The following is a 72,089-nucleotide window of genomic DNA, read 5'->3' as shown; positions in this document are numbered from 1 at the left end:
ACGATAAGTATAAAATTAATGGAGCTTGCCCTAAATCAGGCCTAATTCAATTAACATCGTGGGTCACTGACAAAATGCATATTATAATGTGGCATCTATACCAGCCGAACTAAGAAAGTGTTCAGTGGTGCAAAATGTGTACAAATAACACCTGTTAATGGCGGAGAAAGATGCTTACTCATACAAGCACATGGTGTCTCTTAGTATACTTAAGTCAACCGTCTCCACTGATTTTATGTTCCTAAATAATGTGCTGTCACTTTTCAGGGGAAAAAAATACTGAAATATGTATTGAATCATATAAAGGTCGATTACAATTATGAATTCACGCCAAAGTTGTGCAAACAGAGGCAGATGTTATTTTGCATCACGCTTTAAATGTTGTTATGAGATAAACGACGTTTTCAGCATCTGGACGGCTATACATTGCAACCAGCATAACTGGCAGAGGAAGAACCCGGTAAAGTCCAGTAAGAATCACAGACCCACTGCTAGATACTTGCAAGCTTTCTCATATAACCAGATACACAAACCAACGTGGACATAGGTGAGATATCAGTGATTGGCGAAGGCGAGTGCTTTAGACCACTCGGCCATCCTGGGTCCCTGCATCACAACTGTCTTCTATAATAGTAAATAAACTGTCTCCTATAATAGTAAATATAGAGTATCTTTCATGATAAGCCAAATTTAGCTTCAATAGCCCTAACGAAAATGACACTTGTCAATAGCCCTAACGAAAATGGTACTTTTCAATAGCCCTAACGAAAATGACATTTTTTTCACATCAAATAGTTCAAATATTTTGGTAGAATACTGACACAATATAATTCACAAATGATGTGTGGACTTAAGATGTCTGCATTTGATGAAAATTTTTATGAGCAAGTTTCCACCAAACAAAACCCGTAAAACACTAAATTAAAATGGAGAATCGGACATTTCAGAATTAGTTGACTTTATGGATAAGAAAGGAGAGGACGATTATTTACCTTAAAGGGGCTCTACTGCATAAATTTTCAGCACATAAACTTTGCATTAATTCTCCATTTGATTCAGAATGTCGAACATTTTTAAATTAAGGTCATTTTCAGTCTAATAAGCTGAAAATCGCTTAAAGACGGACACAGATGGGATTTCCTCGTCTATAACTAGAGCTCGGCTACGCTGGTATGATCACGTGACAAAGCAAATAGTTATCTTCAGCGAGCGAGTTGATGTTGATGCTTTCACATTATGTGAACAAAAAAAAAGACTTTGTACTTGTGTCACGGATGGGATGAAATTGTTTCATTGCATAGTAACGTCCTCTCCTTTAAGAACATCAGTTTTAATATTCAGTTCTAGACCAGTGGATAAAGCAAGTAGTTTGTTGTGTAATGGGATCATAAGTGTACGATGTAACATTCTCTCTCTCTCTCTCTCTCTCTCTCTCTCTCTCATAAAAGGATGAGCGCTCTATCTGTTTATTTATATGGTATATAAGCATACTTATCCCAAGACCAAACACAGTGCAAGTTTAGTGTTTATAAGTGAAGCTTTAGAAGAGTTTTGTCATGGATAAGTAGGACAGATGGATCCACAGAAATAGATGTATCCACGGACATAGGTGTATCCACAGACATAGACAGATTTACAGACATAGATGGATCCACATACATAATTTTGACCACAGACATAGATGGATCCACAACATAGATGGATCCACATCATAGATGTATCCTCATAGACGGATCCACAGACATAGATGTATCCACAGACATAGACGGATCCACAGACAGATGGAGAAAGTAAATCCCATATACTGCCAACATAATGACGTGATATTATAAACAGAATTTTAAACAGGTTGTAACTCTTGACTTCTCTCCCAAAGATAAAGAGAAGTATGAAGTGGTAAAAGAAATATACTTTATAAGAACCAAGTATGGCTGACTAAGCTTAGACCGACATAACAGTAAAGAACATTAGTGATATGCAGGTTCAACTTTAGAGAATTATCTCTTTTCTTGCATTAAACTCTAGGACTGCTCATTTATTTTTTTTTTGGGGGGGGGATGATAATTTAGCACTTCTAAACGTTCATCCTTCAGATAACTTTGTAAAAATCTCATTTTAATTTATGGAAAAGGAACATATTATGTCTACTTACATTAGTTGAAAGAATGAAATTATCTTGAGGTAATAGAGAAAAAAATGTTTCTGTTTTGAAAATAAATCCAAAGGCCCCCTCCTCTTAGACAAATAATTGGCTTGAACCTTAGCAGGCAGTATTTTGTTCTCCATACATACACCAATTGTAGAAAATCTTAAAGACATTTCTTGTTTTTCTAAAGTTTGACTTAAATTGCCATTATAGATTTTAAAAACGTTAATGCAAGTTTCTACCTGGCTGATGTTAAAGATGCTTGGTTACTATGGAAACATACGAAACAACATTTACTAAACCATGTAACATTTGAACATTGCTTGAGAACTTTGCAACATTAAATGAAGTGGTTTTACAGATGTGAACATTATGTTTCTCACCTGGTTGTCATGGAGCCCAAGATCACGCATTTGATTGGAGATTGTGACATAATAAATATTTAATCCAATACTTTAATAAAAATGTGACCAGTGTATTATGGGGGGGGGGGGGAGATGTGAAAAAACGTATTTGCTATCTGGTTACTATGGAGTTTTAATGATTGCTATGAAAGATGTCATAAATAGAACTTGCTTACAAATACTCCACAAATATTTTGCCAAATATTTTTTTTCTCCTTTAGATGTCAAATTGTATTTTTGATCTGATTGTTATGGGAACGAAAATTTTGTCACTTCATAAATCTATGCAGGATTGGTTGTGAGGTGCAGGGCAATCTATGTATGCACTACATGTCTGCGACATGATACCCCAGTGCTAGACATCACTATAAACTGCTAAACTGCAGACATGGTAGCGATATGACTGAAAATGTTTTAAAGCTACACTCAGACTCAAATTACACACCCTCTTCTTTCTAAGAACACAAATGTAAATGTATTTTGTAAACAGAAACCAGACCCACTCGTCAGAAGCACTGTTGGTAAAGTATAGATAGTGTGTGTGTGTGTGTGTGTGTGTGTGTGTGTGTGTGTGTGTGTGATCACGTATGTATTGCTTTAACCTCATTTTGCGGTCGCGTGAAATAATATGTCAAAATACACGAAATCCAGATATGGATATAACAGTTTAAGGTTAACTGATTCATCATCGATCTAACAAATATATAACCATCTTTGATTGGATATTTATCACTACAATCAGTTCATGTTATCACTTAAATACCATGGACAGTTTCAGCAAATCAAATGTAAACTAATTTTCTCCGATCAAATTTCCAGGTCAATCTATATAGTGTACAGATGGGTAAAAACTTGGACCCTACAGTTCCCATTCCGACTATGAAAATGTGATGCCCCATAACGATGCCACATAACTTAATCGTTATTGGGTTTGACCCAAGACGTAAATAGGACTTCCGTGGAAACTGAAGTGTTAGTTTAGCAACATGCAATTATAACGTTATTTAGTCTGAAATTATCTTTCATACACCATTCTCCTCGCACCGAAACGGATTCATTGATTCTAATTAACTTATTTGTGAGTTTTTGCAGCTCGGATCCTTGAACTTTTAATTAAACGACGGCTCCTGAACACGATCGAGGTATAAAATGTGAAATGGGGCGGAAAGATTGAGAATCGCCTGTGATATTAATTTGAGAGGCCTTTGTATTCTAAATAAACTCGGCAAGTCGGTGTTTGATACATCCCTGCGGCTAATACGGTTACGCGTCTATAATTCTACAATCTGTTAAAGTAGATATAAAATTGTTCAAAACCAGCTCGAATTTAAGTTTTAAATTTAATAGAGATACGGTACATTTTCTAAAGCAATCGTTTAGCATGCGTTCTTGTCCATGATCCGTCAGCTAATGACAAGATGGGTCTGTGCAAGCAAAAAGCTGACACCTGACTGATATTTCGACACAATTATTAATCTTTTCGACCCTTATTATCATAATTACAATTATTAATCATTTCGACCCATGTCAGCATACTCTATGGGTTGACTGGTTCGTTTCGGGTAACTTTATAAACTGGGATATTGTACATTATCAAAGCAGATATATTCGACCGCCTTCACCAAAATGTCTCTTTTGTCAAACGTTTCCCATTCTTAAGGCGTTTTATTTCTCTTTGTATTAAGCTTCTTTCTAAGTCTTCGCGCGATGTACAAATATATAAAGGTCCCTTTTATTCAACGAAGCCACATAATTTTTAAGCAGTAAAATGTTGATTTGCTGGAAATATTTAATGAGAGATGGAAAAAAGTGAAGGTCTGATAAGATTTTGAGATCATAATCGTCACTGAGTATAAACGATTCAAAAATGGTCGCCGACAACCAGTATATAATTTATAATGTTCAATTTTTCCAATGTCATCATTTCAGAATTCACGACGAATTTGTCGACCAGTTACTGTCAATCGACTAATATTTCTATGCGATTCTATTCAGTCAACCAGTTGCATCGTAAGTCGATGCTCATTCTTTTCTGCACTGGATTGAAAAAAAGTTTTAACAAGTGACTTGGACACGTGGCTACATTTCACTCATGATGTTACAACTCCCGCATTTTCAGATAACACTTTGCAATTTTTTTCAGCATGTATTCAAAAGTATGCTTTCGTTGCATTTTGAGGACTTTTATTATTATTTAGTTATAATTAATTATTACTCGCATACACCAGAAGTGCTTAAATATATTTAAGTTACGCATTTTACTTAGTAATTAAAGCAAGAAAATATTTTTTTAAAGCTACTGTTTATTTTTTGACTTCTTGCATTAACACCGTATTCTGTCGTACGATGCCTGAAAATACTCGGAATTGTTTGTCGTTACATTGTAGTGTGAAAAACGTAATTAGCTTTTATGAAACCTTGATATTTTGTTCTTCAGATACATACTTCACTTATCTAAACTTATTTTTAAAATACAGACGTTGTTTTTCGTCTTGAATACCATTTTGTTCTAATGCGCACAGTAGCATATTTTGCGGGTTACACAGTCGAGCAGTGCGCATAATCAGAAATTAAAAACAAGAAGCAGACAATTTCTTTTTAGTTATGTAACGCATGAAACAAAATACACCTGTTTGGTTATTTTTGCTCGACAACACCTGTCACAAGATGTGCCACTTTTATAAATTTGATTTGATCAAGATCAGATGACTTTTGCCTGTATATCATCATCAGATACAACGACTTGTTTTTATATTGGATTCTTTTTTCTTTCGGTACACCTTAAAAAATCGAATTGAGTGATATTCTCTTTTTGATTGACGTCTTAAAATAAGAAAAATTCCTCAGGTATCTTGATGAAAATAAGACATATTATGAATGATACACTATTTGTGTGTTTGTGTGTGTGTGTGTGTCAAACTGTAATGGACCATATAAACCATTACACTGAACACGCTTCTGAGCATTGCTTCTCTCTGAGACAGTGGCAGTAAATTACGAGATGTCAGCAAACGGGATATAAAAAAGAAAATACATATTGAATTAATCTGCTACATTCGGCATTCAGCATTATTCTTCTATTATATTTCGTAACATATCGTTAATTCTTCGAGATCATACTGAGATTTGGACGCAACAATTACGCAAATTGGTATCGGAAATGTCATAGCTATGTTTTGTCAAACCGGCACAGAGCACAGTGATGGCATATTTCCGTTTACGCTGGAGCGTGCTTGCGAAGAGACCTGAGTAAGGGTAAATACATTTGTCATTGTTCATTGGAAATAGAATCGACATGTCGACAAGTATCGTCTTTTTTCAGATATCTCAGCTACCTGTCTGAGAACCAAAGTATGCATCAGCTTCAAGCGAAGTATTCAATCACACTTTCCATGCAAGTATCCACTCACAATTTTTCCATCCAAGTATTCACTCACACATTCCTTGCAAGTATTCACTCACACTTTCCATCCAAGTATTCACTCACACTTTCCATGCAAGTATTCACTCACACATTCCTTGCAAGTATTCACTCACACTTTCCATGCAAGTATTCATTCACACTTTCCATGCAAGTATTCACTCACAATTTCAATGCAAGTATTCACTCACACTATCCTTGCAAGTATTCACTCACACATTTTCCAAGAAAGTATTCACTCACACGTTCCTTGCATGAATTCACTCACTTTTTTTCTTGCAAGTATTCACTCACATTCCTTGCAAGTATTCACTCACGCTTTCCATGAAAGTACTCACTCACAACTTTTTCCTTGTAAGTATTCACTCACATTTTCCAAGCAAGTATTCACTAACACTTTTTTCTTGCAAGTATTCACTCACACATTCCATGCAAGTATTCACTCACAATTTCTAAGTCTTATGTTACGTGTTTAGGCTCGAATAAACAGTAACACAAGAAAGAGTAAAAACAAGAATCTTTGAAAATTATAACAAATAATTTATTTCCCTGGAAAAATACTGTAAAAATGACAATATAAGAACTTACTGTTTTAAGAATCAAATCCAAAAATAATCCAAGTATAATCCACGAATAAAACTGTATAAGTCCTAATAATGAAATGTTCTAATGAATTCAAGTTTGAGTCCCGACGAAGAATCCAAGATAGAAGGTGATGACGTATGCTGCATCATGTGCAGTGCTGTTGTTTCCAGCTCCTTGTAGAAACACAAGAAACAACACTCCGGTGTTGGAAATCCGAATAAATTTTTTAAGAAATGTCTTTGTTTAAGAATTCTGTATGAGCACTCAAACTTTTCCAGAGAAACGAATTAATCTTTTAGAATCCAAATAATCTGAAGAAAAATTAACATACAACTCGAAAACTGGCTACAACAGAAGAAAATGAATTGACATCAAGTGTTTTAAGCCCAGACTGAGATTATTTCTCTAAAATAATGGTTATAGAGTAAATTTGAGACGCATAACAAGTACACGTATGAGGGTCAAGTGATCATGTTTACATCACGTACTGTCAACGTGCCCTGACAAAATCCAATTATTTTACTCTAAGAATAAAATGAAAAAGTTGTTTACTTCACTAAAATCTTTTTACAAGTCGAGGGTCACGTATCCAATACAGCCTCGATCTCACCATTATTATTCCCACAATAAAAAATAAATTAAAAAAAGAACTTGTTCACGTGGCTGTTACTAATTTTGAATTAAGGTCGGGAACTAGGTCAGCTTTAAGTGTTTACAAATGAACAGTCAAGGTCAAACTATTTTCTGTAAAAAATTTCCAAATATCTTAAACAAGATTGTATCATAAAAGAATTTAAAAAATGTAAAGCTTGACAAACAAACAATAAAATTAAAATAAATATAAATTGAATCAGATATACGTGACACAAGCAAATAGTCACACTATGTTTGGAAGTATACACTCACACTTTTGTTGCAAGTACATAACTATAACTCAATAGCTTCATGTTTCAAAGTAGCATAGTCTATCCCTTGATAGTTCGCTTCATTTCCTTGCCGCGGCATTTAAAACAACCTTTCATTTGCCAATTTTGCTGATGCAATCAGAGCTAAACAAGATTATGTAGGTTCTCATTTACATACAGGTCTGCCTGCCAGTAGCTTCTCGCGGGTCGGTGGGTTTTCCAGGGTTCTTCGTCCACCAGTTATACTGGCCGCCATGTATAGCCTATATTGTGCAGAAAAATGGCGTTAAACTCTAGAACAACAACAACAACAACAAAACATACAGGTCTAAAATGCTTTATCAATATTTTGTTTTAAAATTTGTTTTCCAATATGCTAAAAGACGTTTTACACCTTGCAAGAAAAGGATTTTCAAGGATTCCCTCCCATAAATAATTTGGGGTATTAATATTTAATGAGTTATTATTAGTAGATTGTAAATTTCCTTTCTTGTTGCGAAAGAGAGGCCAAATAAATAACAACGCATTAAATTGCAAATTCTTTAAAATATATGTTCAAAGAGACAGTATTCAAATACAGTTGAGAATCTTATATCGTGTCCAAAACAAACACGTATAATAACTGTAACATTAATTGTCGGTATGTATATATGCATGGCTCTGGAATCATGTTTTATGGTTTTTACATTGTGTATCCTTTATCTGTTGTTGCAATTATTATTATTATTATTATTATTATTATTATTATTATTATTATTTTAATATCTTTACATCTTATATTTTATCATTTTGCATTCAATTTTACATTTTTGTAAGGTTTAACTTCTAAGATTTTTTGGTGCAATCCATGTTTTAATTTTTCGAACTTAATCTTTTGTTGGCACTTTTGTGCTGAAGTGCCGGTAAACACCATAAACAAATATAGATATGTGATTTTGTCGCCTCCGATATGAATCTATGTGATTTTCCTCTACACATGAATTTGAGTATGTGTCAGAAATAAAGACGCTCAAAGAGACTGATATTAGAAACATAGGTTCATTAATTAACATCGTTGATATCTCTACGTTACTTTTTTGTCATATAAATACACTTGATAGTATTTAGAGATTTTCATATAAGTTCGAAATATGATAGAAATGCTTATCTAAAATGTATCAAAATATTGACGGCAAGAAAAATCAGAACAGACAGCTTTCCTTCACATTGAAAACAATTTATTTTTATTCCATAAACAAATATTCAGAATAGGTCGATTTGCGGTCTCACTTTGGTTAGGTTTCCCAAACCAGTTTATTTGTTCTCATTGTCGCTCAGCGTCTGATAAAGAAGGTAATCATGGAAAACATCAGAAATCTTATTATAATTGCCGCTAGCAAATCATATCGCTATTAAACCCTATAGTATCTATCTTGCACATGAATCTTCGAAAAAGAGTTCTTTTGTTGTTCGTTTTTATCTCTTGATAACTGACTTATGCATTCGTTGATCGTGACTTTGTAAACCGTAACTTAAAGGTGCCTATTCAATAAAAGTGGAGGAGTCACATATATAATAGGGTGGAAGGGCGGCACGTCGTATGTAATATGTCAGTTGTTGTCTTTGTTCGCTAAATCGACCCGTCTAGTCCCGAGTTCGATACATCCCCAGGCGATTAGGGTCGCACGTACAAAGTAGATAATGCACTAAAGCATATATTAAAAATGACACCAAAAGAACAATGACAGTTTAAAAATGGCTGAGTGTATGGGAAATGTCTTGAAGCAAATATCGGACATTATGTTTTTATTACTGGCCCTATATAAAAAAACGTCACAGATAAGAAGCGGTATCTATACCAGAATTTTACACATAGGCTAAATACTTTCCCTTTTTTATTTAATTAACATTCAAGACCCCGGTTAATTAATTACTGGGGCACCTTATAAATTGTAGATATAGTCTTCGTCACTTCCTTCCCCGATTTAATTAATTTTAAGCGTCTTTTCTTCGTGTACAACTATTATGTTTCTAGTGTAAATCTAAGATTTTATGTTGAGTTTTTGCATAAAGTGCGTAATTTGATATCAGTCCTTAGTATTTGATTTTTGACCAAACATCTGATAAATGAATCCAGGCATTTTAATTGTTTCAAAGATTTGCAATTTTCTTTGAGAAACAAGGCTCCATCAAGAGCCACCAAAAATTGTCGTATACGCTACATATATCTCTACAACAAATATCGTAATGACCTCGTTTCGGAACGTAGCTTGGCCATTTCCGTAAAGTTGAAAAAATAACCATACATACAATGCACAACATATACTGTAACAGAAAATACCGATTGTGATTTTGTCTCTTTCCGCCACCATTGTGAAATCAATCGGAACATCCTCTGCCTTTTCCATCGCATGCTGGAAAAAAAATCTCTGATATATATAATCGCCATTTGAACTTCCATCATGCATGTTGTTGTTACGTCATAATACATTAAATTACATCACTGTGATTAGAAGACGCATCGACTAACAGCAACGTAAGTAATATTTTCAGTCTGTTAAAACCAAATTATTTCTCCATCTTTTTCATTTTAAAGTTGGAGGCATAATAATAATTAGAAGTGCTGGTATTTCAGTGTTTGTTGAAAGGTGGCCGAATGGTATTTCCAATACCTATCCCTTGATAAGAATCTGTTATTCGTATATCTAAGCCGGATGTTCTTCCGCCACAATCGTATCAATGTTCCGAATTAATGTATTACGTGAACAAAGGGAGTTCCAAATATAGTACTCAAGGGCGGCAAATATAGCTGATTCGTTCTTGATTTGATAGAAAAGCTGAGGATGTTCCGAATGAATGGACCCATCAACAACTGTCAATTATATTACAAGAGTCCCCTGCGTTCGCTGAACAATCGTATTGCATCGGGTTTCGACTGAGACTGGTCTGAAACCTAGACGGACATTGTCAGAATTTACACAATGTGTGCCTTCTATTTCTAACAGACGATTCTTTTAAACAGAATAAAAATAGGAATCCCAGTGCAGGAAGAAGGGATGTGGGGAATACCTTTTTGAGAGTTCTAATGCAACATGTCCTATAATACATCAAGAAAAAGTTTATTTACCTACACAGCAACTGCTTGCTTCGTATATTGTATGCCACCACATGTTTCCGTCGCAAATACTGCTTTTATAAAGAAAGAAAAAATATTTTCCACATTAATCTGCTGTGCCTAATTTACAAACTTCATTTCTCAAGCCTTCCTTTGAAACGGAGGCTTTGTTTCTTCCTCGTTGTGGAACAAACTTTGTCACTAAAATGCATAGAAATTTGCATATCTATTTGTCTGGGCCTTTATGTGTTTTGATGCGCTTTTTCCTGCTCAGACTCGGGACATCTGATACGTTCAGTCCTATTAAACCTTAAATTATGCTGGTTTTATTAAAGTTCTGATGTACAGAACCAAAGATGCCATCTGGATTTTCTCTTCTCGAGAGAATAAAACAAGCATTAATGTAGAAAACATGTGCAGAATACGTTCTAGTTTGCATCGAATGCTGCAAGATATGGTGGTAAACTAAATAGTTTTCGTTGAACACTTGTGACAGACATATTACAATTTCGTCACTCCAGGCTGAAAAGTTTGATTCCATACCATCGCATTGTATACATAGTGTCTTCATTTTGGCAATAATATGTTTAAACCAAATACACAACGGCAATCTTTGCTTCCTCTTATATATATATATATATATATATATATATATATATATATATATATATATATATATATATATATATATATATATATATATATATATATATATATATCTTTCTGCTTAACTGAGAGTTAGTCAACATGAATTTTTTCTTCTAATTTTTTTTCACCATTAGTTACCAATGTATTTCAAATACACATGATGAAACTCAGGTGCTAGTTTATTGCATCAGTCATTCGAAATGTTTGTTCTAAAGCTACTCGAATGTTCAAACTATGTTTAAAGCTAACATGGAAAGTGGATCGTTGTGGTCGTTTAAAATTAGGGGGTTTGATTTCTCCTCGAAAACTTGTTCCAAAAGCGTACTCCGTTTTAACTATCGCTTAACCAACGCAGTATGTTTTATTTTACCGGCAACCTGCCGTAATCATGCTTGCATGGACCATGGTCCAATTTTGAAAACCCAGTCTTTCAATCGCCATCATTGTTTCTAAAATGACATTTTACAAAAGTAAACTGGTTTTAAGATGAAAACAAGTGTGATATTCTTTCATGTGTCAAGAGTGAAGAAGCATACAAAACTGATGATTTTGAAGGTAAATGTTTTACATACATAACTAATCAATATACTTCACAAGTATATTTCATCGGGACGCTACAAAATACATAAATCAGACAGTATCTAGCTGTGTTTCCTGTTATCTCTATTGCAATTTTTTTTTAACATTTCCGATGTAAAATCCTTCATTTAAGTGGAATTATCTTATATTAAGGAGCATTTACCTGCGCATGCGCTTTTTCGATATCAGAAGCAATTTCTGTGGAATTCATTTCGCACCTCTTAACCATCTCTTGAAATTCGTGTATTTTAATCCCCCCCCCCCCCAACCCCATCCTCCCCACCCCAAAAAAAAAACAACATTAAAAGTCTGTTAAAATATATCACACGTTGAACCAGTATAGGTATTATGGAACATGTCTATATGGTATAAGCATGTTTTACTTGTAATTCCCGCACAGGAAATATAAACATTCGAAAGAATTCACCATTCTTCGGATGATCTTCGAACATTCTATGTATAGCTGTACAGAAACAAAACAGAAACAAAACGGATTGTCATGTGATCAAGAGGGACCCTTACAACCTGAATATAACTCAGGGAATATGCAAATGAAATGTTGTATCATTCCGCTTTCCCGGACTTAGGAGTTATGTGATAGTATTCCCCCCAATTCAGGCTTCTGTATATTGCACATGCATATGACAATTTGGCAAGTTTTAACAACTGCATAAATAATACATTTAATCGTTTGTTTAATCAAATCAAATTTTGTGAAAAATAATATAGCCATTGAAGATGTATCGTTCTTGTTTAACACTGAAATCCACTTTTTTTACATCTGAAAAGTACAGCCGGTCACATCCATAACACGTGCATTGTGAAAATAATTAGTTGTGTAATATATATATATATATATATATATAAACAGACAGGCACTACTATCGATATCGCATCAATACAACAATGACAGACTAAACGATTAGTGAGAACACTGCATCGAATTCATCCTCCTCTAACCACAGCAAGTTCTCTATTATGCCAGACAAATGCATATCATTAGTTCATGAAATTGATGACCTTTGATGATCACACGTTGACATAACAAATTCTGCAGCTATAACTACTACTACTGCTACTATTACTGCTATTGTTACCAACTCGCCTTTAGTTACACTAGCTACACTTTCAATTTAAATTAACGACATAACCTTTACTTCCATACTTACCAGATAGACAAGTCGCCCAAAAATGAAAACGCTTGGTGACCAAATGCAAGTTTAAAAAATATACCTTTCAATTAGGACCAATCCGATGCTTCGCTTTGGATAGGTTTCATAACCAAATGAAATAATAATAATAATAATAATAATAATAATAATAATAATAATAATAATAATAATGAGGACTTTGTATAGCGCTTAATCTTTAGAAGCTCTAAGCGCTTTATAACATTAGACAACACCTATAAGATAAGAAACATAATAATATCATTACAAAAACAAACAACATGAAATTAGAAAAACATTAAAAAAAATAAAAAAACATACTGAGAATATTTCAGGTAGGAAACATTATTAGGTCTTTAAGTTTGTTCTTGCAGTCGAAATAAGTGAGTTTTGAGAAATGTACCATGAGGATGAAAAAAGGATATTAAATTATACTTTGCAGGAAACCGGTTACGGAAAATAGTTTAATTTTAATTTAATTTTTACAATTCATTGATCATTTTCTTTGACTTGTTATTTATAATCATTAGATTTTTATATGTAAAATAAAAAATACGATAAATCATGAAATTTAAAAGTTATGATACATCATGAAAAGTAAAAAGCATGATACATTATGAAAAGTAAAAATTATGATACATAATAAAAGGTAAAAAGTTGTCATGAAAAATAAAAGTTATGATACATCATGAAAATTATTTTTATACATCATGGAAAATAAAAGGTTATGATACATTATGAAAAGAACAAGTGTCTATAAATCATGAAAAGTAATAGTATGATACATCATGAAAAGTTACTGTTACATTACATAATGAAAACTAGACGTTATGGTACATTACGTAAAGATACGATAGATACACTTGATATCTTGGTTATGCTTATAGGCATAAAGAACGACGGAAGCTCCTTATGCATTTTAATAACAAACTTTCTGAAGCATTTTTATAATTATTATAAGAGAAATAACATTATGCGATGTTAGTAAGTAAATGGGATGCTACACGCATGCGTACAAAAAAAGATAAATTCATTGATTAAGAAGACAAAAGTAGTTCCTTACAGACTCCGTTTGGCTTTGCTAATTTATTGAAACTTTCTCAATCAAACTGTTCCAACAAAAAGATTCCCTTGAGTGTAATTCAACATTTAAACGGTCTTAATAGGAAATACCCCATATTATGTCGAATGAATGAATGAATGAATGAATGAATGAATGAATGAATGAATGAATGAATGAATGAATGAATGAATGAATTAACGAGTCAATTACTAAATTACCTAAACTCTCCTTATCTGGTATAAATCTTGTCTGACTTATTTGTGGAATATAAACATGTTCTTTGGCAGGTCCAAACTCTTCACACACAAAGCGAAATGGACTTTTTTAACCAGAAGAAAAGAAATAAAGAATATACATTAGAATATGTGGAAAAAGGAAACACGTGTGACACATTCTATAATTCAAGAAAGACCAACCATTTGCACAATAATCAAGCATTTTCAAATTATACCAACTCATGAAGCCAACGTTCTGAACATATGTTCAACTGGCAACGACGATATTCTTGAATAAAGTCCCATAAAATAATGCTATTCTATTACATCACACATAAATTTGAATGTTTCTACGACTCAGTACGATTATGTATATTTTTCGGAAAGGGGCGCAGTTTGGGAGTTACTATATGCTTAGACTGGTTATTTTTCGATCACTAATGGGTAATTACTTTGAGCCCTGCATCGCCCTGATTGATACTGTAATAGGTTACTTTTCCATTACAAGGGTGTACAAGAATTCCATCCGGTTGCAACGAGAATCTGACAGCCGAAAAAGGAAAGACAGCTAGTTTTAGTTTTTTCTTTCTCGTTACTGAACTGGGGAGTAATTAATCTTGTCGAAAAGTGTGGTATTTTAAAATGCTTCAAATATTTGTTTAAAACGAATGTGTTGATGTCCATTCAAGGAAATTAGATCGGGACACTTATGCGTTCATGATGAGGCAAAATCACTCACAGGTGTAACAAAGATATGTCTGTCCGTCTGTCTGCATTTGTCTATCTTTCTAACTCAACATTTATTGAGATACAACACCAAAAAATCCATAATCGTGGTTTTTCGATAAGTTACCAATGTATTTGCAGAATCAAAGAATTAATGCATTATATCGGTAAGGAATATGAACAGGGAAACTTGAAAAAAAAAAAAATTCACGACAAAAAAATTGACAATCCAAATAAGGTACATGAATCCCTTCTAATCATAATATTATTTCTGTTACTACTACTACTACTACTACTACTACTACTACCATATATCAGCCACAATATGACTAGTACTATTGCGACCTAGGGCTGAACAATATGTAGACCAGACAACATCTAAATTCAGCAGCTACTTCTACTGATGATGATGATGATTATGATGATGATTATTATTATTATTATTATTATTATTATTATTATTATTATTAATGCTCTTTTGCAACGGTCCTCAACCAAGATAACATTCACTAACAATAATTATTTTTTGTTGTATGTCTTTGGTATGACTCGGCTTGGGTTTCGAGTCCGGGGCCTCCATTGTAAATATAGAGAATTGGTTGATTGTAAGTTCACCACAGAACGTTTCCATGCAGCCTTAACTAACAAGTAAATTTCTTTTTTTTTTTTTAAACTGAATGAACAACGACTGAACGCTTTAATACATCGGTGTTAATATTTAAGCCACCCACTATAATTTTTCAATGTCTATGTTTACTTTAGAATTCAAGTTTTGCATTTATTGCAAGTTTATCTATAGAGATAAAACCAAAAACAAGTATAAGCATGGCGAATTGATCACGATTTCTTAATCCAACTTCGGGGTCATCGAGGTCAAGAATGCCTAAACGTATCTAAATATAAGTTAACTCAATACCAAGATATCTTTCTTTTCACCTATATCTAAACACATTAATCCAGTCTACCTCAGCCAGTGTAGAGATAAATATATGCAAATACTGATCAGAATCAAATTTCTGTAATAAATAATGACAAAATTAAAAGCTGATTGATACCAACGAGGATAAAAATTCACACTTCAACGCAGGAGGGCATTGGGTTATATTTCCTATCAGTAAAAATGTCATCGATAAACAATATAGGATACAGTCTGCTTTAATGTGTTAATTGACGTTATTTAAAAAAAAGGAATATTAAGTTCTACCCTTGAAGGTATTGGTAATGTGAAGAAAAGTAACGACGCCCCACGTGAGAAATGCCATAATTTCTTATCATCCTAAAACAAAATTTGAAAGGTGTGCCATTCATATATTTTTTCGTTTATAAGAGGCGAATATGTATACATGTGTCACCGTTTTACAGACAGAAACTAGTGAAAGCGTTCAAGTTTTGGTAGGAGCGAGTTTCAAATTGGGCCGTAAGGTCTCAGTCAAGGTAAAATGAATAAAGTTATAACACTCAGAGAATATGACAGTATATGTATATTTTACGTAGATGTGTTTATAGATCTACCTATATTATAATAGATATTTGTGTAAATCGAGGTATGTTTTACATAGATACAGTGTATGTGTGGCGTGGGATCTCTTGTTACCTTATGTTAGATCATTATATGGAGAATATTTTGAGATCTCAGGCTAATATGATTTTGATAATCCTTGACTTCGTTACATAAATAAGGTATCAAATTGCACCCCATCTAAAGTGAATTAAATTATTTGACCACACAAATGAATGAATTAATATGACCACACAAATGAATGAAATAATATAATTCAAATCTAGCTGCCAAGACTCAGGTCCACCAAAACCGCAAACAGACAAACCTAAAATAGACTGATACACCTTATTCATAGTAAACCAGACCGCAAGGTGTTACGAAACACCCCACGAGACTGTAAACAAAAGAAATTTCAAGACGCTGTTCCTCGTGACAATCCTAATCCTTCATAGAATCAATACTTCTCTGTAACGCGAATCCTGCAAATGAAATGATAAATGTATTTTAGACGGGATTATACAATAACTGTTATTAGATTATTAGACAACCATATAATCATCAACGTATTCATTATCGGTGTGCATCAAAGATACGTAACATTTCGAGTTTGTTTGGCCTAGCCTTTTGTAAGATGTTTTGCTTCATGGCTTCAGTTATATTTGTTGGGCAATAAAAGTGTAGCGTTTTGTGTCAAAGACAACAGCGTCGCAACCCACCGACCCTGCTCTGGGAATCGAACTCATACTTAGAAAGCAAAGTACACTAACCACTGAGCAATCACGCAACTGACATCAACGTATACATGTGAATTTGTTATATGGAAATTATGTACAAAATCCATATAGCATGGGATAGTCAGAGGTCATGCGCAGACATGTCCTGATGACCAATCGAGAACCCATCCCATTTTGAGTAAATACTTAAATAAAGAAATAAATAATTAAAATAAATAAATAATTCCGTAAATTTGTAAATTCGATGCCAAATCGCGAGAGTTAAATTCGTTAATAATGTTTTAATCTTTATCATTTTTTTCTTTCATAAATTTGTGGACAGCCAAGGGATGTACTTATCGACCAAGCACACTTATGACTGCGTAGAAAGAAAAGATTATAACAACATCAACTTGTATCCAAACAATATGGCAAATATATTGATCTTTCCGGTTTATCTATCACCGATGCCATCAAGATTTATAGATTATTGCATTTGTATGGGAAAATATAAACTCCTTTTTGCAGATTAATAATGCACTCTCGTGCAGTATTACTTCGAAAACATTGTTCATATTTTCTAAACAAATGCCGTAATCTTTTCATTATATACTCATTTTGTTTTCCACCTACGGCTTAATTATTAAAAATACACAAGAAACAAAGTAATTGATTTATGCTGTATTCTAAAATAAATACACCACCCAGATTCATCAATACACAATAATAATATTAATGTTCATATAGCACACCCACCAACATCAGCGACCTTTGATCCTCGTCGCGCACTCGACATTAATTTCAAACATAATTGTCGTTTCGGTCTACCTAAAATTGAAATTTAAAGTCATATTGTGAATGAATGCTGTTATATATATTTGATCTAATTTATATCTGATTTAATTTATCTTCATTGAAATTTTATTGTTTGTTTGTCAGCTTTAATTTTTTATTCTATTACATGCCATTATAATATAATCGTGTTTACGTGATTCAGAAATTTTTTTCCAGAAAATAGTTTGACCTTGACTGTTCATTTGTAAATACCTAAAGCTGACATAGTTCCTGACCTTAATTCAAAATTAGTAACAGTCACATGAACAAGTTCTTTTTTTATTTTTATTTTTTTATTGTGGGAATAATAACGGTAAGATCGAGGCTGTATTGGATACGTGACCCTTGACTTGTAAAGAGTTTTTATTCTTAGAGTATACATATTGGTTTTTGTTAGGGCCACATTGAGCGTACGTGATGTAAACATGATCACGTGACCCTAATCCGAACATCTTTTTGCGCAGTATTCATGTTTTATACCAATGTTTATAGAGAATTTAGTCAGTCCGGGCTTAAAACACTTGATGTCAGGTCGTTTCCTTCTGTTGAAACCAGTTTTTGAGTTATATGTTAATTATTCTTCAGATTATTTGGATTCTGAAAGATAAATTCGTTTCTCCGGAAATATTTGTGTGCTCATACAGAATTCTTGAACAAAGACATTTCTTTATAAAAATAATGTTCGGATTTCCAACACCGGATTGTTGTTTGTGAATAACAAAGAACTGTAGACATTCCAGCACCACAAAGGATACAGTATACGTCATCGCCTTCCATCTTGGATAATTCATCGGGACTCGAACTTGAATTCTTTAGAACATTTCATTATTAGGACTTTTAAAATTGTATTCGTGGATTATTCTTGGATTTTTTTGGGGGGGAGGGGATTTGATTCTTAAAACCATATTTCTAATTTGTTTAATATTTTTACAGTATTTTTCCAGGGAAATAAATAATTTGTTAAATGTTTCAAAGCTTGATGTTTTCACTCTTTTTTGTGTTACGGTTTATTCGAGCCTAAACACGTTACAATGCGCATTGTAACAATTATTTCAGTTGGTCTGGAATGGATGTGGTTTTTTTTTTTTTTTTTTTTTGTTGGTCGATTTTACTCAATTCAGATTTTCTGCTTGTGGTGGACTCGTAATATCACTTGTGTTAATTCTGCACGAAGCACATGTGCTTTGATCAGGGAGGGACCCACTTTGAACCAGCTGCATGTGTATATCTGTTCTGGCGTTGATTGTTTTGAGTCATAACGTGGCAAAAATATGAGCGCTATCAATTGCAATTATCAAAAAGACGATATGGTACATCACGTTCATTTCATTTTTATCGCTGCAAAAAGACTGTGATTGAAGTTGGAAATGTAACAGAAGGTACAGTACTATTCTGATGTGTGTAATCAAGTTTTAGAATGCATGACATTGCTCATTGAAAATTTCATTCTGAGGAAGTTCAAGATGCAAAAATGTAAGTATAGTTTTTGGCCATTCTTATTACCAGCTAAAGAAGACATGATTATGGCTTGTCGCTTCCACGCTCTTTTTGTAGAGACCCCAGCTACGTAATGATCTCTACTGTAGTATGGCTTCTATCGCTAGCCTAAATCCGAAACATTGTATCAAACAATGTTTACGTGGAAAATTGCAAAGCAGCTGGTATGTGCGAGTCCATTCAGCCATCGGAAATAGGAATTCTTCATCGTCTTGACTCATTGACTCTGAGGCCCTTATTTTTCTGCCATAACCTTCAGTTGCATTTTTACTCGAATTTAGTACTTTGACTTATAAAATAGTACGTCTCTGGTTGATATGCGGCAGTCCTTGGCCTCAGTGTGCTTTCCTGTGTTATGTGTATATACCCCAGAGAGCACTGTTCATTGTCGGAACCATTCCAAGTTACGAAAGTTTCTCCTGAATTACTTGAAATGATCAGAACGGTATTTTCAATATTGCGTTTCTAACGTTTGTTGTGGAATTGCAGATATCATGTTCATTCGTTTGCTTGTTCGAAAGTTTAATTTGTGACTCAGTAAAATCGTCCATATTGTTCACGTTATCATCTCTATTTTCAAGTACACCAACTAGCTTCATGTTTTCGTCCACAAGCAAATCTGAAAAACTAAAACCCAAAACGTCAACTTCATGACTGTACATGGTTAGTTTGCGAAAAGTAGCTCCTAGTACATTATGCTACTTTTAGACGCATGTGTCGTGCAATAAGAAGCCGAGTAATATTGGAAAAATATCCCATGATATTAAACCTGCGTTATGTCAAATTAACTACGGCAAAAATAATGTCCATCCCTGAGGATTAATCCAGTTTCCAGTTATTACACAAGCTCATAACATTTTTGTTTACTTGTAGTCCGAGTTTCCTCTGACCATTGCCCCCCCCCCCATTTTTGATATTCTGACATTGATGTTGGGGTGTTGGGTCCGATTCCACTCCCTATCGAAAAGTTGGAATCCGCCGACACCATAGGGAGCTGCTTACTAGCCGGCCAAACAAATTTGAACGACCTTTCATCGAGATATACCTGCATGAAATCAATAGGAATATGATTTATTTTCTCAAAAATTTGGAGCATAGCATTTGTTAGATCTTTAATCCGCTGACAGACGAGACGAAAGTACATAGTTGCTGAAATTTGACCGGGATCTCGCCATTTGTATTCCGAGTCACATGACTATACAAATCTCGCAACCTACATGTCAATGACATCAGAGGTCATATATTCACGTGACATCAACAATACCCCATTCCTAGTGTTGCTGTAGGAAAACAAATCGAACATATGAATGAAATTGACGTATTTATAGAAAAATGACAGAATACAAACTTCTCAATATATTTATTTTGAAAACAACGACTGGAAATCTGTAAGTCTTGAAGCAACTTGACGTCAAACCAGATTCACTAAACAGAGAGCACATATCAATACGGTAGTGGATACGTGCTCGGTACTTGTTGAAAATGGTTTTCTCCACCTTGCTGCGATACCTACAGTTTTCTGGTCGTTGTTCTCAGAATATATATGTTGAGAATTAAGTGTGCATTATATTTATTTACAAACATTAAGTGACTTCTATATAATAGTTCCAAATTCTATGTACAACAACTTCGGAAATTTCGTTTACTGTTGATATCACGTGACTAAATGACCTCTGATGTCATTGACATGTAGGTTGCGAAATTGTCTAGTCATGTGACTCGGAATGTAGAAGGCGAGATCCAGGTCAAATTTCAGCAACGATGTACTTTAGTCTCGTCTGTCTGCAGATTAAAAACACCAGGAATGCTATGCTCACGATTTTTGAGAAAATAAATAATATTCCTGTTGATTTCATGCAGGTATATCGTGACGAAAGGTCGTTCAAGTTTGCTAAGCCGGCTAGTAAGTGGCTACCCTATGCCGACACCAAATGGTGTCGGCAAATTCCAACTTTTCGATAGAGAGTGGACTCTGACCCTACACCCCATCATCAATGTCCAAATATCAAACTTTGTGTGACAAGGGTCAATGGAAACTCGGACTAGTTTACTTGCTTAAAATGTCATTCTGCTGACACACACACTCAATTGTTACATGACATAATGGGAATATATTTTCGCATGTGAAAAACATAAGGATACATTTTTCACGTGTGAAAATAAAGAATAATATATGAAACATATCCCACCAACAGCTTTTTGTATTTCACACTTAACTCTAAAATAAAGGATGTTACTGTCCCCCAAAAGCTTTGTCTGTTGGAGCATGGTTGATTAGACAAGGCACTGGTTGTATACGCCACCGAAGAACACAGTAGGAAAACGGTTCCAAACAGCAAACACTAAACACAAAAACCAAGAGACAATTTGTATTCTCACATGTTTAAATGACGGGGAACTTTATAAACAAAAGATGAATTGTAGAAGAAACAACATGAATATTTGTAGCTTTACTGTATGACTGAAACTCAAAACGAATTTGGACTTATAAAAGTTAGATTCAAGGCGTCAACAAATCTCTACCTACAGACGTCAATGGAGACACCTAAGTAGTTCGAATCTGGGACTGAGGTATTTTAACACTGGAATAATTGCATCGATCATTATTAGTAGTAGTAGTAGTAATAGTTGTTGTTGTTGTTGTAGGGTATAACGCCATTTTTCAGCACACGATAGGCTATACATGGTGGCCAGTATTACTGGTGGAGGAAGAACCCAAGAAAACCCCAGAAAGAACCACTGACCCACGAGAAACTACTGGCAAGCTTTCTCACATACCCACATTGGCCGAATCCGAAGTAGTAGTAGTAGTATTAGTATTATTATTATTAGTAGTAGTAGTAGTAGTAGTAATAGTAGAAGTACTTATTAGTAGTAATAGTAGTAACTTGCAATTTTACCCCAGATCTTCGATCAGATATACGATCAGGGACTTAGACTTTGCTTTAAGAACATCACCTCAGAACGCCCTAATGTTGATGTAATTGAACCATCACTTTATCTCAAACATACTTAAATCTTCAGTGTACTAGCAAACATATTCTAATTTATCTCACTCCGCACATGATGTGGTCTTTAGGTTCATATGGCAAGCCCTGCTCGCTTCTTATCCATCTAATGCCGCGGATGATGTGGTCGTTACCCTCATACGGAAATCCCGGTAAGCTTAGAAACTAAATTCCATACTACCTTTTGGCATACGAATTCGTCGTCACCTAGAAATAGCAGAATTTTGTTTTGGAAATGCTGCAAATTTTGCTCATCCGAAATCACCGCCTTGGTTTTGAAACTCTTCCAAATTATATTTGATATTTACCAATTCAAAACGTTGTCAACAATACTCTTGTTTTTCAGGGTAAATTGAATCAAATCAGAGGCTTCTGTGCTAGCCGTACGTTCGAAAGAAAATGTTCGAACTTTCCATTGCAACACCCAATGACACCATCTCAAGCCGATTGCCGAATCAAGCCTCCATATTTGCGACGAAAATTACAGCCATAGCCAAATCTTCAAACGGGCTAAACCTAATAAATAGTAAATTTCATTGTCTTTACGTGTTCCCTACCACTATAAAAACGCTTGCAAAATCATCATTTTAGCAAACCGTTAATGTCCCAGGTCTAACAGAATATGTGATTTGTTCATACAGTCTGAAAAAGTATTTTGTTCTGATGGCAGCCTTGAAAGGGTGCTAGTAGGAGACAATAATTCCAATTGTGATGAATTGATGGAGTTTTCTGCAATCTGATTTGAAATAAACGATCATGTATTACTGAGCAGCAATTTATTTTACACATCGATAAATTCTGTGGACTATTTTTGGTTACCAGATCCAGGTTATTTTTATGTGAAGCTTTATCTATACCAAAGCCTTACACAATAACAATAACAACGATCCTCCACCCCCACCCCAGCGATTTCCGATAAAAATGTGAGACCCTGGATTAAAATCACCCTTTAGAAGTTAAAACAAGGCAATCGCTTAATCCTTTCATGCATTCCGACACTCACCCATTTTGCTCAAGAAAGCATATGGCAGGCATTACAAGTCAGTCTTTAGTAATTAGCGCATTTTGCTTCAACAGTGTGTTCCATCAGCTTTAATGAAAGGCCAGTCCTACGATACGTAAGAAATCTAACTAAAAATGGACACGATTTTGCTTTTGAAAGATGGAAAGCAAGAATAACGAATTCTTAAACAATGCGTCCATATGCAAGCGTACTGACGAGAAACAAGGAATACAACAACAACCCAAAATTTGTTTTAATAGAGGACCATGCCAAGTTCATTAGGTCATTGCATTATCCGCTCTAACACGTCACCCTACAATACTATAGGAAGTGTCAACGACTCTAGATTATCAACTTTGCAATGTATTCTGGGGCGGAGTTGAGACCAATGAAAGAAAACTACACGCTGCTTAAAAGTGAATACTTTGTTAAACATGGGGACAGAAAGAAAGACAATTGAAATTATAAGAATTAGATTATCATGGTTGGATAAGTATTGACGTGTAAATTTTAGCTGAATCACTCTCAGATATAATGCCTGTAATTTGTACTCGTCTTTCACTGTTTCAGTAGATACCTTTACGTTAAGTCCTTTAGACCAATTGTTTCGGTATACAAAGCTTACATGCTGTTATTTTGTTTATTCGTCGCAGTATTTCAAATATACTTTTAAATTAAATTAAACTAGAAGAAAAGAACACAAACAAATAATATATACACCTATCATATCACCTTTCAATAGGCAGGGCTGATTGAAATAGTGTTTGTTTTTATCTGATTAGAGGAATGAAAGATAATGATGACGTAACGAAGGATGGTAGATGATAAGTACATTTCTAGCCTATGCAGTCTTACACTTCAAAACCGACGCACGTGACTTGAACATAATAGAACGTTTAGGGTGAAACACGTTATATATGTGACATATTTTAAAATAAAAACTCTGAAAAAATATCATATTTTAGGAAGTACAGTTTTTGAATTAAATCAGGATTAATGTGAACGCATGCGCACTATAAATAACCTTTATTAGATACAAAATGTATTATACAACACAACGTTAGATGTTTTAAACAAATGTTATATCAGCTTGTCGATAAAATGATTGGTCCACAAAGAAAATTGCAAAAAGAACTTAATGGCTCGTCTCCAAAGAAATTAGTTTTGAAACAATAATTTACATATCAAGATGAAAATCCTTTGAGGTATTTGCATAAATATTTTTAATAAATCTTCCAGTAAGCTAATCAGTATGCACCCTTAATAACTTAAATAAAACATCAATTTATTCACTTTTCATGGGCGTTGTTCCCAGCTTTACAACAATATGTACATTCAGGTTCTGAAAGTAATTACGATATTTTGGTTTAAAGAGTCTTGTAATAATATTATTTTTGGACTTTTACGGTACGTTTACGGTATTCGGCTGCTCTATACACGTAAACCTAACCTTAGCAAAACTAGAAAATGCCGTCTCAAACTTCATTGGCTTTGTGGTCATTCACCAATCTTTCAGAGTGTATGTTGTGTTTTAATTAGTTAAGTAGACTGTGTCTTCGAGTTTCAAGATCGAATAATATGGAATCGATCACACACCAACCCCATTCAATCCTAATCCACCTCACCAAAATCGATGGGACAATGCTGAATTCCATTACACAATAAGGTAGACACACTCTAATGTTTCTTTTGGTGTGTTGGCAGAGGTAATGGGTTTGACGGAGTTGCGACGTGTCAGCCGTTTATGTAACAAATTGGTGAAGAGGCGCTATCCACTAGTTAACTATACCCATATCAGATTTTCTCCGGATATACTATCGTTTGTTACATCGTAGTGTCAATTCAAGTCAACCTGATGAAAGGATAATTTTATTCCGGTGGGTCTGATAGTGAAAATGCTCAATGACAGCGAAAATATGAATAACAATAAATCTGATTCCAACATTTATAACAAACTTGAGCATAAATGAAATATCAACATTTAAGACAGTGATATTAGTCAACTTTTGATACAGAATAGTTTCATGACGTGTAGGAATTTCACTGTATGTGGGAGTTCCATTTCTATCCATGAATATATTCATCACACCTTACAAAATGGATTACGTACATTATCAAAGTAGAGTTGTGCCGCTTTTCATAAATAAACTCTCCGATAAAGGTTATTACGAATTGAAACATCGTCTTTATCCGATGATAGTTGAGAAACTTCTTCTCGGCAACAGAGACGACTCTGAGTCAGTCTGACACCTAGGTGGCACTCTCGCATCTCAAGAAACGATATTGCCACCGCAACTTTGGCTCTTTCGTATTCTACTGAAATTTTCGCTCTTGTTGTCATCTCATATTTCTAGGTGTTTGCAGCAAGTAATGGAAATTATATAATATTTTAAAGTCTTGAGTTAGGCATTATAGCACTGTTATGGTTCACTTTTCATGCGATTTTTTGTCTTTTCTCGCCACCATTCAAAGCAGAAATCACTGAGAAGACAACTCAAAAACGAAGATAATCCTGAGTTCACGCTGTCTGTTGGGGCAATGGCTTTGTTCCCCCACGTCACTAAATAATTCTTTGAATACGAGGGTAGTCGTAGTGATATTCACAAAGTGGTAAGTTTTTGGCGGACAAATATCCGCTTTGATGTGCGAAGGATAAATCATCACAAAACGATTGACGCGGAAAACTAACATTCTAGGATATTTCAGCCATCAAACAAATACCCGTACCTTGAAAATGTTAATATTATTTCCGCAACATTTTAATGGCAAAAAGAGAAGAAATCATTTAGTTTCGATACCCTTGAACTATCGCATACATTGCTTTTTGCGGCGGTGTGACGTCTATAACATTATTTTAACGTAAAACATCCATGGGGTCTGAGGGCCATTCACCGAAAATATCTTAAAGTTTACTATTTAAGTCTTTTGCTAGTCGCGACATGCCCGTATTCTTGTTTGTTTTTGGGTTAAACGCTATTTCTCAATGCTAGATAGGTTATACATGGCTGCCAGTAAGAACCCATGAAAACTCCAGTAGGAATCACCGACTCACGGGAAGTTACTAACACGCTTTATCACATTCCAACATTGGTCGTGCCCGAGACTCGAATCCACGAGGACAGAGGTGAGTTGGCAGCGATCAGTATATGCAAACTGTTTCGACCACTTAGCCAATGGGGGCACCAAATGTCCAGACTGTATATGTATGGAGAATTTTCAACTGTTTATGGACAATATGAAAAACGGTTTTCCATTGTCACATTCGCAACTTTGATGTCAGTCCTACGCATCATGCCTCCAAAGTATGTCAAAAGCTTTCATCAAGACCACGTTGGCTATTTACGAAATAAGGATTGACCAAATGCATCAAACTATTATTGTCATTCGTAACGTCTGGGCCAATCGTATGGTATATCCAGAAATTACTGAGGTGGTCCGATTAGACTGCGGTTTCCCAATCGAAGCCTCCTCTGCCTTTCCTGTCAAGTCGACAATCAAACCTCGGATGTAATTCGTCGTCTTGTAGAACTATATTTTGAACTACATTTGTTCGCATGGAATAATGTGGTGTCCGAAGGAGACAAAGTCACAATCGGAATATTGTTGGCCTTTGCTGATGTAACATATGTGGTGAGATACGCAGGAGGTGAATCACCCGCCCCCCCCCCCCCACACACACACACACACAGATACATACATACATACATACATATAGACAGACAGACAGACCGACCAACTTACGGACGGACAGACAGACGGACATTAGTATCGCTTTCATGCATTGTTTGTATTGGTCATGAAATGAATATCGGTCATCTGGAACATAAAGGTTCGGGTAATGCCCTGTTTGCAAAAATTCCCTTTAGTGAGTGTAACCTTTGACTTTTAAACTCTCTCCCGGTGTTGTATTTATATGTGTAAAGTGCACGTCAGTTCCCGTGCTTTTGCTGCATATTCCGTTCAGGTGTCTGGAAACCTTTCAAACCTACGATTATTCTAGCGATAGCTGCAAGTAAAATTGAAGGTACTTACTGCATTAGTTTAATAACGGTCGGTAATGTCAGATTCCTTGTATTTGATATACGACATGAAGGGTAAGCTTTAAATTGCTTAAAATGATTAAATTAGTAAATACGATACTATCTATAACACCTTTGTGTTTGAAGAGACACGAACAAATTCAAAAATAGAAAGATAATATAAATAATGTATATACTTTGAAGAAAAGACTGCATTCTTGGTATTTATACACGGTTATACTGGCTTAAACTTCACTCCGTCTTATAATGAGCCGCAAGATATGGGTCTATTCAGTTTATTATATGTAATCCGTAGAACAAGCAGTATAGACCCTGATCTGCGGATGTATTATGGGGCGGTACATCAGAGTCTATCTTGTCTGTAGTCGGACAATTGTCTTTAAAAGCTAAGGTAGAACTCCGACACAGAATGGTGTATCTGTTTCCGTTCCCATGGAAATGGCTTTTACGTTTCAGATAGTTGATATTGTTGAAAAACAATTAACTAAAATTAACTTTAAAAAGAAACACTTTATTCCAAAGTGTGTTCGCCCTGTAACATATATGAGACTAATTAGTAAGATAATTCAATAAAAGATAAACGCTATTCACTTTCGTTACCGAAATAAAAATTGAAAATATATCAATCAAGCAATTCTGAGAGAATGACATGGAGTTAATGTATGACAGAGGGCATGAAAACAGACATACACCAGAAATTTTAAATGTTGACAATCTCTCTCTCTCTCTCTCTCTCTCTCTCTCTCTCTCTCTCTCTCTCTCTCTCTCTCAACCTCGTTAATAAATTCAAATCATATTTGATTATTTATTTACTTTTTTTATCCTAAATGCTAGAGTCAGATTCATTGCTGACATAAAAAGTTGCATCTGGTCATTTCTCTTCAGAATTCTCACACCCGGTGTAAGCGGGATGACATTGTCACTTTAAAATACTGATTTTTAATTCACATCACGTCGCGACATGCGAGATTATATCGGAGCAAAGTGGAAATATAAAACGCGTATATTTTACCATTGGGATAAGGTCTTTTTTATATTTTGTTCGGCATATCAATGAACGGGGGCTCCTGATAACTCAATCATATGTTTACAAATATATTAATCAAAATGGTTGTATTAAATTCTACCTACCTTTTAGCGTGAATGCATTTAATTTTGGCCACTATCAACGAAATATCGATTGAGGCCGAAATCGTCATCAGCAAATGTATCCTCTTGAATAGCTGATTAACAAATTCGCAACAAACAAAATTAAACGACATAACTTCCTCTCTCTCTCTCTCTCTCTCTCTCTCTTTCTCTCTCTCTCTCTCTCTCTCTCTCTCTCTCTCTCTCTCTCTCACACACACACATACACACACACAGGAAAGGCAATGAGTGTGGGCCGATTCAGGTCACTGTGTGCATATATATATATATATATATATATATATATATATATATATATATATATATATATATATATATATATATATATATATATATATATATATATATATATATATATTCTGTCTCTCTCTTTCATCCACAAAGCCCCCTGGTAGCAGAGATCACATCAGATAACACGATTTGTAAAGGCAATCATTAACGACGCCTATAAATCCATTATCTAATCGACTATCAATTTATACTCCTCGAAAGATAAAATATGGCTGGCGGCTTGGTAAAAGGGTAAGTTTTGTGGGCGGGGCATATAGTTAGTAGCTCTCAGCTTTAAACATACGGTTCCTGAACCACGCCTGCTGATGGGGATAGGCCCGCCTCCTTTACGGCAAATTTGATACGCTATTACACACAGTGTACAGTAAACACTATTTACTTTCTCAATTTGCAAAATACGGCAACCCGTGGAGAAAGTCACGGGTGATGCACCTCATCATATGAGGGTGTCCACATTCGAAACAGAATCAACAAAATAAATAAATAAATAAATAAATAAATAAAATAAAAAATTCCATGAAAGCTATACATAATGAGTACATATAGAAAAGTAACCAGCAGGACCTATAATAGCCGTATTATCAATCATGAACCAATTTGACATCTTTTAGTTTGAAAAAGTTATTTCCCGGTGAAGGCGGAAGATACGATCATTGATCGAAAAACCCAAATTTTAAGTCTTAGTAATCGATCACTTCTAATCGAATATGTGATCGCAGATAGCTTGAAGTCAGAATTAGTCAGATGTTATGAAGAGTGGATTTAAATATCGCAGAGAGCCGTAGGCGATATTTGCGAGCCATATGAAAGACGTCGTGCCTGATTTCCGCCTCTCTCTCTCTCTCTCTCTCTCTCTCTCTCACAAATTCATTCGGCTTGTGACGCTAGAATTATACGTCAAAATGAACCGCATGAGTTCGAACCCGTTTAAATTAGATAGGTGCTTAATTTTAAAAATGGTAGATAGAGAAAGAGGCTGGGATAATACTCTTTTTCCTAGCTATAGATAGTAGATAAGAAGTTAATCATTAGCAATTAACTCAACACGAGCGGGTAATAAAAGGTTTCATGGATGGCTATTGAAGTACAATTAGTTTTTGTTTCAGCTATTTAATCTTTCAATCCTTGCCTAAGGGTAATCATGGATTTGAGTGAAATGCAGTCTTTCCCTTATTAAATAATTCTTGGGATAAATGGCCTTTTTAAGCCTCAGTGCAATGAACGCATAAAACATTTAATAGATGCATCATTGTGTGTGATAGTTACGTAAGTAATATACAATATATGTGCACATATACAGTTGATTGATTTATAATTGTATTATTCAACGTCTGGCGGAAGTGTTTGCATGACGAACAATCCTTAGGTTATGGAAATAAAAGTTTCTACATGAATTAATATGACATCAGTTCGATATCAGATGCTTATTAGTGTGGGAGAAATTTCCAATTATGGGGGGAGGGGGTAAATTCATTAGCATAATGACACATATTCATTCCCGACTATAGTCTTGGATGCACTCATCTTTTGTCTTATGATGATAAGGATCAAACCGTACATAAAACATTCCTATGTAACAATATTAGTACCATAACAAATCAGTTTTACAAATTAAAGTATTTGCATTCTGCAATGTTTTTAAAAAACCGAAATCGCAAAAGATTGTCTTAAGAGAGAGTATATGCTTAAGAGTATGAAAACACACGGAGTGATCGGAGCGGTGGGGGATGTGTCAGCAATATCATATAATTATTATCGGTATTCAATTTCTTTTTATTAAAAAAGAATCCGCTGACTGTGATAAAAAAAAAACAAATTAAAGTCAGCATGATTTTGGACATGTAACTGGGAACATCGTTTGTATTTCTTAGTCAATTCAGTACACTCGTAACGACCATGAGATGACAGTGCCATTTTAGGAGGCTGAATTTCATTCACATCACGTCGCGCCATGCGAGATGATATCTTGGTATGGCGGAAATAAAACACGGGTATGTTTACAACACTATACTGGCTCTTCATCTAAATTGCTGTATAAATGTCCGGTGCCTGAATAACTCTGTCAGACGGGTTTTAATTTGTCGTATTATTACAGGGTTCCTACTTTTCATAGGACACAGAGATAGGGGGAGGGGGAGAGAGAAAGAGGGAGAGAAATGATTGCAGTGAAGCATGTTTTTTTCTTTCCTCTTCTCCAGATAACGCCTCTACCATCTTTTTCTGCATTGTAAGGTATCGTGTTCGCAATAAAAGTCACATCCCAAGCACAAGTGTCCTAGACTGAGAGACGTTGTTTACCTCGGGCCCTATTATCAATGGAAAACCAACAAAAACATTTAATAATGTACAAAAGAAAACCACTATCTGAGGAGCATTTCTCATTTATATTTATTTCACCAGTATTTCCTACACCTAAGCATTTGCGCATGTCGTCTTTATTTTATTTTTCTTTGTTATATTAATGTAATATTTCTTTTTCTTATTATCAGATATATACACGTGTCATTATGATACTGAAGCCACATAAGCCTTTCTCTCTCTCTCTCTCTCTCTCTCTCTCTCTCAGCAGAGATCAGATAACACGATTTGTTAGACATTATTGACGCTTATTAGCAATTTATCTTATTGACTTCATCAGTTCACTAACCGTCAAGAGGCACAGCTACAGGCCTTGAAACATGCCAGGAATAGTGGGTGGAACAGAATGTGGATTACGGTAGATGGAGCACGCCTCTTGCTAGGAAAGGCCCGCCTCCTTCCCAGTAAATTTAATACTCTATTACACGCCGTCTAATGCAAAACAGTTTACCTTTCAATTTGCAAAACGACAACAACTCATCAAGAAGCTTTTAAACAGCTGAAAAAAGTCGCGCGTGATGCACCTGCATACGTCGGGAGAGCCTGCATTCGAAAAGAAAACCACAAATATGGAGGAGAACGAAACAGAGGAAAACTCCAAAAACTGTAATACATCCTTCACAAAATTTACAATCGATGAAATTTTAAAACCAGACTTTGGCAAAAACCGACTGACGATTGGAATACTTAATTTATCTGTGAGAACTGGAGCCACGGATGAAAAGTGTAAATCTGCACAGCCATGCAGTAAAGAGGAGATTGGCATGAAAAATGACAGCAGAAGCGAGTCTCCGGGCTCTGAGGATTCGGGGTCGAAACCAATGTGGCCTGCCTGGGTATATTGTACACGGTATTCCGATAGGCCTTCTGCAGGTGAGTTGATATACTGAATCGTATTATGCTAAATAAAAAACAAGTTAAAACATCGTTAATCTACTCTCTCTCTCTCTCTCCACACACACACACACACACACACACAAAGACACAAACACACACACACACCAAATAGGTTAATTCTTGATGAAAGAATCTTTATGAAGAACCTGCTAAAGTTTAACGACAATTCTGTTTTTATTTTTCACCAGCGACATATTTATTTGCCTTTGTAATTCATGCAATCTGTACATGTAGTCTTCAGTTTATGAGAACTAAATTAGTGTATTTTGAAATTAAATACACAAATGCTCTCAGCTGCATATAAAGCAATGCATCTTGCTAAATGTATATAATCATCTGAAATGAGATTTATTTACGGCTTGGATACAAAGAAATTATAATAAAATGGGTTGGGAGGGGGATAGGGAATAATTTCTGTTAAGTCACCAGAGGTTATTTTCCTTGTATTTATTTATCTGTTTATTAATTTGTTTATTTATTTATTTATTTATTTATTGATTCATTTATTATTATTATTATTATTATTATTATTATTATTATTATTATTATTATTAGCGGTGGTGTTGGTGTTAAAACTATTGAAATAATGGTCATTCATTCAAATGGCATATTTTCCCTTTATGTACTTTATTAGTCTGTTAACACTATAATATAAACTATTTTCAGATGTAACATTTTTTGAAGTTGTAAGTTCAATCCAATTTTGAAAATTGGGCTTCATTTATGTCAGTACCTATGAAAGCTTGAGGTTTTTTGTTAGTGTACCCATGCAAATTTGGCATTATTTTTATAGGGTGTCCTTGAAAATGATCTGTTCAATGAAAAACTAAACAGAACAATCAATAAAACGAGAAAACGAAAGCCGACATCATACAGAACTTACAAAGAATATCAAAACAATGTAGCAATTATAACAACAAGAAAAACAAAACAATAACAAAAAGATAACAACTCAGATGATACTGCTTCAATTAATAATAATAATAATAATAATAATAATAATAATAATAATAATAATAATAATGATAACAATAATAATAACCAAGATACATTTAAGATTGCCAGGAGAAAGTGCACTGAATGAGGCGAACCTTACTGCCTTTTGTTTGACTATTATTATTCTAATTATTATTAGTACTAGTAGTACTAGTAGTAGTAGTAATAGTAGTAGTAGTAGTAGTACTAGTAGTAGTAGTAGTAATAGTAGTAGTAGTAGTACTAGTACTAGTAGTAGTAGTGGTAGTAGTATTGCTTTTTTACTGAACGGGTTATAATAACTAATACAGAAGCTTGAATATACAACAAAGAGAAAAAGAGGTCAATTCCGCCATCTTTCTGCTTCTTGCTATCATTAGGTTTTTTATTTAAATTCGTTTCAACAACTTTGTAACAAATTTTTGGTTTTCATGGGATAAAAAAGGTATTTTTTAATTATCCACTTGCAGTAAACATTGCAAGAAATGAAAATTTCAAAATAATAATAATAATAATAATAATAATAGCAATGCTAAAAATAATAATGCTAATAATACTATTATTATTATCATGATTATTATCATGATTATTATTATAGTTATTATTAGTAGTAGTAGTAGTAATTTTATTATTATTATTATTATTATTATTATTATTATTATTATTATTATTATCATTATTATTATTATTATTATTATTATTATTATTATTATTTGCGATTCCTTCTGTCTTCTTTGTACTATGATGGAAGTTTTCAAATATCTATTAAATTCCAGATTATTTTAAGTATTGTCTTTTAATGATACGATATTTAATTTAATCGGTTTATTTTCTAACGTATGAAAAATAATATTCAGGAAATAATCCATCGTACATCACTGTTACTCCAATAAACATTATGACCATTTCTTGTTCATGTACTGTTTGGTGAATCAAGCACAAATCCTTTAAATAGAACAGCTGAAATACGTGAGTGCACTTTTAAATATAACATGCTACTACTAATAATACTAATACTAATGTTACGAATACTTATAGACTACTACTACTACTACTACTACTACTACTAATAATAATAATAATAATAATAATATTAACAAAATATTTTGAAAATAGGAAACAAAATAATTATAAAGACACCTGTCAGGAAGAAAGAATTTAAAGGTACTTGTTTTGCTACCATTTTAACAGGGGCACCAGTGAATCTATGTTTACACACACACACACACACACACACACATGCACTCGTACTTATCCTTATTGGGTATTTCTTTAGACGGAAGCAAAAGTATAACAACTTTTAGTATACATTTTTTCCCCGAATTTCTCATTCACACAACGATAGGAGTTTGTTAAAAAAATATTATACAGTTAAATAATATTAAAGTTTATTTCTGCCTTTGGGGGTGAGAGATGAAATAACGATATTTTTGCTGCCGCTTAGGTTATAGATAGAAGATGTTAGACAAAAGCTACCAGTCTCATTGATAAGTATTTAGCTCAACGGATTACAGAGAGTGTTTTGGGATTTCTTTAAAGCTTTTCTCATGCACTGATCCTTAACGAATGAAGATACCCGAAATGAGGGCGAATTACTAATGCTTGTTTCTGCAATACTTCACGTGTCTAGTTTCTTGTTAAACGCTCGAACACCGACCAACTAACTGTTATTCCTTGACAGCAGATGACATATTTTATGGCTCCCATTCTCCAAGTTTGTTTCAGAAAGCTGCCTTACAAATAGCTTTTCTTAATTATCGAAATTCTTTCCTTTCATTATTGGCTCAGAAAAATGTTTGCATCTGTCGCGCACTAATTGATGGAATGATTTACCAACCCACAAAGTACTTATCACCGTAAGCATCGACTGAAGTCGCCACAAAATATAGATCTCACAGACACTTGCCAAACTCCTTCAAGAAGATAGTAATATTTCATTTTGAGAGGGTATTTTAAACAACACGATACATGCTGAATAAAAGAAATTGGCATTCATTCCGTGTATTGTTATCGGGGGAGTGTTTATAAGACGGGGAAATAGCGTCCACATTAAATAAATCTTTACGCGTACGAATCGGAGCTTTATTCTAATTTGAACGCCACACTTCATTATTCTGGTTACAACATTAAACAAATTTCCGTCAGACAGGTAACAATACATAGTTTGTAAGAGAATTTACAGTAAAATTTATTTCTTGTGTCAGCTGGCCAAAATTAGGATTAAGACCTTCCAGAAAACATGTAATTAAGGAAAAGATTTATTTTCTTGAAGAGGGTTTGCCTGTTGCACTACGAGAATGACCATAATTTATTGGAGGCCATATTACACAAGTAAGTCTTCTCGACGAAAGATATTTATAGGTTGAATGCTTAGGAACGTTAAATTGGTCAGCTCGGACAGGTTTGCGGAAGAATCATTCCACTGAAGATGTCAGCGGGGTCGTGAACCAGTCAAGGAATGCAATAATCTCTTGCAACTTACGCTTGTAAGCGCGTGTTTTCTAGTAATATAGAGAAGACGAACATATCAGGTTGTCAGGTTATAGTTAACTCGGCATACCGAAAATATATGTTTTATGAGCAAAGAAATAGTCAGAAATAACGAATGCCAGTGCAGCTCCCATTTTGTATACAGCGGTTATAAACCACATCTTTTAATAGATCTGTAATTGAGTAATTGGAAAGTGATTAATGCGGAGATTAATTGATCGAATTTTCTTTTATATTCGCACTGAGGATTAACAAAAGACGAGATGGGTTTTTTCCCTTTTTTGGGACGTGCTTTATGTTCTATAAGGTTTTGTTAAGGAAAGCTAATACTTCAATATATGTATAATTGCGCCTAATTGTTTGGAAGCATTGGAACGAGTATGAACACGTACATAACAAATAGACATCCTTGTTCACTTGTTATTATTTTAGAAAGACACTTTAAAATGGTTATTTCTTTCGGAATTAGGAACTATCTAGAGTAGGTTTAATTATATATCGGTTATCAGTCACTTGTAACATGGAATTAAGTGTAAATATTGAATACAATCAGATATAAATAGTTTTAATCCTTTCCTAAATGCATATCATTTCTGTTCTGTTTCTATTTTATTTGTAAAACGTCTCGCAACATCCACAAACGGTAAATGAACACAGTTCGACCTCATTAGGGGTTTAATCTGTTCACACTCCAGTTTACGCCCCCAACTTCAGGTGCTTTATGGGTAATTATATGAAACCTTCCAAATAAATTAGAGGGGCATGATTGATTAATCGTGACTTTTTAATGACGAAATAGGAGACTTATTGTTGCAGCATGGGACCATTAAAGAACTCTGTGTGATATCCCTAATTTTTGGAATCTATCTAATTGCATAAGCATCCAGTTAGCTAGTAAATGTCTCGCTACATTAAGACGTAACAATCTCTAGAATCTACAAAGAGTTTATTGGATGTAACTCCTGTATTTATGAACAAACCACTTGAGCTTTCAATCATCGCACTTTATCGGATTCGGTGCTTAAGCCCCAGTGAGCTTAACGAATGTTCCCCGTGAGTTCTGTCTAAATGATTGTGAATTATGGATTTAGAAAGCAATTTTCTGGTTCGTATATCATTCGCCAAGTTAAAAGATTTTTAAAAAGACCATCTATCTATCTATCTATCTGTCTGTCTATCTGTCTATCTATCTATCTATCTATCTATCTATCTATCTATCTATCTATCCGTTCATCCTTCGATTCAGCAAATGTTCCATAAATAGAACATTTCTGCGTCGTTTATTAATGACAACATTTAATCATCGCCGTCGTAGTGAACATTATCAGCGTTTTTGGTAATATTATTATCATTCTTCTTCGTCTTCATCTTCTTCTTATTCTTCTTCTTCTTTTTCTTCTTCTTCGTCTTCTTCTTCTTCTTCTTCTTCTTATTATTATTATTATTATTATTATTATTATTATTATTATTATTATTATTATTATTACAGGACCAAGATCACGGAAAGTGAGAAAAAAGGAAAAGTCAACTGAGAGCAAGAGGCCAAGAACGGCGTTCACAACGGAACAACTTCAGAAGCTTAAAGTTGAATTTGACAGAAATCGGTATCTCACTGAAGAGCGAAGACAAAATCTTTCCCAAGAACTGGACTTAAACGAGAATCAAATAAAAATATGGTTTCAGAATAAAAGAGCAAAGATTAAGAAGACATCTGGAGAGACAACATCGCTAGCAGTTTACCTTATGGCGCAAGGACTTTACAGCCATCGCGCAACGAACGACATCGAAAAGGACAATCTGAATTCTGTGAAAATGGAGGCGTGATACAATACATTTACAGCCAGAACGTTTCGGTGTTCCAGCTAACGTGATACGGTACACTTGTAAACTGTGCAGAATTGGTGTGCTTTACTATCGTTCCAATTTCCACATTGAAACAAGATTATCTTATATTGCACGTTTTGATGATCAGCTAGTTTATGTTTTCATTCATCTTATCATATACTTACTGAAGTTGACTAGTACTTGTATCAAGTACACACTACAGTCCTGGTAATGGCTGGAGATTGTCTTGGAGATGAAGAATATCGAAGAACCCTGAGCAAATCACCGACTTTGGACGGGCAGAAAATAGCCTTTGCTGGTGATGATTCTGGGGATCAAACTTTATACCAACAGTGGTGAAAATCGAATGTGTTACTACCACAGTCTCCATTTTCCTTAATGTACCTAAGGGAAGGTTTCGGTTCTGAAACTAATAAATTGTTTCGAAACGGACTGTTGCCATATTTAATTTTGGAAAGGAATACTGGTTCAAGTGAATATTAGGTAAACAGTTAATTGAGTTTGTTGTGACTGTGTGTATGACTGGGTTTATACGACCTTTGGCAAAACTGTGATTTGAAATGAAACAATGACCATTTCAACGAATAAATAAAGTATGACACTTGTTTGAAATGTTGAAACATGACTTATAAGTGAATACTTGTTGAATTCTCCAGTCATCACAAAATAAGCTACCTACGACATAAACATTCGAAGAAGACATGCAAGAAGTAGAACACCTTTCTCGAAACACAGGCTAAGAATATAGACTAACACAATCGCAGTAGGCGTTCAATAGTTTCGAGTGGATCTTTACCACGCTCACCCTATAATGTTCATTCCTTATCGAAATTCCGGGGCTTTAAACCAGGAGGTAGTCAAGGTAGCTACACTGGTCCCTGTGTTTTCAGATACTCGGCGTTGTTAATCTTTTGAAGAAAAAAAATGCATCACCCCGTTGGGATGCACACGTAATTCACCTTCCCATCCCTTTTGGATGTTCATGTAGGTTTATTTGAATAAATGTCACTCCTTATTTGAAATTCGCAGCGTTGTAGTGATTCCGGCTATGGAGAACTGTACATTTTCTTCTAGTTTTTAATTCTCTAAACGCTTTTAGCTTCTAAGAAATGTCTAAAAAGTCAGATATAGTATGCACAATAAGTTCGACATCACCTGTGTTAATTATAAGACATTGTATTAATCAAAGGTGACACCTGTTCAGACTTCAAAGCGCTTAACAGCTACGTCTGTTTGTTCCTAAAATAACTCAGGATAGTTAAAGAAAAGTTTACGTTTACATATCAATAATTAAATGAATATGTTGCCTACCCTTAATTTAATTTAGTTTAATTTAATTTAATGCTTTCGTTTAAAATGTATGCAGCTTTTGCTGCTTAACTCTGTCTGTACATAGGCGCCCCACCCACGCCGGATTTCATCTTAAAACATGTTTTGACCTACATCCGTAAAACTTAGTAGCTGATTGCTACATATTTGCCGCCTCCCCCCCCCCCCAAAAAAAAAAAAAAAAATGATTATATCTCTGTATCTATAATATATTTCTTACGAGCATTTTTTAAAATTTTTATTTTGCTTTTCTTTGAAGATTTGCATCACAAGACGAGCTGGTAATTACTATTTATAATAGCTTGGAGACTCAGGTTTAATTAATAAGAGAAATCAAAATAAGCTTTAATTAAGGAGAGATAGACAATTACGAACGCGAAAATTAGCTTTAATTAATAAAAGCCAATAACAATGTAACAAACCTGTACCTCGTTACAGCATGATACTGTACACAGATCAGGTTAAAACTATTTTGTCTTGAATTCCAATTTGAATTTAAGTAACGGGTACTACGTTACATGAACATATACATGATTCTTTTTCACCTTCACCCGAAAGCAGAAAAGGAGAAGGTAATACGAATTTTAGGAAAAATAACAGCGAAATTTTGATTTTTTATGGTTTTGAATAGAGCTCATAGTGTTTGTTCCCTTTCTTCATCTCTTTCTCTATGTATGTATGTATGTATGTATGTATGTATGTATGTATGCATGCATGTATGTATGTATGTATGTATGCACATTAAATGCGAGTTTATCGCATCTCGTCTCATAGGTATTAATGTTAACCGAGACGTGATCAACATATTTTGTTAGAAATTAAACATATCTATATGAAAAGTCTCTAACACGAAGGCAGTTTTCTTGCTAAAAATAAGAATTGTGTTTGTAAAATATTCAAAAACTTAAAATAAATTGCCACGATGGCCTGAAAATCGAACAGGGTCTATCTTCAGAGTTTTTTGTGCAAGTGTGGTAGAATGCTTCGCGGTACTGATGAACGGACAGATAAAATAAATCAAGGTGTCTCGTGACATTAACAACAGACGAAATACATGGTATTGGAACTTTATAATAATCAAGTGCGTCATTATTTGTAACCACTTTCCAAGACACAGATCAAAATCCGGAGAAATGTTTACGACTCGCGACATTTAGTCAAACCATCGGAAACAGGAGTGAGAATTAGTGTCATTCCTGCATCGGGAAGGCGATTTCTGTCTAGTACCGTTGGCAATAATAAGGTGAATACTTTAAAGCAACGAATGCTAAATCGAATCAAATTCAAATGACCTGACGAGTGTTACTTTTGTATTCTGGTTGTTGTAATTTAATTAAGCTTTAAAAGAAATTTCCAAATTACACATTTGTAACAGCTCGGATAGACCTCCTCTGAAAGCAAGTCGTGATGACTCGAAATTTGAACCCGGGGGAGGGGAGTAACTTCGATTATCGAATCCATTGGCCAGACTTTCAGATGCTGTCACGAAAATAATAGAGTCGTCAAGCGTATCTGTCACACTATCTTTTCAACGCGACGGGACCTAGTTTCTGTTTAAGCGACAGACCGATCCAGAAACTGGCAGGTTCGAATTATTCCGGTTACTGTGCGATACCCTGGGGTTTTTGATGAATACATGTTCCTAACAAGCATTTTACCCCAGCTTTGTAAAAACATGAATATTGATGTATCCATCACATCCCTCAGGCACGTTATCTCACGCCATTAATATTAAAACAGTTTATCGCCTGATGACAAGGAAAAGTAATTATTATCATACCCACTGAACGTATCGGATGTCTTCTCGTCATGAATTAAACCAGTCGACCGCCAGCGAAGTAATACAAATTTAATAACGAAGAATAATTATAGAGGCTCTTTAAACAGCCTATCAAACAAACTTTAGAAAATCGGACATCAATTTAAATGATGTAAAGTATCCGAGGTTTCTCAAATATCCTCCACGTTATTGGTAAACTGCGGCTTACAGCGAAGAAAAGAAACATCACGTGATAAAAGAATAAAAGCAACCTATGTAATTCAAACGATATTTTGTTCGGTGCACCATACTCTAATTTTAAGCTGCAACTGACATTGATTCATTGGATGGATGGATGTGTGGAAGAATTAATTGGATAGATGGATATGTGGAAGAAAGTATGAATAGATAGATCGATTCTTTAGATATCAGGGAAATGTTTGTATGTCAATAAAGTATTTACTTTTTTATTCTTTAACAACTTATAAGCTTCGAAATTTTCTTACATGCTAGATTTAAGACTCCACCAGAACTCAAACTTTATTGATGCAACTAAGTCAAAATAATGACCATGAACAGTAAAACACTGACTTTTGTCCTCATATGTTTCTTTTCTTTTGCAACATTTTAGACAAAAACAGTGGAAAAGATTTGAGTTCAAATTAAATGTAAAATTTGAAAACAAGAACTCAATGACCATTTTTATCACAAAATGAAGCATCTTTTAGATATATGAGCCAGCCAGCTTTCATTTAATTTTCTATATATTTCAAAATATTACAATTTAAATAAAAGATATAAAGTCGCCTTTATTGGAGGACGAAATTTCTACTGAGCTTGTTATGTTAGACGCAAGATGCCCCCCAAAAGTGCTTGATAATTATAATCTCTCAAAAAATCAGTCTTGAGAAAGTACATCAGTTGTGTACCCCAAATAAAAGAAAATATGAGGCACACTGGGGTGGGATGGGGGTGGAGACGGTGTAGGGACCCCTTCTAAAAGGGGACCACTATAGGGCCTTACAAGAACTTAACACCAGTAGTTTAAGACACGTATGGTGCTCGACAGAAATTTTTCAAAAAATATTCTAGGTACTATGGGACAGGTACAGAGAAAATAAAACATTACCAGGGTATTATGAGCTGCAGGGGAATTTAATGTAAATATCTTATCCCTCCCCGGGAAAATTATCCTAGTGAATCTCAGACGCACTAAAGCAGATGAATATCTTAAAGCAGGAAAAACAAAGACACATATGCAATCTTCTAATAAACCAACAGGGTTGAAAGGGTCTGAAATAAAACAAATGTATTGCAAAAAAGTCAGTCTTTTTTAGCAGGCAAAACACTGACCCAGTTTCAATCCAACACTCATATACACAAATAAACAAATAAAGACAGAAGGGATGATTATATAGTATTGTGTTATACATACATACATACATACATACATACATACATACATACATACATACATACATACATACATACATACACCAAGGGAGCAGGGAAGGGTCTATTTCTATAAATACAACCGCAATCCTATACCTATCATTACAAAACAAAAGAGATTGTGGAAGGAATGGAATAGGTTATGGGTACTAACACACAGTCTTACTAACCAACATGTTTCATTACTGATCAACACTCACCCTTACTGACCAAAATTGAAACACGTACTGACTCGTAAATAATGGGGTGTAAAGTAAGTATCCCGATTCTGAGGACTAACATCTTATCTTGCAGACAATCGCCCACACTTGCGAAGAAACTGATGAGGGAAATGAGTGTTATGTCCTGGTCAATAATATCCATGATTACAATCCAACGCTCACCTTTATCACATGAAACCCACACTTAAAAACAAAAGGGAGGAGGGAAGGTAGATGATAGGCGATAGTCACTAACACACCTAATTACCTTCTAACGCTTACACTTACAAACGAAATATACGATGTAAAGGAGAAATATGTGATGGTCATTGATACACATACTTTCAATCCAATACTCATTTATATCATCCAACACTTACCCTTACAAATAAAAGGGACGAGGGAAAAAGCAGTTACGTGGTGATCACAGACACGCCCATTTATCATCCACATCCATGCAGATACTAGCAATATCGACGGTGGCAAGGAAAGTATGTTATCACAGAATCACATGCACACATACTTAACATCCAGTGCCCAAACGATGAAAAACGATCTCTTAAGAGAAAGGAAGTGTATGTGAATTTTGTTTTGCACATAAAGAAATGAAAACATATAAACAGGAAAAAATATAGGGATTTGCAATGCTGATCATTACTCTTTTATAGAATACGGAGTTGACCTTGAAAATGATACTTGGCTAGAGTTGAGTGTGTTTACAAAACCTAGTTAACTAAGATACAATAGTGCTGACGTTTCGTTGACGTAAGCTCCTTCTTACCATCGGCATATATTTCAGTATTCCTTTCACAATTACCGTGTCTCTCCACATCAATTCGTCAGACAAATACAGTTCACTTTGCATTCATGTACACAACGTAGTCCGGATCGAAGAGAGAATAATAGCGAGAGATCATAACAGTCTACTGTCCAATAAGCCACAGGCTGCTTCATCCGAATCAATGATAATACTAGTGATGAACGAATTCAGACTAGGTTTGGTACTCTGACATACGTAACGTGTCCTTTTCTGACTCCTTCAATTATAATGCATCTTGCTAAGCTAATCGGGGCATCAATTTTCAGAATTACAAAACCTTCGAAATTCTGATTATATTTCTAGACGCTACGTTATGTTATTACTTTTAGATATTGTTCTATAATATGGACTGGGGAAAATAACCCCTGGAAATTCCGAGTCAGTTTAAGATTGATCGGCAAGATGACTGGTCTTCTTTTCTTCAAGTTCAAGAAGTTACTCTACTGAGTAATGTAATTTTGTCGTTTAATGTAGCTAACTCAATTCGCATTGCGTTTTAAAAAAGGACAGAGAAAATCCAGAAAATGAAGCACTGCATTTAAATGAACAACAAACGGCCATGGGGCCCCGAGTGGCCTAGTGGTCTAAAGCGCTCATCGTTACGAATCACTGCCATCTCACCTCTGTCTGCGTGGGTTCGAGTCTCGGGTACGGCCAATGTGGGTATGTGGGAAAGCTTGCCAGTAACTTCTCGTGGGTCGGTGGTTCTTTCCGGGGTGTTCCCGGGTTCTTCCTCCACCATTAAAACTGGCCGCCATGTATAGCCTATCTTGTGCTGAAAATGGCGTTAAACCCTACAACAACAAAAACAACAACAACAAACGGACATAATATGATCAGCAAAGTACCAAAACTAATTCGTTTCCTTATTATGCTATATGGAATGCAACTTACCGCCAGTCTAATCATTAATTCTTGGCGTCACAGGTGGATTAGATAGAGTAAGGTCCTCTGCCACTGTGACCAGCACGATCTCTTCGAAAAAAGACCACCTATCCACGTGAAGGCTAGCTTGACTATCAAAAACAAAACAGGGGCAGTCGTAATTGTCAGAATGAAACAAAGGTGTTTATAAAGGGTAACGGAATATTGGATTAAAGGCAAGAAGTGTTGTTTGTGTGTTAAATAGATTATGTTCACTTCCCATCCTTTCTTTTATCCGTTGAATTGTAAGTGGGTGAGAAATGGATGGAAAACGAGTGTTTGTAATTCTGTAATGGTATATTCCCTTTGCCCTCATCTTGTTTGTATATGGGCAGGTGTTGGAATATATATAGATGTGTTAATGACTCGCACTATTGTCTTCGTCCGCTTTGTTTGTAAGTGGATTTTCGATGGTAGAGATGGGTGTTGGATTTTAATTATTAGTGCTAGTGTCCATCCCAAATATCCACTTTCTGTCACCAGCTCTGTTTGTAAGGATAGGTGTTGGATAGTATTTAGGTGTCTTAGTTACCATCGCCTATCCCCTATCTTCCGCATCCATTTTTTAAGGATGGAACATACTTAATAAAGGTAGGTTTGGATTGTAAGTAAGTGTATTAGCAATCATGCCATAACACTATTTGGCCTCGTCAGTTTCTCTATAAGTGTGTACGTGTGCCTTTAGAAATATGTGTGGGTCTATAAGATTAGATGTTAGTCATCATAATTCTGACCCATTAGTTTCTATTTATGAGATTATTCATTGTTGGACAGTAAGTCTGTGTGTTAGTACCAATAACATATCACTAACAATTCCACATTAATTTTGTTTTGAAATAGAGAGTGCTGGAATGCAGTTATGTGCGTATACAAAACAGACCCTTCCCTACTCCCTTGGTATGTATCAAATGTATGCTTGAAAAACTAATACAAAAAATGCTAACTTTTCTACTTATCTGTTTGAATATTGTCTGTTTGTTTGTTGATGTGGATGGAAAATATAAAACTGTTTGTCTCTAAGACTCAATTATAGACTCTAATTAGGTTAGTGTTTCGTTATTTCAAGACGATCATGGGTTGGTGACAGTATATATGATTTTTTTATATATAAAAAACCTAATCATTCAACCTATGACTGTTTGTTTTTCCCGAGCTTGGATATTCCTCTACTTTTCTACGTGGGGCCCCGAGTGGCCGAGTGGTCTAAAAAGCGTTCTCCGTTATGGATCACTGCCATCTCACCTCTATCTTCGTGTGTTCGAGTCTCGGATTCAACCAACGTGGGTATGTGACAAAGCTTGCCAGTAGCTTCTCGTGGGTCGGTGGTTCTTTCCGGGGGTTTTCCCGGGTTCTTCCTCCACCATTATTACTGACCGCCATGTATAGCCTTTCGTGTGCTGAAAAATGGCGTTGAACCCTACAACAGCAACAACAACAACTTTTCTACGTATGTCCCCCGTACTGCCATCCTAAGGTTAAATTCTTATAAAGGACCATAAGCCGCTAATGGTCAAAGTAAGGTTAAACTAATGGGTCCCCATGCCGGCCCCAAACCACTAACGGTAAATTCAGCTAGCCAAACAGTTAGTCTCATTTTAGATGAGGGGGAGGGGCTTTATAGTGCCCCCATAACTACTCATGCTACTTGTCTGCAAATATAACACTGCATGGTGAATTGTCCTAGAATTGCCATACACACTTTGGAATCACAAAAATGTGACATTAACTCTTCTGTACCTTGATTTCCAAATACCTATTGCTGGTGGTAACGAAATTTAGAATTTGATGCCTTCATTGCTAAACATTTAGTATATATTTCACATATCACCAGACACGTAGCCTGCTTGGCTGCCATATCACAGCAAGCTGTGTCATCTTTTAATTGACAAAGTAAACTATATTATGTAGTATATGCGCAAGAAATATTTGAGTTTATCATTAATGCAACGACAAACTAATCATTACTCCGTGATTTGAGTTCATCAGTATTGCAAAGACAAACTAATCAAACTGTAGGAACCGAACCAACCTCATTTGTTTCGTTCAAACTGTAGCAGTACCCATTATGATGAATAAAACATACTAAAGAGCAACAGTGCAAAAAAGATTTGTTTGCATCCATATAAAGGTTTATGTGTGTGTGTGTGTGTGTGTGTGTCCGTGTGTCTATGTGTGTGTGATTTGGATATTTAACGTCGCTTTAACAATTTTGCAGTCATATCGCTACGATGTCTGCTGTGTGGCAGTTTATAGTGATGTCTAACACTGAGGCATCATGCCGCAGACATGTAGCATCATGCCCCACCCAGTCACATCATCCTGACACCAGGCCGACCAGTCTTAACACTAACCTCAGAATGCTGAGCGCTAAGCGACACGGCTGCTATTACCATTTTTATGTCTTTGGTATGACTCGGTCGGGGTTCGAACCCGCGACCTCCCGCATCCGAGGCGGACTCTCTAACCACTATGTTTGCTTTAGTTTTTAATAATCCAAACTATGCAACTATGTCACAAATTAATGTGCCTAGTAAATGTATTTGGAAGAAAGAAATATTGTCTAAGTTGAATACTACCTACCTCTTACATGGGCCATGCTTTGTTTTTCAGCACTGCGCTCATGAGAAATACAATATTATATTGATTTAACTTACCTATTTACTTATTTCAAATACATGTCTCCAATAATCAGATACGATTTCATCGAAGATGCTTTAGCATAAAAAAATGTGCTCATTTTGGATTTTCCGTATGATGATATTTAATAAATATGTGACAAATTACAAATAGCTTCTACCACTCTGCAATCATTCTCTTTTCTTGCATACTGTCATAGTTTTAAACACAGGCAGAGGTCCGTTTATAAATACTGGAATGATCAAATGACATGAATGTCATACAAGACCCAAGCCATGTCTTAATTCTAGGAAACTGGAAAATGGCAGCATGCCAGCGGTAACATTGTCCATGGTCTTTCATGGAGTAATTTTGCATCATTCATCTCAGATTTCAAGGCTTCTACAAAAAGGCAATTGTACTTTATTCATTTGCCGTTAGCATCGAACAGGTCTTCTAAAAGATTTAAACTTGCAGTTCTTATTACAATTGATACATAAAAAGTATATTTTATTTTGTAATTTCTTCTGGATTTGACATATAATTCACCGCGGAAATTTCACACGTCACCAAAAGCAATAATGAAATTAACACTCTAGTTTCCAAATGTTTTCCACTTATGTAATAGACAGGAAACCAACTTAACGTTTAACTTATAAAACATCATTTCCTGCCGAGGATCGGCTTGCTGCAACCACAAGCGTCTCCGCCCATTTGAATGGCGCATAAGTAGATACAGATATCTTCGGTTGTCGTGGTTGACAGAGTTGTCTGATTCGCAGTCGTCCCATTCAGATTCCGACTCACAGAAGTCCCATTTGGCGCCGTCGACGTCTGCTTTATGTGTAGTACTGACGAAGTGTTGGCACCTGCGAATTTACGGGTTACATTTATTTCACTTTTGGTTTGCATTTAGGCTAAAGCGTATGTAACGCTATGCATTATGTGTGTTGGGGGTGGGTGTCCTGCTGATATGGAAATTATTTTTTAATCTCTTTGTTGTATTGACTTTAGTTTATTCTTTAGAATGCCTATATATAATATACAACATTTGTAGCAGAAACAAATCTACTTTAAGGGTACACTACAGGTTTACACCAGCCCCGCCCCCCTTTCTCGCCGCCTCACATATCATTGCTGAAGCGCGCGCTACGCTGTCTTCCTGCAATAAGATTCTCTCGTTTCACGTTAACATGCACCAGAATCATTAAGTCATCAAGGAGCTAATAAAATAAGCTTTTATATATCAACGGAAGTGACCTCATTTCAATCCATAAATGGTAGTGTTTTTGGTACAGAAAATCTGACTGGCTCACTCAGTCAAATAGTCATGCTGGGGGCAAAACATTTATTTTATCAACTTCTACCACGTAAGCGAGCCATGTATGCTTGCTGCATAATGCGAATGAAGTAGGGACATATATGTAAAGTAAATGACATTAATGGGATTTAGATTCCTCATAATATTGGTGTGTCAGTGGAAGGGTCATTATTACTTACATGTTAGCGAGGTGTACTGAATGATATGACCCTCTTGAATTCCAAACACCATAAACCGAAGTGTGTAATGAATGTATTACGTCATAAACATTAATGAAGTTATTTGTTAAACATAAGAATATCTAAACCAGCATTCTGGGCTATGCAGATTATAACAAACAGCACGTTACTTCTAGCAGTTACCTCCCTTGGGTCGAATAATCGCTTTTATTTTATCGACGTCTAGCTTTCTTTTGGAGGATACGTTCCACTAAGTAATACGCAACACATTGATTTCAGTATATAAGAAAGCATCGTAATTAATGAGATATTTGCATTGTAATTTCTGAAGCATATGTCGTCCGTAGGTTTTACTAGTTCTGTATTGCCAGTCATGTAATTTTCTTAGTAAAAGACCTAGCTCTGACTTTCTTTGAGTTCTCACACTCCACTAGAATAATCTGGAACACAGATACTGGGATTAATATTTTAATAATTGACCAATTATATTTTTACCATCTCACCTCCATCCGCGTGGGCTTGAGTCTTGGGTTCAGCCGATGTGGGTATGCGAGAAAGCTGATGGTAGCTTCCCGTGGGTCGGTGGTTCATAACGGGGTTTTCCCGGGTTCATCCTCTACCAGTTATACTGGCCGCCATGCATAGCCTATCTTGCGCTGAGGAGCGGTGTTAAACCCCAAAACAACAACAATAACAATTCTTTTCATGATGTAATACATATAGTTACGCATGTCCGTCCGGTTCTTCCAGGTTCGTTCCGTCCATCGCGCGTTACATTGCCACTCAGTAACTTTTGACGAGGACTTAATGAATTGAAGACAGTTTTAAAGAATACAGGTCAAGTTCGACTTTTATCAATTCCCGTCCAATTTTTATGAAGATGGAGCTCCTGTTTTACTGAGAATTACGCCTTTGAATTGTATTGTACCAGTTACCAGATCAGATTAGCAAAGGCGAATCGTTGTAAATCTTTAATCGGTGTAAAGTCGTCTTAGAATCAGGCAATTTTGCCTGATGTCGTTCGTTTGACATGAATAACGTTTAGCACAACCATAATCAGATCAAGACAGCTAAATTTAGGTTCAGATTTGGAAGCAAATCTTTGGACAGGACATCTTGCCTTATCTTTAACTACTGAGAGTGGTCACATGTAAAACTCTTTAACTCAATGGACCTCTGCTTGCCTGTAAACCTCACTGTCAAAGCTTTAAATCACTGGACCCTTGGTGGTCTGTAAACCTCACTGTCGAAGCTTTAACTCACTGGACCCTTGTTGGCCTGTAAACCTCACTGTCAAAGCTTTAACTCACTGGACCCTTGGTGGCCTGTAAACCTCACTGTCTAAGCTTTAACTCAATGGACCTCTGCTTGCCTGTAAACCTCACTGTCAAAGCTTTAACTCACTGGACCCTTGTTCGCCTGTAAACCTCTCTGTTAAAGCTTTAACTCACTGGACCATTGGTGGCCTGTAATCCTCACTGTTAAAGCTTTAACTCACTGGACCCTTGGTGGTCTGTAATCCTCACTGTTAAAGCTTTAACTCACTGGACCCTTGGTGGCCTGTAAACCTCACTGTCAAAGCTTTAACTCACTGGACCCTTGTTCTCCTGTAAACCTCACTGTCAAAGCTTTAACTCATTGATCACCGGGGCGCCAGCAAAATTCATTGTCAAAGCAAGCAGTAGATGGTGTAGAGATTGCACGTTATACACATTAACGCATAAAAGAGTCAAATATATTCCCATCTTCCTGGAACACACATACATTTCTCTAACATTTCAAATTAAACCGTTTCACATATTTTCGCCTTCGTTAAATATAATTTATTTTCAACAAATTAACAATTCGTAAATAAACCAAAATCTGTCAAATACTAAAACTTACTTAATTTATGATCATGTACTTTGAAAGATTGAAACAAATTGAATAGAAAATAGCCAAAAGGTTGCCTTGAAGGTCTCAAAGAAAATTTCTGTTTGCATTCCATTTACTCTTCTGGAATTGCGTCCCATAAAAGACGATGTTCTTATTAAGAACGTGACAACATTACGAAAAAAATCTCAAATTCACTGTGGTTGTCACAATTGGGATCGAACATTTTATTATATTTATCCTTTTGCTTTTGTATATTTTCAAAGTGAGTATATCTCGTGAGCTGTGTTAAATTTACAGCATATCCTTAATATCATTTCCCTTGTCTTTGGAAAAACTTGAAGAAAAGAAGAAAATTTAAGTATTTGTATCTTCTTAGACGTTTCTATTATAACCTCTTTCAAGTTAACTAACATACTATTTTACATTGTAGCGAGAAATTTGTTTTTAAAGTACAACTTGTATAAAAGTTTTCAGTATCTGGTCCTCCGAGACGTATCATTTCCACGAAAACAAGACTCATTCCGTACAGATCTTGTTATAGAAATTCATCACAACGAGACACAAAATCCGTCAAACGTGAGCGCGGAAATTGTCAACAGCAACTGCAGTAAATCAATTTATATAGACCAAGAGAGACTAATCTCGTTTGTATTCAAATCCAAGTGAGAAATACGAGAAACGCTATTCAAGAAGGGGAAAACGCCAAATAGAAAAATTATCCTTGTCGTATGTTTTTTTTTATTTGTAACCCTAAATATATTCTTCATTAAAACGAGTATCACATAACATGAAATGTTCTTGAATCATTGTAAATGCATTAAGATCAAATTGACAAAAAAATGGTCCATATGTCTGTTTTTGATATCTGATAAATAAAATTTAGCTGAATTGCGTTTGACGTATGTCTAACGTCACTTCCCGAGATGTACTTCGTCACTTCCGGCCGCCTAGTATTGGTTTACTGCAACCACAAGCGTCTCCACCCATCTGAATAGAACAAAGGTAAGCACATACATCTTCCGTAGTGGTCGACAAAATGTGGTGATGTTGGTGATCTGCGTTCCGTGGTAGACTTACTACAACGAGGAAAATGCTTTTTTTATCCACCATGGGCGCCTTGCTCTGACTCCGTTGTTTGTTTAGAAAGACTGTAGTCGAATTTCTACCGATTTTGTCTAAACTGTACTGAACACAACGTTTTGTATGCATTTGAAACTTACAAAACTCCTAATTCGATGTCTACTTTTAATGAATTACGATAATTAAATAAGCATATGTTAAGACTACATTATAAACGTATATCAAGACTTTATTACAAGCATATATTGGTGTGGTAAATATTCGATAAGCATACAGTTGGCATCAAGTATTAACATTATCTGAAGGAATCAAAGATATTATAGTTTCTTTATTATACATTAATTAATTCAATTTTGTAAATAGTTTTAGTTTCTTAGCGTCTATAGGCATGCCATGTACATATTAAACGTTTAGAAAATAGATCTAGTCCACCTATTTGCTATTTAAGTATCTATCTTGTACAACAGCAATAAATTAAACCATGAAGATCTTTTCTTTGTATTATCCTAGCAGAGTTGCTTATGATATACAAATGCTTCTCGCTAATAATTCGTTAACTTCAAAAGAAAATAAAAGTTCCTCACATATAAATATCGAGAATAAAATGTCTCATTTTGCACATAAAATTTGGGATATCTAATTTAATGCCAGGAAAATGGAAAATAAATCCAATGGCTTTAGATGTTGCATTTCCCAAAACCTCAAGCAGTACAAGCATTGCTGATGTCAAGCAAGAAACCAATACCATGAAGTGCGAAGTTCGGGAAAGAATCCGTAACTAAACCGGATTCTTAGCAAAATAGCTTTCTTAAAATAATCCTCCACGCCTAGTATCTTTATCTGTTAATGGCGAAAGTAAATTCATGAAATAAAGATGAAAAGGTATATGAGATGACTCGAATTAACAACGTTTAAAAAATCAGCAGTTGAAAAATGAACTGAGTGAATTAGAATTGCAGCATTCTGCGTGCTTTTTGCAGAGAAATGCTTGCAGATAGCATAATTTGCAAAACTACTTTGTGAGACGAAGCTAAATATTGAACAAGCAGCACTCACGAATGAGAATAATTTCTTCCAAGTGACTGTATACTTTCACAATTTTACATATATTATTTACAGTATAGGAGGAGACAGATTCGTCTCATTTCAGACGCATTACGATACATTTATGTATATTCAATTGTATTTTGAACGAAATATTGCTTTAAAACCTGAAAATGAACAATTATCGCAAATGTTTCCTTTACTTGATTGGTTTTGAACCATACGGTATTCGAGGTTCTTCTCCTTCGTTTCGTTTGTGATATAATTTATGATGATACGTTTTTTCTGTACCAAATTCATGGGTTCAAAGACTATCTTGAAAATTACATAAGTGATCTAAATACACCCTGCAGAACGACGACTTTTAAAGCAAAGCAAAGGTTGACACCAATTAGACGGACAGACTGCCAGGTTAAATCTGCAAAACAAAAAGGTTCTACATACTTGAATCGAAGCATCCGCAGTAGTCTCGCAATAGAGAATCCGTATCACGATTGTGACATGCCGTTAAGCAGTCTATTTGTCCGAGAAAGAGCCCGTGTACCATGCACACGCTGCACGCGCTGATCAGAGCCAATATCAGGCAGTATTTTGCAAACTCCGGTTTCATGTTGGGCTTAATAATAATAATAATAATAATAATAATAATAAGTATAAGTATAAGTACAGTAAGCATTAGTGGTAGCAGTAGTAACAGTAGCATGGGCAATAAATAATAATAAAAAAGCAGTAACTAAAACAAAGGATCCAAGAAGACCTGAAATCATAGCCACTCGTAAATCGAAATTGCAGTTCTTGGAAATATTTGTACATACCGGAAGCTGGCAAATAGGAACCATTTTCACAAAGTGGGCATCAACACCAATTGCCTAACGTCAAACAACAAAGTCAGGTGTGAGAGCTATTGGTAATACGAATAGGTTTAGCAGGTTAGGTTGGCGTGGTATGGCCAAATATCATAAATTGTTAACAATAAGCGAAAATTTTAAATTAGTAACTAACGAAACTGTCATTTAAATGTTCAGGGATGATTTGTTTTCCTGAAAATGTATTGATAAGATCGAAAATAGGCAATCTGATATTGGATTTTAAACGCAATGAATCACGGCATTGGGAAAGTATTGAATTATTGTATTGTATAACCATTTTTTAAAATGAAAACCAAACAAGATACAACGAGCATTACATTTTTTCATATCCACTGGACCTTGTGTATAATGCATGTGGCAAAGCACCAAAATGACATGCAATGGGGGCTGTCATATTTGTCTTCTTCCAGTCAACCTTGTCCCTTGGCCTACAGTCATATTACACGCATACATGTAACCCGTTAACTATCATAATTTCTATATTGAAAGCAGAGTTGTGGTCGGTACTGATAACAGTGAAAAGGATTCGAAATATACGGTATATGCAGACTATAAAAATGACGTACATGTTTGTTTATATTTTACTTCGTTTCATCTCTTCACTCACCTCATGTAGTTCTCTAAATATTAATCCGCCAAAGTGTATATCTGGGTATCATCAGTCATTTATTCTTAATACACGTCTAAAGTTAATAAACAGTACTTGCCATTAGCTACTTATCATAAATATGCCTTATAAGTATGCACACATGGGATATATATTGAATTTGTTTTTAAGCAAGATAACTATTGTATTTGTAGTACACGTTTCCGCTAGTGTGTGAGAAGGCACTTCCCACGAAGTAAGAGAATGACTCAGATTAAGAAAAAGAAAACTCTAACAAACCAAAAAAACTGATCAGGTGAGATATACGAGCACTTGCATACTTTACAAGATGGGACATCGTTCAGTTCTATTGGATGTCACGAGTGTCACTAATCATGAATATTAAACTATGTATAGCGCAACCTGCTTAATGACAGTGACTATGAGATGGATGCATGTATATATCTATGTGCTTTGCGATATGGACTCTATGGTGTGTCATACGGTCAAATATTGGACTCTATGGTGTGTCATACGGTCAATATATATATATATATATATATATATATATATATATATATATATATATATATATATATATATATATATATATATATTGACATGGACAGTGGGTGCTTAAGGATGTGGCTGGTGGTCTACATATAGGGGAATTATCTAGACCAAAGTCTTACTGTTTGCCTTGAACCCATTACTAGGATGCAAATAAAATAGAGATGTAAACTCAAGATTCATTACGGAAAAAAAGTATGAAAACCTTAATTAGCAAGATAGATAGATAGATAGATCGGTGAACGGATAACATGAAAATATTCCAGACTGTTTATTATGGGAATCCTCATAATGTTTGGGACTAAAGATTGTTTCATTAATACCAAAATACATGTAGAATTGTGTTATTGTCGTCATCATAAAAAGCAGCTTATGGCCAATACAGGCCTTCGTACCTTTCTTTTAGGCACTACTGTCAAGGTCGTTCAGGACTGACTAGAATCCATTTTAGTTCGTGTTAGTTTAGTTTCTTTACATTCAGATTCCATATTGAGGTACATTGCATCAAATCATGTGGCCATAAAATTATGGAATATTTTTTATTATAAGTTATTCTTTCACACACTCACTGGTAAATGTTGCAGAGTACTTAAGTGAGAAAATGGGACATCACTATTAACATTATTTTTAGCCAATAACCAGTTCTTCCTAATCAGAGTACCTCAACAGCCCTTAAAGAAGTTTCGTCCCTGATAAAAGGTCTTTGCATGACCTAGCTGTGTTTAGGCTGTGGTTTGAGCAGGACACGTTTCACTTTGATGACAGGCTGGCGATTTTGGCGACCTTGTTTGTCGTCATATGAGGTCAATAATTCGACCAAAGTGTAACATCGGCTTATAATCGGTTCAACATACATAAGATGACGGACATAAGACGACGCCATGTTTTAGCCGTCGTTGCCCCAACTATATCTGCAGCATTCGCACGTGAACAACACTATGTTCTTGGCAAGCTAATTATCGGCTGGAACAGGTACTTTTGATCAGATAGCCAAAAACAACCCCCACCTCGTGTGGTGTAGGATAATAACTTTAGCATCAATGTTCAGCTCAGTAATTCGACTTTTTAGGCATACATTAAATTTACCTTACTGCCCTTCCTCTGAAGGTTATTGGTAATGCGTAATTCAGTACAGGTGGATGATGGGATATTACTCTGATTGTGAAGAAGTAGATACAGTTATGCTAATATGGATGTCCCATTTCGTTCAGTTGAGTATCATGCAACATTTAGCAGTGAATGCGTGAAAAGAATAATTAATAATGGAAAATATTCCTTACCGTTATTGAGTATTGGCTCTTGAGTTTAAATCACTGACCACTACTGGTATCCAAGTGATGGGTTCAATGCAAACTTCAGAGGAACTAAGACTTTGGTATAATATTTCCACTTTATGTAGACCATATTAAGACGTCTTCTACACACACACACACACACACACACACACACGCACGCGTATCAACTCTTCCCCTATGCTTATTAGACACAACGTAGAGTCCAATGTTGAAAAGCACATAGATAATTACATGTATTCAAGTCATGTACACCGTATTAAGCATGTTGCACTATACATAGTGTAACATTCAGGATTAGTGACAATCGTGAAATCCAGTAGAACTGAACGATGCCCCATCTTGTAAAGTATGCAACTGCTTGTATATCTTACCTTAGTACTAATATTAGTACCCTTACTCGTACCTCGTGGACAGGGTACTAACATGAGCATATACGTGTTAATGGAGCAAGCCGGGTGTGATTCACACCCGGCGCTCCTTTAGCCTAATAATAAAACTTTAAACACATTCCTTGCATATAATCCAATAAATTGAGTAGTCCTCTTATTTAATACCGAAAGTATCGAAAATCATTGTAGAAATAGTTGTAAAATCTCGTTTACCTTTTTTAGCCGATATTTTCGTTTAGATCGTCCACCATATTATTTCAAATAATGATTATTTCCGTTCTCAGCCTCGTTTGTTTGTGTGCCATATAAGGACATTGGCGCCTTTTTTGGAAATGTAAACAAATCGTAGTAAAATTTTGGCGCCGTTTGGGTCAGAAATTCTGCGCATTAAAAGTAAATACGGTTTATCGGCAACTTTGAAATTCCACCAGGAAGCGATTATTCGCACTTAATTGATAATTATACAGCGTAGAAAATCCAAAATATGGTCTTGCAAGACTTTTACGTAGAAAAGGGGTCACGCCGAGAGTCTCGCGTTATCTGTCATGGCGGACAGGATAAGGTTACAGTAACTATGCCAATTTATTTTATCGCGTAAGGGCTTAATAAATTCAAAATAAGCCAAATTTCTTTCACAGTATGAATATACTTGTGTATTTGATTTCTACACTGTTTGTTTTTCTGACTTCAGTGACGAATTTTTTTACTCCATTATATGATATGGGATCAGTTCGTAGCCTCAACCACATCAAATCAAGTTGAGGCTACGACATCGTAGCTAATCTTACCTGATCAGTTTTGATTTTGCTAGAGTTGTTTTTGTTTTTATTAATTTGAAGTAACAGTTGTTTTGCTGGAAATGTCTTCTCTCACACTAACGGAAACGCACACCATAAATACAATAATCTGCATACTTACAATTAAATTCAACATGTATTCCATTTAGGTATACATGTAAGGTTTAGTCATAATACTTAGCTAATGGCAAGTACTTTTCATTATCTTTGGAAGTGCATTAAGAACGAAAGATTGATGATATCTAAAGATTTTCACCTTGGCGGATTAATATTTAGGGAACTACATGCAGAGAAAGAATAGATGAAACGAAGTAAAATGTAAACAAACCTAAGTAATTTTATAGAATGTGTTTCATGTATGTTTAAGAATTCTCTTTGGTATTATTACTAACGGTCACAATTCTGCTTTCAATATTGGAAGTGTGATTGCCATCGGGACACAGGTATGGGAGTACTATGACTGTCAGTCAAGGGACCTGGTTGACTGGAGGAAGACCAATATAGCATCCCCCATTACATGGCATGTTGATGTTTGTCACGTGCATTGTACACAACGTTCAATGTATATGAAATTTATAACGCTCGTTGCATTTTATTTAGTCTTGATAAACAGTATCATTACAATGCAATAGCTCAACACTATCTCAATGCCGTGATCCACCGCACTTAAAATGCAATATCAAATTGCCCATTTTGATCATATAAATACATTTTTTCGCAAAATTAATTGTCACTGAACATTTACATGACAGTTTAGTAAGTTATTAATTTAAATCTTTTCACTTATTACGTACAACAAGGTATATTTGGCTATACCACACCCACCCACCCTGTTAAACCTATTCGCATTACCAATAAACCCTTAAACCATGCAAAGTCGTTTTTAAACGATACCGGTGGACATGGTCAGCATCGTTCCCGTGCAACCCGCTAAATGGAATGATACCACCGTAACACGTCTTTTTCGGTTGACCAATGAGAGGGCATTATTCCATTCAGCGCGAAGGTTAAAAAATATAGACCCGAAAAACCGAAACTGAGCTAAAAATCTGTGCTAAGTTATTATGCTACGCAAAGTGCGAAAGCTAGCCAGCGACTTCCCGTGGGTCGCTGGTTTTTGCTGGGGGTTTCTCTGGGTCTTCCTCCACCAGCTAAACTGGCCGCCATGTACATTAAATCATGTGCTGAAAAATGGCGTTAAACCCAAAACAACAATAAAAACACCATGATTAAAGGAACATATTTACTGACAGCAGCCTTAACTGGTGGAATAGTTTAGCATTCTTTGAACAAGTTAGAAAATAATTATCTAATGAGCCAATCAAAGTCCCAAATTTCACCATACTATATGCACCACTGATTAAGGACAATCTTTCCCATAGGTTTTCTGACAAATTCAGTCGGAACTGGTCGTAGAATGCTTTGAGAAAAAGTTGCAATTAATAACTGATAAGAAAATGACATATGGCGAACGAATAATCGGGTGGGGTGGGGTGTTGATGTAATGCTTAAGCTCACGTGACCAAATAGTAATAGAACAAATAATAATAGTAATAATAATAATAATAATAAATGCGGGACAATGTAACATGACAATGCCAGCAATATTATTTCTATATTTAAGATTAGTAAATCGACACAAAGATAAAATCACGAACACCATGTAAGCATTTGCTATCATTTAACGTATGTGTGCAATGTTACACACCTTCATTCTGGATGCACCACCACTGATAATTTTGTGTCTTTGAATAGAAAGAAAGACATAACTGTGACGATAAATAAAATCACACACACACACATACTTCTCGCTTCTGAAGCACAGACAAAATAAACACGAAGCTACTGGTTCTCTCAAGTGATTGGTATTTAAGGTGTATTTAAGGAGTACATTATCCTATTTTGAGAAAACAAAAAATAAAATAAAAAGTAAGCAAATAACTAGTCACCGTGTCATGATCAATTTCTCGTATTTTCGTGACATATCTGTTAGCTCAATACAAGGAGCACAACCTTACAACTTCTACGTGTGTAACGAACCTGTGTTTGCGTCATCACAGATAGAGCTATATGATAACAGTACACTGGGTCAACACCTTGAACTTTAATAGTAAACGAGTTTCCAAGAGTCGATGCTTGAAACAGTTTACAAAGGAGTGATTATTGCATCATTTTCTTTTTTTTTCTTTGAAAGTATCTATTAAATTTGTTATTTCTACGACCTTCCTTCCCTATTCCAAACCGCTAGCCTAAGGCGCCAAAACTTTACCTGTTTTCAAGTTTAGGAGGAAAATGTTTTCGATCGACAATGAGTGGTGCCGTCTAAAATACACTTCTATCTACGATGTATTGACGACCTTGCATATTTATGTCCAACTTGAAAACTACAGTGTCTAAATCACAGTATGCACATATCCAAGGTGAAAAACCCATGGCAGAAATTGTATCAACTTAGCAAAGAATTTCTCATTGACATTCAGTTTGCAACACGTTGCCGTGTTCTGTTAACTAATCGCTGTCTATGCGCTACCTTGAGACGTCGATGCCATTATAACAGACATAGGAAGACCAAGGGGGAAACCCTGGTAAGAACCACCGATCAACGGGAAGTTACATACACACTTTGTCACATACCCACAATGGCCGAGCCCGAAACTCGAACTCACGCAAACAGAGGTGATGGTAGTAATCGGTAAAGGCGAGCGCTTTCGACCTCTCGGCCACTCGGGGCTCTGACCACGAGTATTGTTTTATAGTAAGGGTTGAGTAAAATTTCCGTCCGTTTCTATCTTATCAAGACATCCTAACCCACCCCTGCCCTAAAAATATAAAAGATGAACAGTGTGAACCGATCGCTAAAATGTATTCACTGCTGGCTGTTCCGAATCGGAGATAAAACTGCTATTTTTAACTTTTAGAATTGTCAAACGTAATGCTTACCTGTAAGTTCTAAAATAAAATTGCAGCAAATATATGATGTTGTTCGATGATCCCAGTTTGTTTTGAAATGTAGTAAAATCTTTAAGGACTTGACATGTTTTACTTCCTCTTGATATGTTCACAATCTCACCTAGATTCTTGTTCATATGTCAGAGGTCCCATGGCCCGATAAGCAATGACGTCATTATGTGGGAGGCGAGTGACCCAATTTTCCTTCGCACGTGATCCGATTACGAAAATGAACAGTCGTCTCAACACCAATGTTTTCATCTAATTGAACTTATGCAAATTATGAAGATAGTTTTACTTTTGCTAATGGAATATTCTCTTCCAATTATAGTAGATGCAAACATATTCCTCTTACTTCCTGTCATTTAATCACAAAGTTTTCCCAAAAGTGTATAAAGCTCAGTTGTACATTAGCTCTGGAACAAAATTTCAAACTTGTTTATTTTTCTTGTGTGCAATATTATTCTATTTTATAATTTTTTATTTTCAAATTATCATGATTGTTATTATTTACTTTATGTTGCTTTTTGCGGAACATCAATACTTTGGGATGGAATAATAGTTTAGTTTCAGAGGGGCGGTACTGCTAGTTTTTCCCTTCATGTCGTATTAAGGAAAATAAATGAATTGTTGAGAATATTTTGATCGTGACATTTGATTGCTTAAGGAAGTTTAATATGGTTTGATTAAAAATAATTATCATAAAATGGAGTAAAAATTGTATCTTATTGTAGGTATTAGCAATAATTTGCAAATTCATTCTAAATTGGGAGTTATGTTTTATCAAAGAGTACGGTTTTCTCCAGGTGGCGTTAGCACCAAATGTACGGCGTTGTGCCAGCGAGGATATCCTACCCAAGTGAGAGAGCCCTTTGTTAGGCGTGATGTGATGTGTGATTTTGATTTTTAACGTAGCTTTAACAATTTTTCAGTCATATCGCTACGATGTCTGCAATGTGGCAGTTTATAGTGATGTCTAGCACTGGGGCATCATGCCGCAGACATGTAGCATGATGTCCCACCCAGTCACATTATCCTGACACCAGGCCGACCAGTCCTAACACTAACCTCTTAATGCTGAACGCCAAGCGAGGCAGCTGTTAGTACCATTTTTTTAAGTCTCTGGTATGACTCGGCCGGGGATCGAACCCACGACCTCCCGCATCCGAGGCGGACGCTCTAACCACTAGGCCACCGGAGCGGTTTTGTTAGGCGTATGGGCTCGATGAAAATACCAAACCAAACAGCAAAAACATCGTTCTCGTCAAAGTCGTAAACTAAACAACAGACCAATATAGCATATTCAAGAAAAAACATTTATTGTTAAGTGTATGTGACTTTAAAGTTTTAAACTTTGTCTAATGAAGACTTTAATTTTAATATACACAGTAACGAAGACCTTCGTCACGTGATTTCGTTGAGTGATAAGTTCGTTTCCATGGAAAAAATTCAATACGTTTGCCTTGGCAACACATCCGATTTTTTTTCACGCAAAAGACAGAGGGTTTTCCGATTGGTAATGGTTGCTTTTCAATTTTTTCAAGAGTTTATAATGGAACGGTGCACAAGGAACTATACAGTATGTTCGATTTTATCTATACTGGCGCTTTTCGCGATAATTTCGTTTGTATAGTAATGTTTGAATAATTAGCTATCTATCAAACAGGTTTCAATCTTATTCGCGAGGTAACAACATGCAGATGCTGTGTTTATTGCTACTGAAATAGCGTTTGAGGGACTCTACAAGCATTCGGACCACCTCGGCTATTTCTACGAAACATAAATATGCATTGGATGAAAATAAGTTCAGTAATTTAAACAAACATTTCTTCGCACAATAGATACTGCATTTTATTCTGATCACATAGGCCATTACTACGATTGGATTGACTATATTACTGACCGAGTAATGAAAATGTAGTTTAATGCATTGAAATCTTCTCTGTCAGTCCTTGTATAACCAATATATAAGATGGTACAAGAGCATTTAATGGCAGCTATCAACATACTATAGAGGTTTGAGGAATGTTGGATGCAAATAACTCTACGAGGTTTTACACTAGCAATATGCAGCCGGTTTTGCGTTGATTTGCATCTTAGATTGGTTCCATCTGGGTTGCTGAGTTCGAAATCCAATTTTGAACTTTATTATACACTGAATGAGGATGATCAAACCCGTCTGTAGCCAAAATGGCGGCCGATTATCAAATAAAACCCAGTAAGAACTATTAAACGTCCCGTTAATAGCATTATACAGTGCTGGTTTTAACTTCGCGAACAGAATTTTGACATATTTAATTGATGTATATTTTGTTTATTTCTCAAAACCATTACTATATGAACAAAAGTTTAGCGGGAAAACGCCAGCATTAGCTAATCTCGAGCGTACTGTAATAAGGAATTGGTTGTTTACAGTGATGTGTCGGTTTAATTGAAGATTTCATTTTTAACTTAAAAATGAATGTGAGATTTTCACCATTACCTTACTTTTAATAAAATATTTCCGAGTGTTTAATTGTTTTTTTCTTTCTTCTATGAGTGTGTGGTTTTTATTTTTTATTTTTGTATTTGCTTTTGTGAATTCAGATGCCAAACCTCATGGCCGTGTCACAATAAAGATGTTGACCTTCACTGTGCTTCGTGGAGAGAATCCTTTCAATTTCGTCTGTCAAAGGCGAGGCATCATTATTCTAAAGGTCGCCTCATCCTGAATAATGTAAAGATAATGTGCTACATATTTTGAAAGTCACATGTCTTTCACGTCTGTTGCTGTATTTCAGTTAAAACTTTGAGTTATTGTTATGTCTCAGGTGTGTTTGGTGTGGTTTTTGTATGGCACAACTTTACAGGTAGGTTAGTTTTTCTTTATCCGAGGCAACCGGTGTTAAAGACTGACCAATACACTTTCCGGGAGGGGCTCTTCGGGTTTTAATTTTAAAAAGATTAGTCCATCGAATGCTATGAAAAAAAAATATTGTTCTGGTTGATAGAAAGAAAGAACACGCACGCACGCACGCACACACACACACACACACACACACACACATATATATATATATATATATATATATATATATATATATATATATATATATATATATATATATATATATATATATATATATATATATATATATATATATATATATATATATATATATATATATATATATATATATATATATATATATATATATATATATATATATATATATATATATATATATATATATATATATATATATATTAGTTGGAAATTATATAACTATCCTAAGGTTACAATTTTTATATAAAAAGTCCCTGGTCGTAAACGACTTCAAATGCTTGGATTATTTTTCCATTTCGATTATCCATTTCGCTACTCAGGCCAGTGTACTGGGGGTGAGGGGTACACAAACACTAACCTCTTAATGCTGAGCGCCAAGCAAGGCAGCTACTAGTACCATTTTTATAAGTCTTTGGCATTACTCGGCCGGGGTTCTAACCGGCGATCTCCCGCATCTGAGGCGGACGCTCTGAACTGCTACAAATCACGTATACGATGCGTATGTATGCTGTATCTTTGATATTCCGTTGAATGTTAAAAATTCAAGTCTCTTCCCTTTTTTTATGAAATATGTATAAATATTGCTGTGTATCAAAGATAGATTGTAAGCTTTAATTCACAAAGATGGAATTACTTTATAATATTAGCCTCGATTTTCTAGGAAACATTCAACTCCTCGTGTGATTTTGTGAGTTTCAAGAATCCCGTCAAATGATCAATATTTTTTAAAATAAACTCAAAAACTTAAACGTGAACACCGTAGTGTTTTTGAAAAATAAAATATTGGAATATTGATCGCAACTGAGAGATATAAAAGTCAATGTTTCGCCACATAATCTAATTAAATCTTAGCACCGAGGAACCTTTGATTATATCACTTGTTAACTCTACCGTTTACACCCAACCACTACTGTGATCTCATCTCTCTTAGTTCTTGATTTTCTTTATAAAGAAAGGAAAACTTTGAGAGATATGTGTTTTTAACTTTGTTACCGCGTTTAAGAACTGACACCTGCGGCTTAACTAGCTACGATTTTATGACTCGTCAGGAAGAGCTCGTGCTAATGAGACTGGCGCGATTGGCTACAAAATTCTTGAAAATTACCTAATTGAGCTTCAAAGAGAGGCTGGGATGACGTTTATGATCGTCAAGGAGATTCCTAGTGCGTGTTCTCCATTTCAGTTGAGTAATTGGTTCTGCTCCTGTTCTTTTCACGTGTTGAAGAATGTGTTCATTCCAGCGATGAAATCTATTTCCTCATTATTGATTGACGGGAAATGAAATGTGACATACGAACTGCACTTGCAGCTGTGCAGCACGTCTTGTGTATGAGTATCAGGTAGCAAGAGAAGAGAGGAAGTACACCCAAACATGTTATGCCAACTTTCACCAAACAATTCATAAGACGTTCTCATGTGGTTGTTTTAATGTTTCTCAGCTTACATTTCGTGAAATTGAAAGAATCGAGTCCAACGTGTGAAGAACTTAAGAGATTTTTAAAGGAAATATATAATAAGTTTGATGTTTATGGGAATCTATACAGATTACCTAAATTATTTTAAGGTCACATATTTCATTGATTTTCATTTTAAGAAGAGGCTTATAATTTACCAGCCAAATTAACTGTGTTAATTAATTTGTCTCCGCAGTATATATCTTCGTTTGACTCTTGAAATATAACAGAATCTACTGCTTCGAAAGCTATACATTTTGATGCTTATATCTGCATTTTCTAGTTACTTACAATATATTCTAAAAATGGCAAAATATAATTTCATTTATGTCCTTCTGGTACATAAACTGCAAAAATCTAGACATCTTCTACTTCAGATTCCAAATCTCATGGGACAAAAATCAATAATATGCCGAGATTATGCTGATAAGATAACGTAAGATAACGGCATATATTGTGCAAATACAACTCAAAGACCGTCATGTTCAAGGTAAGGTAAGACTTCTGAAAGCGAGCTGACAAATATATGTATATATATATATATATATATATATATATATATATATATATATATATATATATATATATATATATATATATATAGATAGATAGATAGATAGATAGATAGATAGACAGGTAGGTAGGTAGGTAGGTAGGTGGATGGATGGATGGATGGACGGACGGACGGACAGACATACAGACAGACAGACAGATAGATACATACATGTATAGATAGATTGATAGATTCATGCATCTGTTGCAGATAGGTAGATGTAAAAAATAGAAAACCAATTTTCTTTAATAAGGACTCGAAGTTATGCAGAAGACATCTATAGCACAAAGCTTGAAGATCAGTAGAGCTTACAAGTGCGGTCAATCCAATCGTAGAAATAGCCTAGGTACCCGAATTTTTAAATCAAATCAAGGTTCGAAACCAAATTTGGGTTTATTTTTTAGAGTTAAATGAAATAATTGTAGTGGCACAGGTTGGAACCGAATTTCCCTGCTCAACTGGAATGTGATCGGCCTTTTCCGTCAGATCGTTCAATAGTGTTTCGTTTGGGTTTCATCCGACAAAGTATCTCGTTTTGTAACGACGTAGCGTGTCGTTGTATCGTATCAATTACTTCAACAACCAAACGACACAAAGAACAAAATAGATGTAAATCGTGAATTTTAAGTGATACATGCTATAGATAAGGAAATTAGATAATGCCAGTTGGAATAAAGATTATTCAATGCATTGGACAACGGCAATACATATGTGATGACGACGCAGAGAGGGAAATACACGTTGCAATAATTTGAGAAAATTATTATTATTATACATTGGTTGCGTGTCTCCACAACAAAGTTTATATTGGAAAATGACCAATAGCACATTGTGTTCTCAGCGTAGGATAGATAGTTTGTCGATTGTGAAGACACAGTCGAAATGTCAGTGACAATAAACACTGTATGGGACTAATATATTTTGAATAATGTCATATATCGATAATAACTAATCATACCTTGCTGTTATACGCCAATAAATTTGTGCAGTCGCAAATTGGATAGAAGTAATGTTTTTTTTTTTTGTGTGTTTGGTCTTCGGACTGGAACTAATTTCAACGACACAGCTTTCACGATTAATACTAAATAAGGAAGAATTCGAAAAAGAATAAACATGAGCGCCCTCTAGGGGAAAGCCGAACGATCAACAAACACGGTAGTAAAAACGGCACCTGCTTTGAATCAGCAAGAGCAGCATACATTTCGCAATGAATTTTAAACATAATATGAATTGAGTATGAACAATTTCATCCAACGATAAAAAAAAATATCATGGACATACACAAGTATTATCTTAACACTGGAGTAAAATAAATACAGTTGCTAATTTCTCTACTCAGGTAAGAGAAGACAGTATACAATACTATCATGTACAAACTGGGAATCAACACCATCTCCACTTGTAACAAATTATTCATATGTGATATTGTCATGCAAACATTACATTTATTGTAATTCAAATTCATTTTTTAAAATTTACGATCTTAAACGATGGCTTAGGACCACTCGACCACCCGTGGCCCTTGAAATAAGGCAAGAATACTCTTACTGCAAAGTCGCACTGTCATATCGCGCTTTGCCCTGTAAAGAGAATATTCAAGACTTTAGTGACCTAAATCGTATGGAAAAACTCACATGTTGTAATGGGGAGGGGGAAGTAATTGTTGAAAACTGACCATGTAAGAATAACGATCTCACTAGGCTTGATGTGTGCAAATGTTTGCAGGAACACCCTGGAATGAATTTAAACACTTGGTTCTCCTGCTTCCACAAATATTTTCTGACCCTTTATGGTTTATGTTCCTATGTGCTCTGGCAAACGTTTAGATACATACAACCGTGTATGATCCCTTTAGGTAAATCGATCATAATATACACAGAGTTGAATATGCCCATTCGGTTATAAAGCTCCTACACGTCATACTAAAATTTAAAATTAAACGCACCTTGCAAAGATCATCACTTTGTCTTGCCTTTCACCACCAGACGGTCGCGGCTGCACCCACTTAATGGTCAAATGTGAACTTCTAACGTTAGAAAGCCGAGAAAAAATAACTTTACAAAAGTCGCCGACGTTTTTGCAGCATATGAATCTGCAAGTAGTATAGAACGTCAGTATGGCCCTGAAATGGGAAATCTTATGCTATATCTGGCTTTCGCTGCAATCGCGTAGGTTTATAGCATCAAGATGGGTAATCCCGTGTTGTAAATTTGTCAATATAAATAATATTATTCTGTACTATAGCCTCTAGGTGAGAAATCTTGTGTTACAATATTGACATATTTTTAACATTATGTGTCTCTAGCTGACACTTACGCCGTCGAAAGCACAGTTGTACACATTATTTGAAGCGGTTCACCTCAAATGGGACCATATGACCTTCAACAAGAATTGATATTATATCGTAGGTATAACATGCCCGTGTCTTTAAAACTACACTTTCTATTTAACAAGTCATTAGGAATGAATCTATCTATCCATCTATGATCTCTCTCTCTCTCTCTCTCTCTCTCTCTCTCTCTCTCTCTATATATATATATATATATATATATATATATATATATATATATATATATATATATATATATATATATATATATATATAGTTATGGTCGATGTGGAATTATTTCCTGTTGGATTATTTTATGATGTGGAAACAACGCAACACAACATCAAAGTTGATATTATGAAATCGTTATTTAAATGCCGAGTTTTGTGCAATATTGCAAATGTGGACAAATTTGAGAGAGAGAGAGAGAGAGAGAGAGAGAGAATATCAGGAGCAGGATGTGAGACTATATCGTACACCATCTTGTGTGTTTGTACTCCCTACCGGTTTTAACAACGAAAAGCATCAAGGATATAAACAATGCATAAACTTGGTAATTTCTTTCATCAGTTTCAAATTTCAAACCTTATATATTAATGAATAATTAGTTACAGTGAAAACATCACATTACCTAAAATAGCTATATAGTTTTTGAAAGACAGGTAAACCGACAGTCGGATAGACAGACAGTGGAAAGGTAACACAAACATAGCTATATAGTTTTTGAAAGACAGGTAAACCGACAGTCGGATAGACAGACAGTGGAAAGGTAACACAAACAATACACCCTTTATATGCTTATAACATAAAAAAGAGGGAATAACGTGGCCACTCATTCCAGTAGTTTAGTAAATTTAGATATTTGGTTAGTTGTACTTCCGCAAGTGGAAAGGGGAGGAACTGCAAATTCGGTGAAACTACGAATGTAGTCTAATTTACTTCCCCTTTAAAGCCGAACTCGGGCGCTGAGACTATCCACTGGTATCACGGTACCAATTGCTTTTCCATAAACCTCAATGCTAATGTTTTATGAAATAAATATACTTTCTATCCTACATCAGCAACCATGTCACACACTGTCATAGAGAACAATGTTAGATTGTCAATTTGACAAGGACAAAACCCGGTACTCCTTTGCTTTTAAGAGAGATAACTCTACTGCAGCTAGATAGTGGTAAGAGTTATCTAAATACAAAGTCACATTTTCAGCCATGTGTACCACATTTTTAAAAAATCATAAAAAATAAAAATTATGATCTATATGTGAATTAACATGATCTCACATGTTGCCGAGAGGTTCAACTTTTTTGAAGCCTAAGAAAAAGTACTGCTCTTACATAATGCACCAAACACAACTAGTTTTGTTGTTTATTTCTGAATACAATGTTCCTACACCTTAGGTCTCACTGGATAGTTTCGTATTTTGACACCCCCCTAATTTTTAAGGTAGAAGGCATGAACCTAATTATCACAAGCCTAGCATTTATAAATTCACAGATAAGCTAAATCTATAATGTGGTTTAGATTTACTTTGAGTTAGGCTAGGAGATAGGTTGGCTTGTTGGTGACTGCCTGTCACAGTTAGATTTGCATTGGAGATTAAATGCCTAACTTGGGCTGCAAATGAGCTGTCGACTTGGCTTACGTATTTATGTGTGTCTGCTACAGAGGTAAATATCTAAAAATCTAGATGGTTGAGGGGTGATGAAAAGTATGCTAATTTGTTATAGTACTAGTGAACTTTATTCATGCATAAGGCACATACCGATTCTTTTAGCTGCCTTGTCACAGAAAAATATTCAAAATAGCTATTTCTTGTCAAAAATGAATGTAACATTTAGGGGTTGGTGGCAGTGTTGGTTCAGTATAAAAACCACCAGTTTCATCAGGAATTAACCTGAATACTGCAGTCAAAATCTCACATGTATGCTTTCTACAAAAAATCATTAGTTTGTTTTTATTTGTATGTTCAGTGTAAAATTATTCTCATTTTTCTATAATTGGTCATTGTCGGAAGAAAATTCACCAGATAAACTGTCCAGTGAGACCTTAAGCTCCGCCCCATCTGGGGTTGTTCAACTGGTACCGTTATATCTACTAACGATACTGAAAAATGGCGGATACAGTAGTTGTTGGCTGTTAACTGGGTCGGCCAAGAGCACAAAAGCCGGAACGTTCAAAACGCATCCTATTATACCCAAAGAAACAAAATGACCGGAGAACAACCACACAAACCAAATGCGTTTGAATTTCGCGCTTGGTAACATATAGTGTATAAGGAAAGAAGTGAGTATACCCAAATGCTAACAAAGAATAAATGAAATAATTAGATACAGGCAATAAAATGAATGCAATGTACAGAGAATTCAATACCAATAGGATATGTGCAGTATGCATAATTTTGCACGGCTGAGTGAATGAATTGGTACAAACCACGCTTTATGTATACTTAGAAAGGCGCTGATACAAACTTTTCGGTTTCTTCTGAAAAGCAATCATTGTTATTTAGGCATTACGGGATTGTAAACTACAAGTAATATTTACTTATTTCCAAAAGTGTGTGTGTGTGTGTGTGTGTGTGTGTGTGTGTGTGTGTGTGTGAGTGTGTTGGATTTTTTAACGTAGCTTTAGCAATTTTTCAGTCATATTGCTTCGATTTCTGCTGTGTGGCAGTTTATTGTGATGTCTAGCACTGTGGCATCATGCCGCAGACACGTAGCATCATGTACCACCAAGTCACATTATCCTGACACCAGTCCTAACCAGTCCTTAATGCTGAACGCATATCGAGGTAACTGTTAGTACCATTTTTAGAAGTCTTTGGAATGATTCGGTCGGGGTTCAAACCCGCGACGTCCCGCATCCGAGATGGACGCTCTAAGCACTAGGCCATCGAAGCCGTCCCAAAATTGAAAAGCTTTACAACATGCAAAACTAAGCACCTCCGAAAATGGAGATTTGACAGAGGAAGTGCTCCAATAAGCTTTCGGGAATTTTATGTTTTGCAAAACCACATATTAAACACACTTTATTTTAAGAAGTGTGCTTAGTTTAAAAGCACTTTCAAGAGATGTATTAGATTAAATTCAGTAATTCATGAAAATTAATGAAGTAATTGGGTCACATGTTTGGAACTAATGTGTTGCTCTTAACATGCAGACGTGACCTCGGAGCTGATCGGCGTAATGATAATATCCAAAACTGGAATAGTAAATCGCCAGATAACAGAGTCGATAATTTAGCGGACACTGTCAAATTTAAAGAATAACAAAACTTCACAGTTAGACGGGGTAAGCAATGAAAGCCTTAAATGTACTAAATTTATTAGTATGGAAATATGTGTATGTGTTTCATTTCCTAATTTAATACGGGACTCGGGAATAATTATATATGCATGGACTATAGGAGAAGTACGACCAATATATAGAAAGAAAACCCGAAGCAACCAGACCTAGACCTTTCACATTAGTTAGCTGCTGATCTCTTTGCCTAAGTCATTAACTTTAGATTAAATGGTTATAACTCTATTTATGATTTTTAAATGACTCTGGGGATAGATTAAGGTTAGGTTATTAGTAGTGAAAGGGGGCACTTTACGGACAATGGGAATTAGCATTACAGGGACCCCTGGGTCAGATTACGGACAATGGAAATTTAACATGGCGAAAAATCGTGGGTCAGATTACGGACAAGGGGAATTAACATGGCAAAAAATCGTGGGTTACTTTACGGACAAGGGGAATTTAACATGGGGAATAGAGTTTGGGCTTGTTTAGGGACAAGGGGAATTTAACATGGGATTTTTAAATTTTAAAAAAAAATTTTTAAAAAAAGGGGTAGGCAATTCAAAGGCTATCTCTTTTCGAGAAATATGGCTGGCCCTGAAAAGGGCCTTTGGGTTTTCTTCTAATTTCTTCTTTTCCTCCACCAACTTCTTATTTTATCTCCAACACTCTTTCTCTTCTTTTTTTTCTCCTTCTCTTCTTTCTTCTCTTCCTCCTCTTCTTCTTTCTTCCTCTTCTCATTTTCTTCTTCTTTTTCAATTTTTTCGTTCCAATTGCGTATTCTTATTCTTTCCTCTTCATCCTCCTTCTCCTCCTTGATCTCTTTCATGACACCACTAATCTTGTCCTTTGCTTTCCTTAAGTTATTAATTTCCATCTTCACACGATGGGGACTATAGGAATAATGGTCTTCAACCAGTCTTAATAGCATCTGTTCCATTATTCCTAAGTTGTCTAAAACGTCTTGCAAGGTTTGTAATTTGTCCATTTGGTTTGACGCCATCTTCTTTGTATTCTTTGCAGAATGGTTTGAACAATTTGTTGTTGTTGTTGTCTTGGATTATAGTGGTGTGCGCTCGCAATGAGCATGTACCACTGGTTTGTGGTGCCACAGGCACCTTTTTGATTGCTCCTGGGGGAAGGAATGGTGCCACTTCCTCCAGGCATTTATGTGTTCACAGAACACTTTTTGATTGGGCCGTCAGGTCGAAGTACTTTTGTGTACATATCAACCTGATTGTAAGGCCTATTATTTGTTTGTGTTTGTAAGAGTGGGATTGGACCCAGCACGCACTCTGTCATTCATTTGCATTGATGAGCGACCAGTGGGATTGGACCCGATTTAGTTCGCGTTTTAATTTATGATGCGTGCACTGCACGTATGGGTTTTGATGTCTGTCCGTGGTAAGGGGTGAAAGTGGTCGGGCTCGGGCGGAGTTGTCTTGCCACAGGTTAGCAGGGTTTTTCCGATCCAGGATATTTGTTCTAAATTTCCGTCTTTTGGAATTTGAATAAAAAACTCTGTGCTGTTTTTAAGAGAGGTAGAGTTTATCGAGGTAGATGTTAGCTAATAGGTGACAGCAATTTGATTGGTTTGTTTTGCAGCATTGTGCTGCTGGCCCTGGATGGAATTGGTGTTTTTTCCATCTTATTGAGTAATTATTTAGGGTCCTATTTTTCAAGTTGTAAGTTTTGGTTGCAGCCTTGTGCTGCTGGCCCTGATAGTCATTGGGTTTTTTGACTACCTTATGCTTGTAATGTTTTTGGGGTATTGTTCTATGTTATTGTTATATTTGCAGCATTGTGCCGCCGG

General features: G+C 35.3%; 1 protein-coding gene and 1 long non-coding RNA gene across 2 annotated transcripts; one reads left to right on the top strand and one right to left on the bottom strand.

Annotated features, from left to right (window-relative positions):
- The first annotated feature begins 31,807 nt into the window (after positions 1-31,807).
- LOC149791450 (homeobox protein engrailed-1-B-like) lies at positions 31,808-38,578 on the top strand. The gene is made up of 2 exons (XM_089969989.1): positions 31,808-32,222; positions 37,201-38,578. The coding sequence occupies exons 1-2, from the start codon at positions 31,868-31,870 to the stop codon at positions 37,533-37,535; spliced, it is 690 nt and encodes a 229-aa protein (XP_089826115.1). The 5' UTR covers positions 31,808-31,867; the 3' UTR covers positions 37,536-38,578.
- A 12,175-nt stretch (positions 38,579-50,753) lies between these two features.
- On the bottom strand, positions 50,754-59,761 carry LOC149791449 (uncharacterized). The gene is made up of 3 exons (XR_016423181.1): positions 59,602-59,761; positions 52,600-52,771; positions 50,754-51,107 (listed from the first exon to the last, which is right to left on the bottom strand). It is a non-coding gene; the product is annotated as an uncharacterized LOC149791449 (long non-coding RNA).
- Positions 59,762-72,089: the final 12,328 nt, after the last annotated feature.

This window comes from Sinohyriopsis cumingii, chromosome 9 (assembly GCF_028554795.1).
Source record: "Sinohyriopsis cumingii isolate HCF-2022 chromosome 9, ASM2855479v2, whole genome shotgun sequence".
NCBI classification, from domain to species: Eukaryota; Metazoa; Mollusca; class Bivalvia; order Unionida; family Unionidae; genus Sinohyriopsis; species Sinohyriopsis cumingii.
Note: the sequence above shows the minus strand (reverse complement) of the source record. Positions and strands in the feature narration are given on the sequence as shown.

Bases quoted from the DNA above. Each gene is read 5' to 3' on its own strand.
- LOC149791450 (XM_089969989.1), top strand. From the start codon at position 31,868: ATGCACCTGCATACGTCGGGAGAGCCTGCATTCGAAAAGAAAACCACA. The intron at 32,223-37,200 runs GTGAGTTGATAT...TTATTATTACAG, and splicing joins TTCCGATAGGCCTTCTGCAG to GACCAAGATCACGGAAAGTG.